The following is a 72,089-nucleotide window of genomic DNA, read 5'->3' on the forward strand; positions in this document are numbered from 1 at the left end:
ATCACAAAGTAAAGTGCATAAGTAAAGGGTTTGGGTAAGAGATAATCAAGGCACGCGGATACGATGATGTATCCCGAAGTTCACACCCTTGCGGATGCTAATCTCCATTAGAGCAGTGTGGAGGCACAATGCTCCCCAAGATACCACTAAGGCCACCGTAATCTCCTCACGCCCTCGCATAATACAAGATGTCGTGATTCCACTAAGGGACCCTTGAGGGCGGTCACCGAACCCGTACAAATGGCAACCATTGGGGGCGGTTACCGGTACCCGTACAAATTGCTCGGGGCAATCTCCACAACCTAATTGGAGACCCCGACGCTTGCCCGGAGCTTTACACCACAATGATTGAGCTCCAAGACACCATCAATCTTCTAGGACGTCAAAGCATCCAAGAAGAACAATATCTAGGGTACTAAGTACCAAAGGTTCTCCCGAATATAATTCATGTGGGTATAGGGGTCAACATGGATGTCCACGGTTCTGTTGTTAATCATTGAAAGAAAGAAAGTTTTTTTTATTTCTATGCTTCACCGAACCTACAGGATCACACGCTTAAGGACATTACGATTTTCCCACGCTTAAGGGAATTATGGTTTGTTGAGTTCTCTTGGAGTGAGTAATATGAGAATATATTGCCGAAAAAGTTTCGGTAATGAAAGAATAATTTTGAGAGAAACTAGAAGCATTTCGGGATTACTGAAAGTGTTTCCGAGAATACCGGGTAATGTCGTGAAATGATATATTGGCGGAGGATACCTAATATAAATAACAAAGGGCTCTGGTATTTATTGGGAAGTCCCTGGGATTTACTTAGATTCAATGGAATAAATAAAAATATGAAATAGACCTAGTAGTGGAGAGCTAATGGGCCTAACACCCATATAGTGGAGGCGCCTTCCATGACTTGTTGGACAAGCTAAGGGGGGAGAAGAGTCAAAGGAGGACTCCTCCTTGGCCGGCGCGCCAATGGAGGGGATCCCTCTCCCCAAGTCGGTGTCACCCCTCTCCACCTATATACATCCAAGGAGGCGCCCTACTCAGACACACAAGTCCCAAGTCTCGGACGTCGCGCTTCTCTCTAGTTGGTGAAACATTTAGATCTTGATCGAGTTTTCTCTTGTCCTCATAATAGACAAGCCATGCATGGTTCTTTTCCTCCCACCTCTAATTCTCCGATGACGTAAATATTTGGACCGTGAAGCACTATCAGATTGTAAAGCCCAAACGTGTGCAATCCGTAGGGAAGCCATGTTTTCGGTCTTCGGTTTGAGGGATCATCGTGGACGCTTCGTGGGACTTGATGAACGATCGACGCCAACTCTTTTTCCGTCGAAACTGGTAGTTGGTAATGATCCTATCTACCTTCTATGCATCTTCATAGTGATCCAAGGTCTTGATCATAGGACGGAATTTTTTTGTTTTCTACTGCATGTCCTAACATTGGCTTGGCGCGATGGATTGACGGCGAGGGCGGTGCCGAACCGTGGTCCTTGAGCAATCGCTCGAGGAGGAGCTCCAAGTACGCCTGGTACTTCACGTCTATCATAGCGGCCTCCGTGAGGAGGCATTGGTGTTGTTGCGGCTCCTTTTGCTCATCGTCGAAGGAGAGGATGATCTCCTCCTTCCTAGAGGAGTTGAGTGTTGTGGAGGACGATGGCTCTGGAGAGCGACGACAGCGGCCCCATGATCCAGATCGCAAAGAGATCCAGAGCCACCACATGCTAGCGTGGAGAATCAAGACTTCGATATTATCAATGGCAATGAGCAAGACGAAGAGAAGCAGATCATCAGTGAGGGGAGAGGAGAAGGTGTGGTGTGGACGGCGCCTAAGTCGTGCTATATAGCCGTGGCCATGGGAACGGGTTGGCAACCGGCTTCGATGCGGCTCAACGAACGGAGTAAGCTTCTCAGTCGTTGCGCTGACATTGAAGCGGCGCCGCCCGCTCTTTAGATCGCGTTGCTCTGACCAGCATTAATGTCGTGGAGTCCCATCTGCTCTACAGCGTCCTGGCCGGCATGAATGTGCAGCAACCACTTTACACGGAGAGGGGTTTCGAGCGAAGATAGTTTTGGGTGCGACGTGGCGCTCATGCGCGAAAATGGCAGACGTGGTTTGCATGATTCCAAACACGCGGGCACGTCCACATACCGATGGGGCACCTCATTGGATAGCTCGCATCGTCCAGACACACGTCGGTCCAAACATGTTAAGGATGTGTGTTAAAGATGACCTAATTGGTTGTAATTTATGATGTGATCACTAAGGATTGGGTGGCAAGATGAAGAGATTGGTGGTGGAGCAGTGGAGAAGTGTACCGTGGCGTATTAGCACGGGCAGTAGTGACAAGGAAATAGAGGGGGTAGTACCAACATGGACAGCAAGTATTGTGGCAGCTTCAACGACAGAAGCAATGAACGGCGGAGCTAGCATTGGAGACCAGGGTGGTCCGTCCCTTCATTTTTTATAAGAAACTAGCAAAAGAGCCCGTGCGTTGCAACGGAAGAGAAAATAACACACGCTCTGAACGCAAATATATTTTCACATGACATCACATTTGTGTTGCCGACGATGGCCTTAGTGCTCACACAACGAAAACGCGTTTGAGTGTACAGTCACTCGGAATAAGATGAGAAATATGTTGTTTCTCCCCACGAGGTTTTCCAAAGGTGTGCATGTATGGTTAACGATGTTTTCTTTCCTCTCAATTTGGTTTTAATTTAATGGATGTTTATTACAATTCATATCGTCGCTGGAAAGAGAGAAAAAAAAAGAACCATGCACTACAGATTAAGTTTGCACCAAAAATAATATTTAAAAAGTATTCAACAGTTGGAAATAACATCCTATTTAGATTCTACACATTTTTTTTAATCAAATTTCATATATAACATGTTAAAGTCGAAGTTACGGTTTAAAAGATATGGATACTTTTGTTTTAGATAAAATATGAATTGATTAACTGAAAAGTCAGGTTTTCTTTTGTTAAAACAAAAAAAACGTTTCGACTGACTTAAATACGGACGACGGGTTAATTACCTGAAACATCAGGGGATTTTCTGAAAAATGCAAAAAAACAATTCGTTTTCTTACTTAAATCCGGACTGCGGGTTGATTTCAGGAAACGTCACAGGCTTTTTTGTAAAAGTGGCATGACGGACGACAGAAGCAGGAAAAGATAATATACCATGTAAAGGCTCTAACTACTTTCCAATATCACATAGAAATACATCAATATGATCTTACAATCACACTCAAATTCTAAATTAAGTCTAAGTTTTGTATAAAGTAACCTACATAGTACTACCTTCAAAAGTTATTTATGGCAGAAATGTGTAAAATTATGCATGTGTCCGGTTCATCTACTCCTTCGGTCCCAAAATCAAAGGGAGTACTATTTTAGGACGGAGGGAGTACATGATAATCGTAATCCAGAAATTGGGGAATCAAAACGTGGTAAGATGATAAGCCCACAAGGGAATGCATTGCACTGTTAAAAATATATGAAAACAGAATTTGAATAACACTTACCTAAGGAAAAAATCTTTATGTGCAAGCGTTCGTGTTCTGGAAGCTCGGCCACTCGAGGTGCTTCGACTGCATTGGCTGCTGAGCGAAGAAGACTACCAAGTTCCTCACACTCCTGATGACAGGGGGAATTCTAATTCATCTCAACATCGAATTTTTGAAAAATACTATATTCTTTTAGTTAAATTTGATAAATAATACACAGTTCGAATTATTTACAGAAATAATACATCATCGGCCGCGGCATGGCCGATGGGCTCCTGTCGGTCGAGGCATAGCCGAATGGAACTACTCTGCCTTGGTGAGGCCGACTGGTCCTACTCGGCCTCGGCAAGGCCGACTGGAAGTGTAAGTGGAACTAACTCGCCCGCAGCAAGGTTAACTGGAACGCATGGGGCTAAGAGCATCTCCAACAACCGCGCTAAACTAGCGACGCGCCGCAAATTAGACCGTTTTAGCACGCGCGCAACGCGGCGGGTGGCTCCAGCGGGCGCGTAAAAACGGCGTGCGCGGCATATGCAGTTCAGCGCGCTGGCCGAAACGCAATCGTGCGCCGCTTATTTGCTGCGCCAGCTCCCGCGCGCTGGACTCTCGCGCGCTCGCTCTCCCACTCCCACCCCCCATGCGGCCACGCCGCCGCCGCCGCCCGCGCCCCTTGGCGACCGTTCAGGCGCTTCTCCGGCCTATCCCCGCGCCGCCGCCGTCGCCCGCGCCCCCCGGCGACCATTCAGGCGCTTCCCCGGCCTATCCCCGCCGCCGCCGCCTGCGCCCCCCGGCGGCCGTTCAGGCGCTTCCCCGGCCTATCCCTGCGCCGCCGCGCTTCCGCCCCACTCCCTCCTAGTCCCGCCGGCCCTCGCATTATTTGTTGTACCGAACGATAAACTATTTGTTTGAGTTGTAATGACTATTTATTGTTCATTTATTTTGTGTGTTTGATCATTTTTGCTCCTATTTTTTGAAATGTATGTGTGGTTTGTGCGTGCTGCGCGCGCTGTATTTTTGTACGCTGCTAGAGCAGCGCGCGCTGCATTATAGCGCGGTCGTTGGAGCCAGCGCTGGCGGCCGCGCTAAACCAGCCGAAGCGCGCGCGGCAAACAGGTTTTTTACGCGCGGCGCGACTGTTGGAGATGTTCTAATGGATGTGCGCGGCGTGGCTGATGGAGATATGTGCGCGTGACTTCTTCTCTCTGGACGTGCCTCTCCCGCTGCCTGTTCGCCTCTTGATGCATTTGATCGATCTTTTTGACGCACACTCCTGCAAAAGAAAACAACTTGTGCGTGAGGTCAAAGCATTCATCGAACAAGAGACTTCTGGCTGTCTTGGACGTATCAATTTGTGTCTTATTTTTGGCTAAATACGCCGTCGGCCAGGTTGCCGGTATACGGGTACTCTAAGAGATACGTATACGGTATGCTACCTTGCATGCATATCATAGATGTGGATTTGGCCTTCCAAATTGTAAACCTGCATGTGTTTGTAAGACTATACCTTATACTAGTAGTATGTAGTGCAAGTATAGGCTAGGTAGTACATGCATGAACTCACGTGCATACAGCCATGCAATCAATCAATCCATGTCGTCTTGCTGAACAGCCCGCCCGCCTCCTGATCTCTTTTTCTCTCCTCGTCCTTCGTGCGTGAGTTGTGTGCGTGGGCTTTGTCCGCCGGTTGCGTTAGTTGGATGTGTCTGCGTAATGGCCGGGACGTGGTGGCTGGATGTGGTGCGGCGTGCGATGAGTTCAAGCCGGGATTTGTAGCGTGATGTCCAGTCGGCTACGTTGCTGCCAACAGGAATCTATCGGCTAAGCTGCGGCCGAATAGGCCCAGTCGGCTACACCGCGGCCGATAGGGACCTATCGGCTAACCTGCGACCGAAGGTGTACTATTTTCGTAAAAAATTCAAACTGCATATTATTTATCAAATTTAATTTAAAAAATATATTATTAAAAAAAAATAGCTACAAGGGGAGCAAGATCTGCACTTACACTTGTAGGAGACAAGCCGGGGCAGGGCGCAGCCGCACGGGACAGGGACACACGCAGCTCACAGGGAAGGAGAGGCGGGATCCCCATCCAGGGCTGGGCTTCGGCCGGCGAGTCAACGACCGGCAAGGGCAGCGACCGGGGTTTGCGAGGCACGAGAGCGTCAGGACGAGGCGGTTGTCCCCTGGCTTGATGTGGAACAAGGACGTGATTGTGGGTTGTGTCTGCGTTGGTCCTGGCCCCTGGGTCAACAGGTAACTATTATTGGGACTTTTTTTTTCTCTGGCCCAGTTAATGATCCATAGGTATATAGGCTGCTCCGAATTTCCAGGGTGGGCCGTCCACCCTGTAGCTCCGCCCGTGGAAGCAATGGCACAGAAGATTGTTGGGTGAGCTGAACCGATGGCGGAATCATAGGCGGGGAGTACGGACAGCTAGAGTTGAGGAGAATAATTCTTCCCTTGATCGTACTGAGAGGTTCCTAAGGGCATCTCTAGCGGATTCCCTATATAACCGAGCGCCCTGGAGAATAGGCACCCAAGTCGTGATCACGAAGATCCTAAAGACTACTCCCTTCGTTCTAAAATTCTTGTCTTAGACATACATTCATATCTAGACAAGTTTGGGACGAAGGGAGTACCACACAACTACAGAAACTGTGCAACGTTCCAACACAGTTTAACATAACGAAAACATTTACTTTAAACCGGCTGATCTTTTCCTTAAGTAAACCTCCTTCACTAGACGAGTGTCCTCTGGGGGGCCTGTCCACATTCTCCCCAACCTTATCTTCCTTTGAGCCACATGCTCTTGTTTTATTCTTTTTTCTCCCCTTTCCTCATGTCGGCTAGCCATGGGGCCGAGCTCAACACGAACCACCATACATCCCACACACGGCTGGCCACACTGCGATCAAGCTTCAACCCGCAATTGTCAACGCTACTTCTAAGCACCGACTGTTGCCTTCCGTGGTTGTGGTGAAGCATGGAGCCGCGGTTGAGAGGAGAGGAGACGTTAATGTAACCGCATCATGTTGTGACAACGATGCACGTCAATGACAGAGCTGCAACGCATCATCCATGGGGCGCTCGCCTGCGACAGAGCTGCAACGCGGCATTGATGGTGCTTCAACATAGCATCCATGGGGCCGCTCGCCAGCGAAGAAGCTTCAACGCAGTATCCATGGCGCTGCTCGCCACCGACAAAGCTGCAACACAGCAACTGCTCGCCAGCGATAGAGCTGCAACTGCAACGCGGCAGCGACGATGGTGCTACAACACAGCATCCATGACGCTGCTCACTGACTGACGAAGCTTCAACGCATCACCCATGCTGCTGCTCGCCGCTGACAGAGCTGGAACTCAGCATCCATGGTGTTGCTCCCCGACGATACAACTGCAACGGTGTGGTGCTGTCCATAGATGCCACGGGCAGTGGAGGTAGAAGATGTTGGGGGGAGATTGATGCGGTGATTGAAAGAGGAATCAAGTTGATTTGTAGCAAGCGCCTTAACATAATATGCTCTCCCAGGATGATTAACAATGGGAATAGAGAAAGGAAACTGTGACACCAGGCAATCGTACCTCAAGTGGAGGAAGAAGAATTGTTAATGAATAGTACACGATTGTACTCAAAACTGCTATGCTAGAAATGAAAAACAACGCCAAGTGTACACAAATACAATTGAGCTTCCGTAATGTACAACGGTGGATGTGCCGATGCTGACATTGATGAAAATAAACTGCTCAGGCTCTCCTGTCAGATCTATTAAGATTTAGATTAAACCACTTCTTTTTAGTCGATTTTTCCCTGCCATCTATGTTACCGTTCTCGGGACTCTCAGTTTTGTTCTGCTCAACTGGATATCTACTGCTGCTGCTACCAGCTCCAAGTGAGCTCGTGATAGTTCGTTCGGTCGTGAATGAAGAATGGATGTCATCCCTTTCTCTCAACATATCATCAACCTGCAGAGATCACAGATCTTTAGCAACAATGTATATCAAATGTTCGTACTGAATGTCACAATAAATTATTTTCTGTATTCAGGATCAACTCTCGTAATTATAACAGCACACATGTGACTATTTGTTTTGATTCCGATCATACGCCTCCCATGTCGCTCTCCTCGCCAACAAAACCTCATTATCTTGTTACTCCCCCCTTGAGGGAGTCGTCGGCCAGCCAATGGTGGCCGTGGGGTCTCTCCAGCGCTTATCCCCAGTTCACATATGTTGTTTCTTGCCCGGCCCTGCCGGCCCCTGCAGCTCTCCGGGTTCCTCTGCGCCATAAACCCATCGTGTAGCCGTGTTTGCTTTTTTTTAGAAAAGGAGGCTGAGCCCCGGCCTCTGCATCGAGAGATGCGTGTTTGCTGGGTGCCTCTTTGGCCTTGGGGCTGCGTGGTCTATGGTCATCTGATTTTCTAACGGGTGGGGCGCACTGGCTGTGGTCCAGGCCGGCTCAGATCTGGCATCTCCAGGTCTAGATCAGGTTACTCTCCATGCCAGCATGGGTTGCTGTTGTCATGCCGGTCGTCTCCTTGTAGTGGTGGGCATGCAGCTTGGTCAAAGGTCGTTTGTGGCGCCGCGTGACTTGGTCAAAGGTCGTTTGCTCTGCCACCTTGTGTGGCTGTTGGTCATCGGAGGATCCGCCTGTGGCTGCGCTTACAGGGTGCTCTGATTGGCTTGCCTGATGTTGTGCAAAGTGTTGATCGATCTTCTCTTGGGGCGGGCAGTGTTCATGTCCGCTGTGCTCATGCAATTACGGTCATGCCCTATCTCATACATGTCTTCCCTTGGTGCTTCGTGCTTGCCCGCCTGCAACATCGCATCCACCAAAATCTACACATGGTGATGGCAACTCTAGATCGCATCTACAGAGCCTAATTTAGCGACTTCCACGGGTGGTGCTGGCCGCTCTTCTCCCAGTGATGCTACGTTGACCACTTCCGTTGTGTCCTTCAATGAGCAGGAGATTGCACGACTTACACCTGCTTACTACTTAGGTTCTATATCGCTAGGTGCTTCTACCTTCACCTGTTCAATTGAGCCCCTCACTAAGCTAGAGATTGAGCGACTTACGTGCCTACTTGTTGCTTCCCGTTCTCCATCGATAGGTTCTGTTACTGAATCTTCCGGCACCGAGAGACCACATTCTACACAGCCAGGTACATCCCAACATCTCCGTGCATTCTGGACACGAGACCATCCTTTCATATGACTTGTGATTCATCCACTTTGTCCTTCATTCGACCTCTCGTTTCTCCTATTAATGTTGGTACTCCCCTTCCAATCGATAGTGGAGGCACTCTTAGCATTTTGTCTTTTCATGTTCCTTCCATTGTTCATGTTCCTCAACTTTCTAGGCAGCTCCTTCCTGGTGTCACATTATCGACTCTGCCAGATTATCGACTCTGGTTGTCGGGTAAGTCTCGGCTTTTGACACTGTTCCACTATGGATTGTTGCACAGAAGCTCTGCGTGGTTCTGCCCCCCTCCCCGCGCACGCCTCTTGGTCCTTGATCAGCTTCACCTACCCCCCACCCCCAAAAAAAATCGCCACCAAACTTTCCACCTCTCTTACCGCACTAAGTGGCTCTTAGCAGAGGCATCAGAGCATCTCCAACAGATGCGCTAAATAAGCCACTCACTGAAAACAACGGTCATATAGCATGCTGCCGAAAGTAGCGCTCCAGCAGCCGCGCGGTAAACAGGCGCCAACGCACTGGGAAAAACTGCATCTTGTGCGGCTTATTTGGTGCGCCCGCTCCAGCGCGCGGGACAAGCGAACATTTGCGCGCGAGCGACCAACCGTCGCCTGAAACCTCTGGTCAAGCCGGCCTTCGCCCCGCGCCTCCAACAACAACCAAGCCTTTCAGTCACAAACAAGTTGGGGTAGGCTAGAGTTGAAACCCATAAGATCTCGAAGCCAAGTCATGGCTCTGGAACGTGGATAGCTAACTTCCACGCACCCCTGTCCATGGCTAAGTCTTTGTCGATATTCCAAACCTTTAGGTCTCCCTTAACGGACTCCTCCCATGTCAAGTTTAGTCTACCACTACCCCCCTTAACATTCTCAGCACGCTTTATCCGTCCGCTATGCACCGGCGCTTCCGGTGGCCTCCGTTGAATATGTCCAAACCATCTGAGACAATGCTGGACCAGCTTCTCTTTAATCGGTGCTACCCAAGTCTCTCTCGTATATCGTCATTCCGTACCCGATCCTTCCTTGTGTGGCCACATGTCCATCTCAACATGCGCATCTCTGCTACACCTAACTATTGGATATGTCGTCTCTTTGTTGGCCAACACTCCGCGCCATCCAACATCGCAGGTCGGATAGCTGTCCTATAAAACCTACCTTTTAGCTTTTGTGGCACTCTCTTGTCACAGAGTACGCCAGAAGCTTGGCGCCACTTCATCCACCCAGCCTTGATTCAGTGGCCCACGTCTTCATCGATATCGCCATCCTTCTGCAACATGGACCCCAAATATCGAAACGTGTCTCTCTCCGGTACCACCTGCCCACCAAGGCTAACCTCTCCATCCTCGTGCCTAGTAGCACTAAAACTGCACCTCATGTATTCAGTTTTAGTTCTACTAAGCCTAAAACCTTTCGATTCTAGAGTCCGCCTCCATAACTCTAACTTTCTATTAACCCCCGTTCGGCTATCATCGACTAGCACCACATCATCCGCAAAGAGCATACACCATGGGATATCTCCTTGTATATCCCTTGTGACCTCATCCATCACCAAATCAAAAAGATAAGGGCTCAAAGCTGACCCTTGGTGTAGCCCTATTCTAATCGGAAAGTCATCTGTGTCGCCATCACTTGTTCGAACACTTGTCACAACATTATCATACATATCCTTGATGAGGGTAATGTACTTTATTGGGACTTTGTGTTTCTCCAAGGCCCGCCACATGACATTCCAAGGTATCTTATCATAGGCCTTCTCCAAATCAATGAAAACCATATGAAGGTCCTTCTTTTGCTCCCTGTATCTCTCCATCAGCTGTCGTACCAAAAAGATGGCTTCCATGGTAGACCTCCCAGGCATGAAACCAAATTGGTTTTTGGTCACGCTTGTCAACCTTCTTAAGCGGTGTTCAATGACTCTCTCCCATAGCTTCATAGTATGGCTCATCAGCTTGATTCCGCGGTAATTAGTACAACTTTGAACATCCCCCTTGTTCTTAAAGATTGGTACTAAAATACTCCGCCTCCATTCTTCGGGAATCTTGTTTGACCGAAAAATGAGGTTGAAAAGCTTAGTTAGCCATACTATCGCTATGTCTCCAAGGCCTCTCCACACCTCGATGGGGATACCATCAGGACCCATCGCCTTGCCTACTTTCATCCTTTTTAACGCCTCCTTAACCTCACACTCCTGGAAACGTCGCACAAAGCGCATGCTGGTATCATCAAAGGAGTCGTCTAGCTCAATGGTAGAGCTGTCAACCTCTCCATTGTAAAGGTTGTCAAAGTACTCCCGCCATCTACGCTTGATCGCCTCATCCTTCACAAGAAGCTGATCATCTCCGTCCTTGTTGCATTTGACTTCGCCGACATCCCTCGTCTTCCTCTCCCTAATCTTGGCCATCTTATAGATGTCCCTTTCGCCTTCCTTAGTGTTTAAACGTTGGTAGAGGTCCTCATACGCCCGACCTCTCGCTTCACTCACCGCCCGCTTTGCAGCCTTCTTCGCCACCTTATACTTCTCCATGTTAGCTGCACTCCTGTCCAGATATAGGCATCTGAAACAGTCCTTCTTCTCCCTAATAACCTTCTGGACCTCATCGTTCCACCACCAGGTGTCCTTAGCTTCCCTTGGTCACCCCAAACTCCTCTACAGCGACCTTCCGCAAGAAGGTCGCCATACTCGTCCACATCAAGTTTGCATCGCCTCCTTCCTCCCAAGGGCCCTCCTTAATGACCCTCTCCCTGAAAGCCTGGGTGCCTCCCCCTTGAGCTTCCACCACTTCGTTCTAGCGACTTTGGCGCGCTTATCCCGTTGGACACGAATCCTAAAGCAGAAGTCAGCAACCACAAGCTTATGTTGAGGGACAACACTCTCCAGGTATCGCTTTACAATCAATGCAAGTGCGTCTGCCTTCTCTTCTAGAGAGGACAAAATCAATCTGGCCAGAGTGTAGACCACTACTGAACGTCACTAGATGGGATTCTCTCTTCCTAAAGAGGGTGTTAGCTACAACCATGTCGTAGGCTAGAGCGAAGCTCAGGACATCTTCTCCTTCTTGGTTCCTGATGCCATAGCCAAAGCCCCATGCACCCTTTCAAAACATGTGTTAGATGTACCCACATGGCCATTGAGGTCTCCTCCTATGAAGAGCTTCTCACCAATAGGTACCCTCCTAACCAAGTCCTCCAGGCCTTCCCAGAACTCCCTCTTGGTGCTCTCATTGTGGCCTACTTGAGGGGCATACGCGCTGATAACATTGAGGACTAAGTCCCCAACTACCAGTTTGACAAGGATCATCCGGTCCCCTTGCCTCTTAACGTCCACAACTCCATCCCTAAGGCTCTTGTTGACCAGGATGCCTACTCCATTCTTGTTTGAAGTTGTCCCCGTGTACCACAACTTGAAGCCGGTATCCTCCACCTCCTTCGCCTTTTGTCCCTTCCATTTGGTCTCTTGGACACATAGGACATCAACACGCCTCCTCACCGCCGTATCAACTAGCTCCCGTAACTTACCTGTCAGGGACCCTACGTTCCAGCTACCTAAGTGTATCCTCCTAGGCTCGGCAAACTTCCTTACCCTCCGCACTCGTCGAGTCAAATGCGAAGACCCTTGCTCATTTTTCACTACACCGGGGCGTCGGTGCAGCGCGCCACCAAGGATGCGGCGACCCGACCCTTGCTCACTTATCACCGTATCCAGATCAAGATACGGCGCGCCACCAAGGGGGTGACGGCCCGGCCCTTGCCCATTTGACACCACACCCGGGTTCCGATGTGGCGCGTCGCTAAGAGGGTTACGCCCCAACGAGTTTCCTTTGGGTTTCATCTCCATAAGAGTGGCTGGATTTTTCACGTTGGCTCGCCACGCCTATCACAACCCTCCTCCTTTACCCGGGCTTGGGACCGGCTATGCTACGCCGACGAAATTTCTATGATGGACGCTCCGACATCCCATCAACCCCTCTCTACACCCGCGACCCCTCCGCCACCGCCGCAAACCCTTGCACGGGGTTGACCTCCGGTTTTGCCACCGGCGCCGCACCGGCTCCAAGCACGGTCTTGTGCTGCCTTTTCATGGCGCCCCGAACGAACGAGCATGGTCGTGTCGCGCCGCCACCAGCCGCAAAGAAGAACTCCGTCTCCAAGTGACCGATAGCGACGGCAGACCAAAAGAAGAAGAAAGTGGACGACGCTTATGCGCGCGTGAAGAAGAATCCAGCAGCGCCTCCGGTGGCGTCGCCGCCGCCCGAAGCGCCTAAGGGCTCGCAATTTGATGCGTCGGCGGCCGATGCACACATGGTGTTTGATGAAATGCCCACAAGGTATGATTGTTTTTCTTTCTTTTTATTGTTGCTAGATAAATGTGTACATATGGATAGCTTGATTAGTTTTCTTTATCATACTTTGTATGATCAATGATTACACATATTTGACAACTATGGGTGTTGGTTCCAACAATTCCCATTGGTCTCAAACCAATGAAGTGCATCACGATGATCATGAATATGAAGTGGATGAGGAGGGTGAGGGTATGATTGATGCCCCGAAAGGAAGGGTGTGCAACTACACCTTGGACGAAGACATTTTGCTATGTAAGACATGGCTGAATGTGTTTAAGGATGCCACCGTTGTGGGTGACCAAACTAGAGATATATATTGGCTTAGGATGGAGTACTTTGATGCACAAAACGAGAGTGGAATTGAGTGCACAGATAGATCTCTTCGTTCCCGGTGGTCGACGATCAACAAAGATTGTCAAAGGTGGGCGGCGGCAATGACGTCGGTTAACAAGATAAATCCAAGTGGCACTAATGACAGAGATAGGGTAAGTGCCATTTCTTTATGTTCCATGTTCAGGCTTACCTCAATTTTTATGATCCTCATAGCCTTTTTTATTCGCGTCCTCCCCCTGGATCTATTCCTGCCGCGTCCACGTCCTCTGCCACTAGCAACTAGAGCTGCATCATCTTGTTCATTATTGAGAATAGGCCTCTTCTCACACCGTACCAGTTCTTTTTGCAGTTGAATCTTCTCGTTCTGGCTTATTGAGTGTATAGATTCTTTTTGAAATGCAATCTATTCCCACGTCACTCTTCTCATAACATATTCCTGTTCTCCTCACTTTGATTCTGGATTCACCGGTTGATTTAAGACTCTTTTGTGTTTCAAGTGGTAACTTGTTCGTTTGTTTGCAGCACAATATTGCACAAAACTCGTTTCAAAGAGAAGAAAAGAAAAGAAAAGCAAGGTTAAGAAAGGGAGAGCATTTGTGTTGCCCCAAGCTACGAAGTATTGAAGGATGACGAGAAATGGAAGAAACATGATGAAGGAGTAGTGCCAAAGAATGGCAATGCAACTATTGATGCGGTGGTCTTAGATGATGATGATGATGATGAGGCATCAAGTGATGGCACCAAGAGGAGCCCTACACCCAACTCGTTTGCCTACTCCAAGCCAAAAATACCAAGTAGACAAGCAAAAGAAAAGAAGAAGAAGGGAGGAGAGGATGACATAAAGAATGCTATGGAGGCTATTGTGAAGGCAAGAAAGGAAGCAGACGAGGAGAGGACGGTGGCAAGGCGCCAAGAGTCGACGACCAAGGAGAGGAGGTTGGCGGCCGTGGAGAGGAGGGTGGTGACCGAGGAGAGGAAGGTGGCATTGGAGGAGAAGAAATTGGCTAGATTGTTGGAATATGAGAAGGCACCTCTTCTTCATGGACACATCTAACTTCGATGATAGGCAAAAGGAGTACATCAACCTTTGTCGTGATCAAGTCTTGGTCCAAAAAAATGATGGGCACGAGATGCTTCGGAGGCATGGGAGCTATACCATGGGAGGCATGGGAGCTACCATGAGTGGCTTGGGAGCTACCATACTATTTAGTGTTACTTATAGGATTTAAAATAGGATTTTGGTTACTATTGAGGTTCTAAAATATTGAGTGTTACTTATAGGATTTTGGTGAATCCAAGATTCACACTGAATTAAGGACAACCGTACTATCAAGAGGGGCATGGTATCTAGGGTTGAACTCCAAGATCCTCAACCCCCCCCCCCCCCCCCCAAGTTTCCCACTCCACTCGCTATCTCTGATTTGAATAGCCCAGGAACTTCCATGTTTTTCTACTCGATGCTACAGAGCTTGTGATGTCTTAGTGCTTGTGAGGTCTTAGTAAGTATGTTGAGCAAACCTTGTTTCCTAGCAGCGTTGGAGCTGCCAACAAACTTTTCTAGTACTGAAATCTTATGTTTTCTTTGAGGCCATTTCTATCAGTTAGCTTCAGTACCTTTGAGCATCACAGCCTTTCCCCGTCGCTTCCAAGACTTTACGGTTTGCTTAGCATCAAAGTCTCAGCATAGGCCCAGTAATTCCAAGCTAAATCCATCTGGCACCTCTGAGTTCGGATTTAAGTGTTTTCTGCTACATTTCCCTTTGAGAACAGCTATGTCGACCCCAATATCTTCTAGACTTTGTTTCTTTTGTACTTCTGAGCCAGTTCTATCTTCCCAAAAAAGAGACCTTTTTGGTGCAGTTGTCACAACCTAGCTTATGAAAGGGATAGTCATTGGCGATAGCAGGGCGGGGACAAGGGAGTTTAGGCTTGGGCATCCATATGCTTTGGGGGGCAGATCTATTCTGGACGTAAACACCCCCTTTTCTGTATCTATTCTTCAATACCCATTACATGAGTACTCCGTGGCTTATATAGCATATATAGCAGCCAGGCAACTAGAGATAGAAATTGAATCAACTAGGACTCCTGCTTCTAAACAATGGTCAATGCTTGCAAATAAAGAAAGCTAACAAATTCTAAGATAGGAAGGCTTATCTAGATTTAAACAGAATCTGAACTAACCAAACTAACTCGAATTGTAAAGCACTGAAGACCTATTTTGCTAAAGTAGGCCATGGTTGGCGTGACACCACTCCCCCATTCAGCTCGACCTCGAGCTTGAAAGGACTTCACACCCAAGAAGCTTCAGGAACCGATATTTGTGTTCAGTAGATCACTCGCCCCAACAATCATAAAGATGCTTGCAGCGATGGTCAGGGGTGTACTTGTCATCATACTTGTCGAAAGACCCTTGGCATGCCGTTCATCCATCTCGGCCAGTGAGCTGAGAAGGTGCCACTTGCTGAGCAACATCTAGCCTTGGGAGGAGCCACAAGTTCTAGAGTAGATGACATGATGCCTCCTCAGTGTTTCCAAGGGCACGAGACCTTTGTCGTTGTCTTCTCTTGTTCACGCTCCTTGTACGCCCGTGCATGATCAATGATATCCTCTAGTGTCACCGGTACATGAGCTAGACGTCTGTCCGGATTGACCTGAAGACCAATCGCGAATAGTTCCACCTACTACACCTTTGTAAGAGCATCTCCAGCCGTTCGGCCCCCTAGTGCGTGAAATAGCGCCGCCTGGGGGCGCGCCGGCGAAAACATCGGCGTGGAGGGGCTCGGGTTCCCAGTCGCCCCCCAAAAGGTCGCCCCAACTAGTTTTTAAAAAAAACAAACTCAGCCCAGATTCAGTCAAAAACAACTCAAATTTGAAGGAAATACATAGTTTTCATTGAAATTTGTACAAAAGCGGAATTAAAACATAATTAAACCCTAAATGGAAACTACGTCGCCGCCGCCCGACGCCGCCTTCTACATGTCGAGAAGCTTGTAGAAGTTGGTGTAGTCACCGCCGTCGTCGTAGCCATCGTCGTCCTGCGCTCCGCTGCCGTCCTTGCTGCACCCCTGCCCTGGGTCACCATGGCGAACGGAGTTGGAAGGCCCGGGCGCCTCCTCCTCGCGGTCGTGGCGCCGAGCGGCGATCTCCTCGGCGATGAGGATGACGAGCGCGCGCCAGTCGCTGACTCGACAGGTCCATAGCTTTTTCACGCCAAAAACGTTTCCATCGGCAACCCTGGGCGCCCCCAGCGCACTGGGTTCGGCCTGGGACCGCGGGGGCCAATTTCGGCCCTAACCAGTGAAAAACGGGCTCCTGGGGGCGCGACTGGGCCGTTTTTTCTCCGCCGGCGAAAAAAATGGCCTAGGGGGCTGTTGGGGGCACGGCTGGAGATGCTCTAAGTCTATCGCACCTGCATGGGAGTAAAAAACTACTACTCATAGTCATGAACTAATTTGCCATAGGTTCTTAATTGTCTAGAGCTCAGTGTTCCGGACTTTAGGCCCAAAACGCTAGTTGAGCAATGAGCACAGCTCCATAAGAATGTGTGCCATGCGAACCCTTGAGATATTTGACTATAGTGGTACCCGCCTTAACAAATGATATGATGCGAGCCACACCTTATCGCTTTCTGGTGTGCCCTGCTAATCAAAAAATTGCTCAACATGAATGAGCCAGGGGAGTTTATCTTCTGAGCCATCAAAGGTGGGGAATTCCTCCTTGTGGAATTGGGGTTCTCCACTTGTTGATGTCCTGAGCACGCGAGTGACTACTGTTGCGGCCATTCTTTTCATGTGTGTGTTAACTAGTCGCCCTTCTATCTCGGCCTATGTTATCTCAACACAGCCGGCCCTAAGCCCGGGTAAAGGAGGGTTGTGATAGGCTTGGCGAGCCAACGTCAAAACTCAGCCACTCTTATAGAGAAGAAATGCAAAAGATTTTCGTTAGGTGTAACCCTCTCACCGACGCACCACATCGGAACCCAGGTGTGGTATCAAATGGGCAAAGGACGGGGCATCACCCCCTGGTGGCGCACCGTATCTTGATCTAAATACAGTGGCAAGTGAGCAAGAATCGGGTCATCGCATCCTTAATGGCCCGCTGCGTCGACGCCCTGGTGTAGTAGAAAACAAGCAAGGGTCTTTGCATTTGACTCAACGAGTGCAAAGGGTAAGGAAGCTAGCCGAACACAGGAGGATCCGCTTAGGTAGCTGGAAGGTAGGGTCCCTAACAGGTAAGCTTCGGGAGCTAGTTGATACGGCGGTGAGGAGAGGTGTTGATATTATTTGCGTCCAAGAGACCAAATGGAGGGGACTGAAGGCAAAGGAGGTGGAGGGTACCGGCTTCAAGCTATGATACATAGGGACAGCTGCAAACAGAAATGGACTAGGAATCTTGATCAACAAGAGCCTCGAGTATGGAGTGGTAGATGTCAAGAGACGTGGGGACCGGATTATCTTGGTCAACCTGGTAGTTGGGGACTTAGTTCTTAACGTTATCAGCGCGTATGCCCCGCAAGTAGGCCACAATGAGAACACCAAGAGGGAGTGATGCGAACACCAAGAGGGAGTTCTGGGAAGGCCTGGAGGACATGGTTAGGAGTCTACCGATTGGCAAGAGGCTCTTCATAGGAGGAGATCTCAATGGCCATGTGGGCACATCTAACACAGGTTTTGAAGGGGTGCATGGGGCTTGGGCTATGGCATCACGAATCAAGAAGGAGAAGATGTCTTAAGCTTTGCTCTAGCCTACGATATGAATGCAGCTAACACCCTCTTTAAGAAGAGAGAATCACATCTAGCGACATTTAGTAGTTCCTTCTGGTGAGCGGGGAGGTTCTCACACAAAAACTTGGTATCTCTGCAATGGTGACCATGGAGGGGAGGTGGTTGAGGATCTGTACATCCAATACCAAGTCATCACGGCCTAGATTATGGAAGGGCTAGTCGTGGATGATGGTGTTTTCTGTTCTCGTATTTCTGAGCAATTGGACTTTTGAGAGTCTTAGTTGAAAGTCAGTACCTCAGAGTTATTGTGCACTTCCGGGAACATGTTTTTCCCTTCTGGCCATTCGAATTTTGAACAAGTCCAGTAGTTCTGATTTTTTTCCCTCTGGTGCCTTCTAGGTCGATGAGATTTATGTCTGCGTTGTAAGACTATCCACAATGGGAAGTAACGTAGAGTAGTAACATGCATATGTTACTAGTATAAGTTACTACCTCCACAGTGGGTAGTAACATAGGGGTGGTAACATTGAGCCTTTCATTTATTAGGGTTTTTTTTCGAGGAACCAGCAGGAGCACTGCCTTTTCAATAGACGAGAAGAGGTTTATAATAGATGAAAGATTTTGTGAGGGAACCTGACTAAACCTATGCGTAACCAAAAATTTCAACTAAAACTAGGCCGTCACCCGATGCCAGTCGCCAGCTGGGCCGTACCATAAGCCAGGGCCCTTTGTCTAATGTCGTCGAAAGCCAGTGCATCCACCTCCAGGTGGGTTAGGCGGATGCCGTTGAAAATGCGGCGGTTGCGCTCTTTCCAGATGTTCCAGATGGTGTAGAGGAAACGGCCACTCCGACGCCGACGGTCCACATTGGAGAGGGGAGAGATGAAAGAGTCCCACCACTCCGAGATCCCCATATCTGGCGGCATGGCCATCGTGGCCATCTGAGTCTCACAGATCCAAACCTGGACGTGAGACCAAACCGCTGTCGCAAACTGGCAGTCCTTGCATAGGTGCAATGCAGTCTCCGGAGCACTCAGGCATAGCGGGCAGATAGGGTCGTGTGGCCATCCCCTTATGACCAACATGCCTACCGTAAGGATCTTCCCATGTAGCACCATCCAGGAGAAGAACTTGCACTTAGGCTCCGCATGAGATTCCCAGATCAGTGAGGGCTCGAATCTGGGAAAGGATCCGTGGAACTGGGCCATGTACGCCGAAACCGAAGAGTAGGTGCCGTTTGCGGTCCAGCGCCAAGAGATGGACTCCTCCTGGTCCGGGATCAGCAAAGTCAGAGAGGTCAAGGATGCGATTATGATGAATTCCTGCAGGTGAGCGGGAGTCTCCAGACGGGCGATGGATCTGATCCAGTTCCCGTCCTAGAACTCCTTCATCACGGATCGCTGCTTTCTTGTGGCAATCTTGTATAGTCCATGCGCAATATGCCGCAGAGGGCCCATTCCGGTCCAGTCGTCATGCCAAAACAGGGATTTTCGGCCATTGCCCAGCCCGATGGTGGTGGAAGCCCGGAACAGCACCATGTCCGCGTCGTCACACGGGATATCGGAGCCCACCCACTGCCGATCTAGGTCGTCGGTCCAAGCAAGCCATGGCCAGCGGAGTCTGAGAGCTCTCCCGAACCGCTCCAAGTCTGTTATGCCCAGCCCGCCCAACTTCTTAGGTCTGCACACTGTCTTCCAGTTCACCAATGAATGACCCCCTTTCGCGTTCTCAAAGTTGTCACCGCACCAGATGAAGCTACGGGAGTTCTTGCTGAGCTTCTGATTTGCCCAAGCCGGGAGCAGGAGCGCGGTTAGGTGATGCGTGGCAATGGCGCACAAGACCGATTTAGCCAGCGAAACCCTGCCTCGCCGCGCCAAGTTCTTCCCCTTCCACCCAGGCAACCTGCCCATTGCCTTGTCGATGAGGGGCTGGAGGTCAACCCGCTTGAGGCGTTTGGTGTAAAGGGGCAGGCCCAGGTATTTGGTGGGAAAGGCCACGATCTTCACCGGGAAGCCCGATAAGATGTCTTCCAGATTGATGCCATTACAGCGGATTGGGAACACCTCAGTTTTCGTGACATTTGTGACGAGACCGGAAGCCTCCCCAAAGCAAGCCAAAATCCCAGCAATGGCGTCGAGCTCCTCCTTAACCGAATTGGCAAAGATGCCCGCGTCGTCGGCGTATAAGGAGATTCTGCACGAGGTCGACCTAGCCCTTATGGGCTTCAGAATCCCCTCCTGGGAAGCCGCCCGAAGCATCAGCTGAAGAGGGTCGATGGCGAGAATGAACAGCATGGGGACAAAGGGTCACCCTGACGCAGGCTGCATGCATGTGCAAATGGGGGGCCCGAATCCCCATTCAATAGGACCCTGGAGGAAGAAGAGGCGAGGATCATGCAGATCCAGTCACGCCAACGCTGGCCGAACCCGAGCTGCTGCAGGACCTCTAGAAGGTACGCCCAGCCCACGGAGTCAAAAACTTTTGAGATGTCTAGCTTGAGGAAGAAGCCAGGTGTGGAAGAACGGTGCAATTCCTTGACCAGGTTCTGGACGTGAAGGAAGTTGTCGTGGATGCATCTCTTCTGCACAAAGGCACTCCGACACTTGGAGACCAACGAAGGGAGGCGGGGGGCCAAGCGATTTGCCAACAGCTTCGAGAAGATCTTTGAAATGTTGTGAATCAGGCTGATAGGACGATAATCCCCAATCCAGGACGCGCTTTCCTTCTTGGGCAGCAGAATGATGTTTGCCAAATTAATGAGCCCCGCACAATCCCCACGTAGATTTGCCAACTGAGAGATTGCGGCCATGACATCCTCCCTGATAATCTCCCAGCAGGATTTGAAGAAAGCACCAATGAACCCGTCCGGGCCGGGCGCCTTGATAGAAGACAAGGAGAAGACCGCCGCTTTTATTTCATCCACCTGAAAAGGGGCATCTAACTCAGGGAGGTCGTGATGTTGAATTCCAATGTTCACCCAAGCCAACTGCTTCGACCGCGGCGTCGACATCCCTAGGTGCGCCTGGAAATGATCAAGGAGAGCCTGCTCCTTATCTTCCTTAGTAATAGCCATGCCCGTCACGGTCCTGATGGTCTGGATGAAGTTCTTCCGCCTTCTGCAGTTGGCCCTAGCATGGAAGGGCTTGGTTGTGGCATCCCCAAGGCGAACTCAGTTCAGCCGCGAGCGCTGCCGCATCTTGATCTTCTGGATGGCGAGGAGACCGAGGTAAGAAGCCTTGAGCTGCTTACGCAACTCACGCTCCGGCTCCGGAAGGGAACGGCCCTCCTCGACGACATCGAGACGCCCAATGATCTACTTCGCAACCGCGATCTGGGAGTTGAGCACACCCACCTTCTCCTTCTGCCACCGAAGCAAAGCCTTCCCCCAATGATCTACTTCACAAAGCCTTCGCACTCCTGCCACCTCCTGGGCGACATCGAGACGCCCAATGATCTACTTCGCAACCGCGATATGGGTGTTGAGCACACCCACCTTCTCCTTCTGCCACCGACGCAAAGCCTTCGGTGGTCCTGCAAAGCTTGATGTGGATTCTACCGGTTGCATCCGTGGCCTGGACAGGCTTATTCCAAGCCAGAGAGACCACCTCATGGAAACCAGGTAAGCGCAACCAGAACTCCTCAAACTTGAATAACGGCTTCCGCGCAGTATCGACGCAACCCTGAAGGTAGAGCGGGGCATGGTCAGAGCATGCCGTGGAGAGAGCCTGAAGGTGGGCATTTGGGAACAACATATCCCAATCGTCGGAGTGGAAGACGTGATCTATCTTAGTCATGACTCGGTTGGCTTGCTCGTTGGACCAGGTGAAACGCCTCCCACAGAGGCGTAGCTCTTTTAGTTGCAAGAAATCGAGGGGCCCTCGAAACTTCCCAATAAGGCAACGGTTGATATTGGCGTTGCTCTTGTCTGCCGCTTTCGTGATCAGGTTGAAATCACCCAGGAGAAGCCAGGCGCCCCTGGCCATGGAGGAGAGAGTTTTCAGCTCCTCGATGAAGGCCAACTTCTCCTGCTCACCCTGCGGACCATAGACACAGGAAAGAGTCCAGCTTATATGGTCGTTGAGCATGAAGACAGTAGCGGAGATGGTGCCCAAGATGACATGGCAATCTGTCAAGGCAAAGAAGCGGTCTGACGCATCGAGAATCATGCCTCCTTAGTGCCGTCCGCCGGCACGACAAAAAAATTCGAGGCGAAGCAGGGGCCGAGCATCTCCCAGATGATGGAGGCGTCCACGACTTGGAGCTTGGTCTCTTGGAGACAAACGATGGTGGCGAATCACGGATGATGTAACGGACAACGTCACGGCATGCGGGCGAATTCAGTCCGCGGACGTTCCAACAGACGATTTTAACATCCGGTTGTGCCATCAGGGAGACGTGGGGAAGACACGGGACGCAGCAACTTCATAACAAATAAAGGCGCGGGACGCAGCAACTTCATAACACGGGACGCAGCAACTTCATAACGCAGCTCCAACATGAAGCTCCAGTTGATAGCTGGTGCGAAAAAGACACGGGACGGATGGCGCTGGCAGAACAGTTCGGCGCAAAGGAAAAGTAGCTAGAGGGTCGACGATACACAGCCACGACGAAACGCAGCTCCAGAAGACGGAAACGTAGTGCAAAGAGGAGAAAACAGCATGATGGAGAGCATGCATGGAAGATGCAGCAGAGACAGCAACAGCTAGGAACACTAAACATCAGCAACTCGGTCTTCCACGGATACCACAGCCTGGGTGGCCTTCTTGTTCTTCTTTCCATTGTTCTGGGTGATCTCCTTTGCATGGGCAACCAGGGCAGCAATGGCCTGGACTACCGGAGCCGCCGGTGGCTTGCTGAACATATCCAGGTACGCCTGCCTGGCCTTGTCGTCGTATACCACGGCTGGGTCAAGCACGCCACAGACCTTGGCGATGAGCTCCTAGACCACGTCCAAACCAGCGTCGGGCGTGGCCTTTGCCTTCTTCCGGTCGAGCCGGGCGCTGCAGCGAGTTGCTGCGATTGGCACGCCACCCCTGCCTTTGCGGGGGGGCGGGGTAGGCAGCAGCGCGGGGACGGCTCCCCTACCACGTTGGCCAAGAGCAGGTCCAGGGCGGACGCAGCCGCCAGGGCAGAGACGTCGGAGCTGCCCACACCAAGAGGCAGAGCAGCGAACGGCCTGTTGGCGACGATGGCCGCCTCCAGCGTGGAAGACGCAGGCCGAAAGGGCAGCGCAGAGCCGTCGTCCTGGTCGCCCACCGCAGCCGCGTCGAGGAGGCGCTCGAGTCTGACGCCCGACATCGAGGGGGCAGCGTCCAGCCGGGAGGCCTACCCCGGGGAGTGAGCAGTTGCCGGAGAAGAGGCCAACAGGGCCACGCTGCCCGGGGAGAGAGCTGGAGCAGCATCGGCCAGCACAGCCGACAGGACGGGAGGCGAGAGCAGTTGCCGGAGCAGAGGCCTGCAGGGCCATTGTGCCGAGGGAGAGAGCTGGAGCAACATCGGCCAGCACAGCCGGCAGGACGGGAGGCGAGGAGGGCCGATGGAGGAGAGAAGGACCAGGCTTCAGACGCCGTCGTGGGAGAGGGGCGCCCGACGGGGTTCAGTGCCAGCTTCGCCATGCCAGCGGCCAGGGGAAGGAGAGGGTCGAGAAGCGCGTCCCCCAGCAGCGCACCAACAGCCAGCGGAGGAGGGCGCTCCGAGCAGACAGCAGCCAACCCAAGCCGGCTAAAATGGCCTCCTCACGCTCCGCAAGGCCGACGAGGCGCCGGCGCAAGGAGGAGAAGTCATGACGCAACAGGGCGATCGGGTCGTCGATGGCCGCGGCCAGCTCGGCACGCAGCGAGCGAGACAAAACAGCGTGGCCGTCGTCGCTCGACGTGAGGAGTTGGCGAAAGGAAGCCGAGCCCAGCTCCCAGGCCCCGCAAGGCGGCGAAGCGGGCGGCGGAGAGTCAGAGCGACGCCTTCCGTGACGATCAGAGCCGCCATCACGGCGACGGGGAGAGCGAGTCCGCTCCCGCCGCACTTCCGAAGCCACGTCCATAGAGCGAGGCGCGTGGCCACGGACATCCCTGTCCTGACCACCGTGGCGCCCGTCGTCGAAGTCATCGTCATCGTCCCGCCTGCGAGGGAGGTTGCGTGGGTGGTCGTCACGGCTGCGAGCTGCAAGCGAGGCACCGAGCGGCGGCGGAACCCCGTCTACCGAGCCCATGTGCCAATCAAGTGGGCGACACGAAGGGGAGAAAGTGGCGTCCCGGACGTCGTTGATGTAGTAGTCGAGAGGAACGTTGGAGTGGTCCTCCACCATGTCCAGATGGACAAAGACTCTGAACGTGGCGCCGCGCTTGCAGCCAAAGGGCATGGCCACGTTCGCAAAGACCTGCAACCCGCTGGACGGTCGTGTGGTGAACGTCAACCAAATCACCTTGGGGATGAGGTTGGGGTCGGCCGTCCAAGCCCAAAGGTCCAGCGTCTCCGAGTTGGTCTGAAGCGCCGAGTGGTCTTCAAAGCGGTTAAGGGCGCATCGACGTCAGATGTTGTGCTCGGCGACGAATGGAGTCCAGGCGTGGTCAGGGACGTTCTCCAGGCAGAGGCGAACCCGGAAGTTGAGGGCTGCGCCGAAAGCGCGCTCGAGCGGGCGCCAAGGCCTGACATGGACGACCGCACCGTCGGCGCGCACCCGCCCCGCAGCGAGCACGGCGTCGCAGTGAGCCTTGTGCTCAAACTTGACGAGGAACTCCACTGGGTGGTACGGGGTGACAGCCACGTCCCCGTGGCTGAGCCTGAACTGCTTCTGAATGGCGCGATCGACGTCCAGCGCATCGGGGCGCCGCGGCGCGTTGATGGCCCAGGCGATGGCAGTCGTCTGCTCCCAGTCCAGCATGTCGCGATCAAGGTCGAAGGACGAAGGGATGATGCAGCAGTCCTCCGGACGCGCATCCGGGGCGCCGATCGCAGCCGTCAGGGTAGGCGAGGTTGAGTAAGGGGGTGGCAGCCGTGGGGTGGAGACGACGGCAGCCCAGGAGTGTGCACCCGACACGACAGTAGAAGGGCGTTGTGGCGGGGCGGGCGAGGGAGGCCGGCGCGACTTGGATCGACGGCGCAGCGGGCACTACGCTCAATGTGGCCAGATAGGTTGCAGGAGAGGCAGCGCACAGGGTCGCGGCAAGCAGCAAAGTGATGGTGCTTTGGGGCGAGGCAGCGGGAACAGAGGCCATCCGTGCGCTTTTTGAAGCGGAGGAAGCTGGCCAAGCAGAGCTCTTCAAGGCCGCGCGGCGCGGGATGGGACGGGGCGTCTGGCGCCCGGCTTGAAGACGTGTCCCGTCGCGGGCGGCGCCGGCGCAGCGCGGAGGTCCATCCCTCCTCCCGAGGCACGGGCTCGACGGGACGTGACGCGCGACGCGGAGCAGGCGGGGCATTGACGAGATGAGAGGAGCGAGCAGGGACAATGATGACAGAGTGGAGCCGGTTGGCCGCATTGAAGGCTCCCGTCGTGGCCCCGACCGGCGAGGAGACTTGAATGCGCGCAGCAACCTCAGACTCAACTTCAATGCTCGGGGACAGAGGGGCGGAATCCAGGACGATGTCGGCAGATCCCCCCGAGGAGCGGCGCGCGTGTGAGGTGACAGACGCAGGCGAGCCCCCGGTGGCCACTGCAACAGCAGGGGACCGGAGGCGCGGCGTCGCGGCCAGATCCGGCAAGGACACCAATGGGAAAGAGCGCAACCTCAGGCGTTGCTCCTCGAAGAAAAACCACGGGGCGCCAGGGGCCAGGCGCACCGTCATGGAAGGGGGCGCAGAGGCAGCAACCTGGGGGGCGGCGGCGGGGTCGGGGCGGGCAGGTCGGGCAGCGCGCTGGGGGCGGCGGAGCGGAGCTCTCCAACGGATACATTTTTCGTACTTCGTTGGTTTGCATCTCATCAGAGGGGGGCCTTTGCTGATCCGCTTTCGTTGTTCTTCGAACAGCTTTTCAAACCATTTTTTCATTTAGTAGATTATAGACTCATCTTGTCTTGATATGTGTTACGTTACTCAATTTTTCTCTCTTCTCATTAATTAGCTGCCACATCATATTTTTCGTTTAGGTGGCATCTACGTTACTACCTATGTTACTCCCACTGTGGGTAGTCTAAGTAATCCCCCACACCCCTTGGTTGTGAGACAAAGTTACAAGCCATTCCAAGCCAAATCCTATCCAAGCCTTTTGTGCATCCAAGGCAGAGTTGAAAGGAACTTGTTGGGTGATTCCAAGCTACTTTGTTGAATCTTTAAAGACCAAGCTCCTCCCTTTCTTAAAGCCCTTCTCTTGTGTTCATCTCTCTCTACTTCAAGCCTATCTTTGTGTGTGAGAGAGAGAGATAGTGTGTTGTCGGACGCCCTAGTGTCATAACCATGGACTTTGCTCCATCGCCAAGGGACACGCGCATCACATATAGTAAGGTGGGTTCTATCCTTTATGCGTGTCTACTTAGTTCTCTCTTTGATGGTATACTACTTGACCCTCCCCACTCCGTAAATGTATAGGTTTGAGCGGAGCTTCACGTGTATTAAGGAGGGGTGAAAGCACAAGAGGACAACAACACCATCCAAGAGGGAGCACGGAAGCGGCGATGGAGTAAGACAAAGCAACAGAAGAAGTGGTGCAAAAGCTGCAAACAATTCGACCAGATGACCGGACAGTCTAGTAGTGCGGCTGCATGCAGCATTTGAGAGAAGTCCATGTATCTTTACCATTTCACTTACCCCTTCATGCCTTGGACCTATATATATCCCTGCCCCTCATCCATTTTAGGGTTAGCTAAGATAAAAACTCCAACCATAAGCTTTGCTCATGTACCTTCCCATGTGGGATTACTCCTCCATGGAGATGGCTCCTCTCATGGAGATGAAGACCTCCCCTTGAGGGGATGACTTCATAGGAGTACATGGACCTCCATTGATGGGGAAGATTCCTTCAAAGGAATTCAGGCCCTCCTTATCCTAGGACTTGGGAAAGAACTGCCTTTATCTTACTTTCCTTTGTTGTTGAATGCTTGAGATCCATCACTTGGCTTGTGATCTGAGGGATACTCCGGGTCCTTTCGGATCCTCTCCGGCTCCGTGCTTCACCAGATCCACGCGTGGAGCGGTGCCGAACGACCGAGCTCAATGAAGCCAGCTTCAAGAAGCCCACCCTCCCGCAGTGCAATTTGCAGGAGCAGCGCAAAATGCCACTCCGAAGTGACTTGTGTACCGTTTCGATCAGAAAAAAACACCCCCGAGCGAACCAGCGACCCCACAGTCAGACTAGTACATGCATCTCCTCTCTGTCGTTGCTGCTGAACGCTTCGCTGCTCCTGTGCGAAGCTGGCTTGGGCTGGCTGGCTGAGAAGCTGGCCGGTTTGAGAAGCCAGAGGACTTCCAAAGGGGGCCTTGGTGTGGATCTTGTCCAATTTATGTTCTCTCTTGTGTTTTCTTGTGGATTTCCCTCGTGTTCTTCCTAAACCCACCCCAAATCCCCATCCAATTCATGAAGATCGGGCAAACTAGGGCTTGGTCCTACATCACAGACATCACACACACACACACACAAAGAGAGAGATCCATGGGTTCTTAAGTGCTTTTGATTGAAGATCTTTTCAGGTGTTCGCCCGCATGACTATTTTGCTTATTACTCTTGGGAGAGTGTGCACCTCCTATGCGATGAGAATTCAATTGTGAGCTTCCAAGCTTTGTGTGAATGAATCAAGAGTTGGTACAATGTACAAAGATCACCTTCGTGGAAGACCAACCCTGAGTAAGGCTTCATGAAAGCCATGGTAGAATAGGTGGGCATGCACTTTGTGGGCGATGTTGCTGAGACATGTGTGGTCTTAAAACCTTTGTTGTTTGAACCTCCACTCACGAGTAGGATAGCACCAACATTAACTTGGGATACAACATTGAGTCAACCCGTGTTTGCATCCTTCTAAATCAACTTCATAATTGTCTTGCAAGATTTATTTCCGCTTTTGCACTCTTTGATTGCCTGCATGTGCAAGATTTCCCAAGAGCCAACTAGGAAAGCCTAAAACTTGCACCTTTGTAAAACTTGAATGGCGATAAGTACACTGCCTTTGTGAAGGCAAGTCTAGTTTCTCGTGTCTGGACTTTATCATATTCGCTACTTCCTCGGGATTGAGGTTTCTATCTCATATGGCTTCTTAATATACCAAGAGAGGTACATTCAGGATGTTATCGTGCTGCTCCTATGGTGAGTGTACCTTAGAGAATTCGATGGAGCTTAATGTCCATCTCAGAGCTTCTGATGGTGCGCCTTTTGTCTAATCTGACAGAATATCAACTTCTTGTTGGTAGTCTAGTTTCCTATCCGGTTCACTATCCGAGTCGGTTTGTCTCCTCTGCTTACATGTTCTCTACAGTCACCTTCAAGTTTAACGATATCTTCGTGGGACTATGTCTCACCGTCTTTTCTTTCAACGCTCTGTTCATTACAACTTCAGGCCTACTCGGATGCTACTGTTAAACTTCATGCACTAGCCAACGCAACCAAAAGTCCTTACTAATGGAAAGTGCTAGACAATCCACATATACACTTTAACAACCCCTCTCACGTGTGACACCGAAAGTCAACACGTGGATAGACTCAGAGGTATGTCTCAAGAGGCCTATACGTGGACACAAATAGGGGAACAACTTCTTTTGGATAAATTGCAAAAGCCAGGACTTGAACTCAAGGCTTTGGGCTCTGATACCATGTTAAGTTTCATGCACTAGCCAACACAACCAAAAGTCCGAACTGATGGAAAGGGTTAGGCAATCCACGTATACACTTCAAGAGCTACTATCGCTCAGATCGTCGGTCATGTTATGCTTACTTTGTTTTTCCCGGTAGATCTCTCAATCCCTGAAAGAGAAAGAAATAAATTACAATTTCCTATTCAAAGGCAAAGGTTGAGTTGTGAGGTATAGCTCTTTCGTCAGCAATCGTGACTTGGCTAGAGTGGTTGCTTAATGATTTTCGTATTTCCATCACTACTACTGCTCCTCTTTTGTCATACAATACAGGTGATATCAGTATTCCACGTGACCCTATGAACCATGAGCTCACCTAGCAAGTTAGTGTCAATGCTTATTGGGTAATTGCTCTGCAGTATGTGCCTTTGAAGTCATGGTCAACGGATTTCGTCACGAAGCATGTTAGTGTCCAAACTCAGTTTTGTTGAACAACCATGAGTTGCAAGGGTATTGAGTTATATATACATTCGTGTATTGGCCGTGTATTATCCCCGTTCCATAAGAACTTTTTTCATAGTACCACGCATGTACATGCGCCTATGGGCTCATGGCGATATGTATCGCCCTATGGCCTCATGGATATTATGTATATATAGACTCCAAGAACACAAGTTGCATATTTCCTCATAGTGTGAACGTTTAAATTGCTATGAGCATAACAAGAAATATGTGCAAAACAATAAGGCATCTCACGTTAATGTTAAAAACACCAACACAACATAGTTATACAAACTTTTTCCCCTAGCAAAGATATAACTTTTTTATAGTAGAACAATGTGGATTTCTTTCGGGAGAAGCTTCCGAACGCCACCTGTTCCAATCCTAATTTAACTTGTTTCCTAGGTCAAAGCAAACATGGTACAGCAGGACCAAGGAAAATGGTGACATGCAAGAAACAACGTAGATATTTCAGCAGACATTTTCTGAAAGTGAGCTTAATATCTCTCTATCTAGAAGAGTGTCCCATGATTATATCTGTATGGCTCTGTTTGGCATGGCGGTGGATTATGTTGTTCGCCTCACTAGATTTTTCCTATTCAACTGTTTGACTAACCGCCTTTTTTGAAATGAAAAGAAAAAAGTGTCTGACTAACTAAATTTTGCCTATTTACCGCAAATTCAAAACAAGTGCCGCACCACACCTACTTTCTAATTGTACAATTAGAGGGTGACAATACAATGTCTCGTTCTTAACACCACGTTAAAGAGTACAAATTCAGAGGGGGGGCAATACCGCTTCTTTTTCTTGTGTATATCTGGTGGTCGCTTCCTGAAACCGTGCCAAAGCCTGCATAGCCATTTCATTTTGTCAATGCTTTCTGGAAATGCAAAAAAAAACTAATATTATGCTATATTTATTATCACATAACAAAGAGGGAACCAAAATATTCTGACGGACTTTTCTGTACTCAGTTTCGAATTGACGCAGATCATTTCTTTTCTCCAGAATTTTAGCCTCTATTTCTTTTAGCCTTTCTGTTGTGTCTTCGTAACTCTTTGCGCACATTGCTTCAATTGTATAGCTGGCTGGCTTGAAAAAATTGTCACCTGAACATATCAATTAGGATAGCTCAGAACAGAGGAATGGCATAGATATAAACATTGAAATCAAGAATGTGTACCATATACGGCAAATATATGAGTTCCAGGTTTAAGTGTCGAGACTTCGCAAGGTTGGAGACCTTCCAATCTTTTAAAGAATGCAGCCTCAGGGTCTTTAGCCATTGCCAACTGTATTACGAAAGCGACTCTGCAGATTAGTTCCAAGGAGCATAAAGACTAACGCCACTAGATGCAGCATACATACCGCATTCACTGTCGAGTCCATACGGTAGACTTGAAAATGCAGGAAATACATGCCTGCAGAGGTCACCTTGCCAGTCTTCTGACTATCTTCCTGGAGAGAATAAATGACATGTTAAACACAATGACACAACCCTAGCCAGAGTGTCCCAGCCACCTTAATGATATGAGTGTAATTTGTGCAAGCAGATATCGTAAAAGTGGCTAAGAAGCTTGACTGATAAATGGGAGACAGAGATGTAACAGGAAACGGTATGAAGCACTCCCCTCGGAAACGTACAAATTCTAACGTTTTAAACAAGATGAGGAATATTGTATATTCATAGATAAGGGAGTAATGCATATCTACGGAAAGTAAACAAAGTGTCTGGGTTTGGTTTGCAAATTAATAACATGATAAATTGGTTTGGATGGTGACACATGCTTTTTTAGCACATCTACATCTTAAAAGTTGGACTGGTGAATATGGTGGAAATTTGAGTGCTCTAAACTCTTACTCAAGGTTAATACACCATGCACAGCAGGTGTAATAATAAGGGTACACCATTAAGCCATTGGAATATAATCCATCGCATGCCATTGCCAAATAATGACAACCAGGAAATGGAGTAAAGCAGGACATGCCTGTAGAGCTAGTCCATAGCCTCCGTTGACTTCTTGTTCGAAGAAAAGAAGCTGTACACAATATTGGATATCTCAGTAATCGCACGGAAAACAACAAGCAAAGCTTCAATTCAAGTGAAAACGAAGAAAGAATCAAACTTGTACCTTAAATTTACTTTGTGCAACTGAAGTGACTCTAACTACTATTCCTGAATGAGTTTGTTCTTCACTTATTGTCACACCAAAGAAATGAGCAGATTGCTTTTCAACCTACACACACAAAAATGACATTTTACAGCCCTCATGTATAAATAATACCACAAGAATGGCCGTAGCAGAACCTTTCCCATAGCTGATGTCCCAACTGGGAGTGGCCTCACTGTCACTGTTCCATTCATAGCTTCTTCAAGAACAGTAGGAGATACCGTCGTCTTGATAGGAACCCCAAGCTTGCTAAAAGTAGTATAAGAGAGCAGGTAATTAGGAATCTTGAATTGTCACTGAAAAATAATTCTCACTGTATTCTGCAATCACCTGAAAAGTGCAGCAAACATTGTGTTCACAGTTCCAAGATTGGACAAATCAATCTCCATATCCATTCCTTCATTTTCCAACGCCTGAGAAATAAAACAAGAAATGTTGATGGATAAGTCTCTGTACTAGGGTCTTTGTGGGGCTGCAGCACATGGTCCTTGTGGCTACTAGGGTCTTTGTGGGGCTGCAGCACATGGTCCTTGTGGCTGTTAGGATAGAATCCTTGACCACCAAGGACTGGCAGTTAGGATAGCATCTTAGACTAGCATCTTAGCATATGCTTGGCTGGCTGGCAGCCTATAAATATGTATCCCCAACCCCTCAGGTTGGTATGGCATTGTGTGAGAAATAAACCAACGAAAATTGTCCCAACTCTCCTAGTGTCATCTACAACTATCAATGCTCAGGCTAAAAGGTCTAACAAGTGGTATCAGAGCCTCGTTGTCTTGTACCCTGAGCATTTCCTGCTCACCTCTCTCACCGGGAGCTGAGCAGCCCAAGCCGGTAGCAGCAGTTGCTCCGACTGCCCCTGGTTACCTCCCTCCCTCCAGACTGTCGAGCAACAGCTCGTCAGAAGCAGCCTCTTCTTCACGCAACAGCCCCCCTGCAACAAGCCATGTCTGCAGGTCGCTCTCAGCACACGGCTACCTCGAGCACGCGGCGCCGGCAGGAGGCCAAGCGCGCCGTGGCAAAGGAGCGTGAGTGAGCGGCTACGGCAGCCGCTGCTGCAGCAGCAAGGGCGTCGAGGCTGGCTGCGGCGGAGCTGGCAGCAGCCAGAGCGGAGGTAGAAGCAGCCAGGGCGGAGGTAGAAGCAGCAGCAGCGGAGGCAGCACATGAGGCTACGGCGGATGCCAAGGCACTCCGCGGCGGCTCCGGCAGCTCCAACGGCTCCGCGCCTGCGGACGACGGCGCCGACGCGGACCGCGCCAACGTGGCGCGAGAGCGGACGTCGGGGTGGGCAGCCAAGCACGCCCGCGCACATCGCGATGGCGCTCCAGGTGGAGGTGCGCACAGCGACGGCGGCTGCGACGACTAGGACCGCGGCCTCTACGAGGTCCGGACTGTGGTCAGGGATGTTGGTCCCGGTGTTGGGTGGCCTACCCTCACCAAAACCAACTATGTCGAGTGGGCCGCGATCATGAAGATTAGGCTCCAGGTGCGGCACCTGTGGGAGGCGGTCCAGGACAGCAACGTCAACCGCCAAGAGGATCGACGGGTGTTGGACGCCCTCATCGCCTTAGTCCCGCCCGAGATGCAATTCTCCCTTTCCAACGGCGAACCTCGGTCCTTTGCAGAGGCCGAGAGAGACGCGGCATGGCGCGCCGCAATGAAGTTGGAGATGGATGCGGTCGAGCAGAACCGCACCTGGGAGCTCGCTGACCTCCCTCGTTGTCACCGCGCAATCACCCTTAAGTGGGTGTTCAAGATGAAGAGGGATGAAGCCAGCGCCATCATCAAGCACAAGACTCGCTTGGTGGCCCAAGGCTTCCTGCAGCAGGATGGAGTCGACTTCGACGAGGCTTTCGCTCCCGCTGCACGGATGGAGTCCGTGCGACTTCTCCTTGCGCTAGCTGCCCAGGAGGGCTGGCGTGTCCATCACATGGATGTCAAGTCGGCATTCCTCAACGTCGACTTGGAGGAAGTCTACGTGCATCGGCCGCCGAGATTTGCGATCCCTGGCTAGGAGGGCAAGGTACTCCGCCTGTGTAAGGCTCTCTATGGCCTATGGCAGGCACCTAGGGCGTGGAACGCCAAGCTGGACTCCACGCTAAAGAAGATGGGCTTTGAGCAAAGCCCGCATAAGGCGGCCGTCTACCGACGGGGCAGTGGAGGAAATGCCCTGCTGGTGGCCGTCTATGTTGACGACTTGGTGATCACCGGCATCAAGGATGCAAAGGTCGCGGCGTTCAAGGAAGAAATGAAGGGCACCTTCCAGATGAGTGATCTAGGGCTCCTCTCCTATCTAGGGATCGAGGTGCACCAGGATCACTCCGGGATCGTGCTTCGACAGTCCGCCTACGCCAAGCGCATCGTTGAGCTAGTTGGGCTCACCGACTGCCACCCAGCCCTCACTCCAATGGAGAGGCTGAAACTAAGCCGCGACAGCACAACGGAGGAAGTGGACGCTATGCAGTACCGGCGCCTTGTGGGGAGCCTTCGCTACCTCGCCCACACACGGCCGGACTTAGCATTCTCCGTCAGCTACGTTAGTCGGTTCATGGAGCGATCAACGACGGAGCACCAGCAGGCAGTGAAGAGGATCATCCGCTACGTGGCGGGGACCCTCGACCACGGCCTCCACTACCCTAGGTGTCCGGGGGCGGCACACTTCGTCGGGTACAGCGACAGCGACCACACCGGCGATATCGACACCAGCAAGAGCACGAGCGGGATCCTCTTCTTCCTCGGCAAGTGTCTCGTGAGCTGGCAGTCGGTCAAGCAGCAGGTGGTGGCCCTGTCCAGCTGCGAGGCCGAGACATAGCGGCCTCCACCGCCTGCACTCAGGCGCTCTGGCTCGCTCGACTACTTGGTGATCTCCTCGTACGAGACACCAGAATGATGCAGCTCCTAGTGGACAGCAAGTCCGCCTTGGCCCTAGCAAAGAACCCTGTTTTCCACGAACGGAGCAAGCACATCCAACTGAGGTATCACTTCATCCGAAGCTGTTTGGATGAAGGGAGCATCGAGGCGAGCTACATCAACACCATGGACCAGCTCGCAGACCTGCTTACCAAGCCTCTTGGGAGGATCAAGTTCCTCGAACTCTGCTACAGGATCGGGATGATTCGACTCTCCCACAAGACGACGTACAAGACTTTAGGGGGAGAATGATGGATAAGTCTCTTTACTAGGGTCTTCGTGAGGCTGCACATGGTCCTTGTGGCTGTTAGGATAGAATCCTTGACCACCAAGGACTGACAGTTAAGATAGCATCTTAGACTAGCATCTTAGCATATGCTTGGCTGGCTAGCAGGCTATAAATATGTATCCCCAACCCCTCAGGTTGGTATGGCATTGTGTGAAAAATAAACCAACGAAAATTCTCCCAACTCTCCTAGTGTCACCTACAACTATCAATGCTCAGGCTGAAAGGTCTAACAGATGTAACCTATACTCCCTCCGTCTCCGTATATAAGCAAAAGCCTAAATGGACATGTCAGGATCAAGCTTCAGACTTGAGCCAGACACGCGCTAGTGATCAACTTCAGAGAAGGAAATAGGGCGAATTGGGGTTTCTATTGATGGGATCTCGCAGAAAATGGAGAAAGCACGCCACTGGCGGCTAGGGTTTGTACCCATATAATCTTTACATGCCTCGATGGGCTGGGGGTGAGGGGCACTATATAGCCAGCTCACAAGCTAAAAAGCAGAGTAAAGGAGAGGAGACGTAGTGGAGCTTGTCTGATCTTGAACAGCGACGCGGGGAAGGCTCCGAGCCGTTGGATGCTTGATCAGTGGTAGCCGCCAGCTTCACTTATCGAACCGTTACCTTCTCATCTCAGCCGTCCGTTGATCCATCTACCCCTCCAGACGTAACCGGCACGCAGGAACAGGGGAGGAGCCCGACAGGACATGCGACAAAAAGAAGTATTTTGCAAGAGAAATACAGCAGTATTATTCTTATATGCCCAATCCATATAGTTCCTCACATATAGTGGTCAAAGTTTAAAATGTTCGATCGCACACATAATAATATGCCCTATATTTTGGGGCAGAACAAGTAAATCCTATTTTCTCCATCAAACAAGAGATATATTCAGATGCTAAATATCTGAGATTTAGCAAACACACCTTCACAAAATAATAAGTAAATAAGCATCAGCGTCAAATTCCATTTGTGTAATCCTGCATTAATTCATTTTAATGATGTCACCCTGAGTCTCAACTTGTCAAGGAAAATCAGAGGCTCTAATCTTGCATAATTATCCAGAAATAAAGATTTCGTCAGATAGTTATAGTTCAATGGTGAAAATGCTTCCTTTCTGGTTGGTAGAAGCTCTCACTGCATCTTCAGCAATTTTGATGGATCACCAAATGTTTCTCTACGACCCGACACCCAGTATTTGAGTAACCACAGCTAGATTCATCTTGTTACAGCATAAAGGGTTTAAATGTCTGGTCACATGATAAAAAATAGACAGTCAACACCATGCTGCTTGTAGACATAGCCCAGTCAAAGATCACGTTCAAATGATGGATCTCTAGTTTGGGAATTGCAGTATCACTGAAGAGCTAGCCCTACATAGTTAGAAGGTGAATGGCAGGCCAGGGGTTTCTTCCTACAGCCAACGAAGTACAAAGTTACCAAAGGGCCAATTTTCCATCTCTAATATTTCTAGTGTAGCTCTAGAAAAGAGTGGAGTAATTGTAGAGTTAAAGAAAAGAGAAGATTGCTAAAACTCGATATATTAGACAAAGCAGTTCAATTACCATGAAATGCTGGAGGACAACTCAACAACAATCTTGATCTCAATAAAGCAAATATACACCACTTTGAAGTATTGAGGATAAATGGTAGGAACTCGATGCCTACCAGGTCGATCTCTCAGGTGATATGGGTGTAGGGAGGGTTGGCGAGGTGGAAGACGCGGGCGACGGCGCTGGGGCGCCGTGGTCGAGAGAGGGAGAGGGTTTAGGGCACCGGCTCCTTCTAGGAGCCGATCAAAATAGATTGATCTTGCTTAATCCCAAAGGTGTCTTTTACATGAATATATATAACTTCTCTAGGCTAGCAAATATAATAAATTGGGCTAAGCCCCTAATACTATAAGATAACTGGGCCAGCTTTATTTAACTAGGCCTTCTCCGGTTGTAATGTAAACCGGTCATAACATCTCTCCCCGCCTGCGCAAACAGCTCGTCCTCGAGCTGGAAGTCTGCAAAATGTTTGCAGAGCTCATCAAGGGTCTCCCAAGTAGCATCCTCTTCTGGAAGACCGTGCCACTCGATCAAAAGGCGCCACACATCACGACTTTGTTGAACCTTCAACACCTTAGCTGGATCAGGAAGTAAGCGCCCGTCTGAGGTCGATGGAAGATCTGGTCCAGCTGCCGGCGGCTCCCCATGGAAAGGCTTCAATAAGCCCACATGAAAGACATCGTGGAGACGAGCACCAGGGGGCAGCTGAAGGCGGTAGGCGACGCTGCCTATGCATTCCAACACGTGAAAGGGTCCCGCATAGGGACAGCCTAGCTTGCGCTTGGCGCGAGGGTCAAGTGACTGCGTAGAACGGTGGAGAAGATGCAGCCACACCCAATCACCCACTGCAAACTTGGCCTCGCGGAGGTGAGCATCATAGTACTTCTTGGACAGCTGATGGGCCTGAAGAAGACGCTGCCGCACCTCAGCAAGGATGACTTCGCGGTCGCGAAGAAGTACTTCTGCCGCCTCTGTTTGCGTCGTCCCTGGCTGGAGAGGCAGGATGGCCGGAGGAGGCCGACCGTAGACAACCTCAAAGGGGGTGGCATGCAGGGCGGAGTGGTACGAAGTGTTGTAGCAGTACTCCGCCGTGCATCTTGTTCGCAGTTATCGTCATCTTGTTGGCAGTCTTGTCAATCCAGCTGCCACTCGTCCGGATATCTCTTATCCGGTTCATATTCTAAGTCAGTTTGTCTCCGCTCCCACCTCCGTTCACTATAGACACCTCCTTCGTGTTCTCCGATATCTTCGGGGCATGATCTCTCACCGTCTATTCTTTCCTCGCTTCAGTTCTTTACAGCTTCGGGACTATTCGGATGCTACGTGGGCTAGTGATCCTTCAGATCGTCGTTCACTTTCTGCTTACTGTGTTTTTTCTTGGTGGTTCTCTCATTGCCTGGAAGACTAAGAAACAGACCGCAGTTTCCCGTTCGAGTGCAGAGGCTGAGTTGCGAGCGATGGTTCTTTTGACGACAGAGGTGACTTGGTTACGGTGCTTACTTCAGGATTTTGGTGTTTCTGTCACTACACCTACTCTGTCTTATCAGACAGTACACGTGTTATCAGCATTACGCGTGATCCTGTGAAGCATGAGCTCACCAAGCATATTGGTGTTCATGCTTTCTATGTGCACGCTGGTGTGCAAGATCAGGTTATTGCTCTTTGGTATGTGCCTTCCGAGTTACAGTTGGCGGATTTCCTGATGGAGGCCCAGACTAGAGCGCAACATGGCTTCTATCTCTCCAAACTCAGTGTTGTTCATCCACCATGAGTTTGAGGGGGGTGTTAGAGTATATATAATATAGCCATGTACCCTTTTGTACTTATCCCATCGTATAAGGGGTTTCCTGCATATATTCCACACCTGTACATGTATATATATCGGCCTATGGCCTCATGGGAATACAAGTTGCATATTTCCTAACAATTGTATCCTCCTCGACGTAGTAGTCCGTCTCCAGGTAGAAGAGGCGCGGGCAGACGTGACCTGGCACGTAGGGCTCATCGCAGTTGAAGCATAACCCCTGCCGGCGACTCGAGTTGTTCGGCCGGGGCGAGTCGGCGGAACGGTCGAGTCGCTGCCGTGCCGGGAGTCCCTGTCCCGGCCGGGTGGGTGCAGACATGGCCAGCCGAGGGGGTGGACGAGGTGCCCGGGCCGGGAACGCCTGCTGCATGGCCACCGCCCGTTGCTCGAACACGCGGGCATAGTACATGGCCGTGTGGAGGTCTTGCGGTCCCCGCATCTCGACGTCCACGCGGATATGGTCGGGAAGGCCGCCGAGAAAGAGCTCGGCCCGTTGGAGGGCCGAGATGCCAGGAGTGTGGCAGGCCAGCGCCTGAAAGCGCTCGGCAAAATCCTGCACCGAGGAGATGAACGGAAGGCGTCCGAGTTCCGCCAGCCGGCTACAGCGGACGGGTGGACCGAACCAGAGGAGGCAGAGGTCGCGGAAGAGTTCCCACGGCGGCATCCCGCCCTCGTCCTGTTCGAGGGCGTAGTACCACGTCTGGGCGACGCCGCGAAGGTGGTACGAGGCGATCCAGGTGCAGTCGGATGCGAGCGTGCGTTGCCCCTTGAAGAACTGGTCGCACTGGTTGAGCCAATTCAAGGGGTCCCCGGATCCGTAGTAGGTGGCGAACTCCAACTTGGAGAAACGCGGCGGGTGATGGCCGTAGCCCGCGGCCATCGGTGGCTCCGCGGTGCGGAGCATCGTTGATGACGGGACCGGGAGGGCGGGCTGCAACGTCCCGCCGTGGAACAAGGGTCCATCCACGCTGGCGTAGAGGCCCGTTGTCCCCGAGGAGCCAGCGAGTGGCCCGGCCGACTGCACCACGGGCGACGGCGCTGGGGCGCCGTGGTCGAGAGAGGGAGAGGGTTTAGGGCACCGGCTCCTTCTAGAAGGAGCCGATCAAAATAGATTGATCTTGCCTAATCCCAAAAGGTGTCTTTTACATGAAAATATATAATTTCTCTAGGTTAGCAAATATAATAAACTGGGCTAAGCCCCTAATACTATAAGATAACTGGGTCAGCTTTATTTAACTGGGCCTTCTCCGGTTGTAATGTAAACCGGTCATAACAATAAACCACAGTAATCAAACAGGTATTTCAGTATCTAGATTTTTGCCAAACTCCGTATTATGAGAAAAGGTGATAGAATGCAGAACCATTACAGTTAAAATAAAATATGCATAGACGGAAAAAATGCTATTCGAAAGTAGTTTGGCGCATTATGCGTGAGAACAGCACCTCAAAACCAGCAGTATCATATTGCCTCCGTTTCTCAGGGTCTGACAAGATACTGTATGAATATGCAACTTCTTTGAAGAGCTCTGACGCTTCTGGGTTGCTAGCATTTTTGTCCGGGTGATACCTGTCAAATATAATAGGAACTATGAGAATAATCCTAGATAGGACCAAGGACGTAAATATTGAGAAAAAGACATAAAATATTATTCAACTCTGCATTTTTCCAAAATCAAGCATCTATGGCAATCAAGCCTTAATTTTGTGGTAACAGTGAGAAAAACTAAAGAGTACGCAAAAAAAAGTGACGATGCCAAATAAATGACAAGCATGAGGAAATTTTCGTTAGCAACCCAGGATTTCTATGTCTCTCAAATTTACCATGAAACTTGAGATTACACAACTATATACAGAACTGCTACATAAAAAAAGGGTTAAATGAGATGTAGCAGAGAGAACCCATAAGGCCATATATGAATCTACGAAGCATATGGTTTTACATAAAATCCTTTGCAGTGCATCGATAACATTGTGGTCGTTATGTGTCCTTATGTTTCCTTGTAAATAAAAGCAAACGGAAACTGCAATGTCATTATTGCAGTGCATTTCCACATTCACATAAACTTCACCAATCAACAATGGTAAGCATTGGATGACATAAGTTTAGTGATTCTAAGAAAATGCTTCTTTCTGCCTGGTGTATGAAGCAACATTATGAACAAGTAACTTGTGGGAGAGTATCCCTTGACCAAAGAGAAGAGAGCCTCTCTTTCCAGGCACGGATTTTTTGTTAGTATGAACTGAACCACCGTCATGTCTATACCATCGTGATAACATAATCACACAAGAACCAGGCAATTTCGTAATCACAAATAAAGCCGTGTCTTCTGCATAGCACAATCTAAACATCACGACCAAACATGGACTGGGAACGAGAGGGCGGAGCACGAACTTGAGAGCGAGCTTGCGGTAGGCGGACTTTATCTCCTGGTCGGAGGAGTCTCTTGATACGGAGAGCACCTCGTACGGGTCCCGTCGGAGCGCTGGCGCCGATGGCCCCTCCATCTTCCCCGAGGATGCCATCAGGGAACAATACCCTAGCACACAGAACAACAAATCACAAACCAAATCAGAGAAAGTCGGCGCCAGAACGTGGACCTCACCTGCGCGAGGATGCGGCCAGATCTCGACGGCGAGGCGGGGAGAGACAGGGGCAAAGAAGGATTGGTCGCAAGTGGGATTTCCGTTGCCTTGATTTTTATTTTTCTGATTTCACTCCTATTGATACTCCCTTCTTCGGAAATTCTTGAAGCGCTGGCATTTTTATTAAAAAAAAAGCTTAATCTTTTTTTACAACCCGGATTCCAACTTCTCTATTTGTCTAATGCCCTGTTTGGTTGCGCAGAATTCGTCGCGGAATTGAATTGGCAATGGAATTCCAAATCAACGATTTCAATGGAATTCCAGTTTTGCTGTTTGGATGTGCATGGTATTCGTCCGTAGAATCAAGGCTGAAATGGAATTCCAAATCCTGTTTGAATGTACATCATGTGGAATTGAATTTTTTTGGACTTTGAACAATAACCAGGCCACTCGTTCAAATCCTGCTGGCGCGAGGCGAGGGAGGAGGAAGCAGAGCACGGTGGAGGGAGCGACGGCGCGAGGCGAGGGAGGAGGAAGCAGAGCAGGGGTGCGGTGCGGCCGTGCGGCGGCGGCGGGATCAGAGCGCGGGGTGGCCGCGGGTCAGCCAGGGCGGAGGAGGATGCGGTGCGGCGGCGGGGTCAGCGAGCGGGGAAGGGATGTGGACCCGCCACGGCGCAGCATCCATGGTTGCCGTCGGTCACCATCCCGCCGTCAATCCCGGATCTAGGGTTCGGCCTATGCGGGGAGGGGCCAGCCAGAGGTAGGGGCGAGATGGGAGAGGGAGGCGGCGAGGAGAAGGTGGGCGGGGAAGAGGAGGAAGGGCTGGAGATGGAGGCTCACCTGCTCGGGCCGCCGGCGAGGACTCCCGCCTCGTCTGTGGTCGCTCGCTCGAGGCAGCAGGTCGGGGGAGGAAACGCGAGACGATACCCCTTCGCATGCAGATTCCGCGAGATTTCCCAGAGCTCGGAAACGTTTCTGCTCGGTTCGCACGCGGGGCGGGTCTGCTCGGAATTGGGCCTCGGTTTCCACATGCAAATTTCTAGTACAACCAAACAAAAGAATTAGGGCCCAATTCTAGATTCCTTAATTTCATGCTCAATTCTATGCAACCAAACAGGGCATAATAATACTATTGTCACTCGCTGGCTCTCGCCCCTGCCGTTTTGCTTCGAGTCGCCGCCGTCGCGCTATTCTTTCGCTCTTCACTGTCGCGCTCTTCTTCGGATATTCATCGCCGCGTGTTGTGCTTCATCTCGTCACTAAAAATGATGTGCTTTCGATCCAAAGAAGCCGACGAGTCCCGGATACGGCGTCGGCGAGGCCTTACATGTGGATCCCGACCACCTTGCTACTAAACGCTCCCCCTTATGAGCTTAAATGAAGAGTACGACGACGGCGATATCCTGGAGCAGCACGGGTTGCCTTTTTTCAATTTGGCTCTGTCCGTCCGACGGCGGTGCCTCCCTGTCGTCTTCCTCGCGCGCGCGTATCCTCTGCATATATGATGCCCAATATATGGATGGATTGATGGGCGTGGCAAGTCGTTCTAATAGATCCGACATGTGGCTTGTAGTTGCGGGTCTCGTCCTCTTCCATCTCCACCATTCGAAGAGCAAGGAAGGAGGTTGTTCTTGGTCACTAGATGAGCACAAGAAGGGGATTCTTCAAAGTGGAGGCGAAAGGGTTGTCGGGTAATCTTGTTCATGTCTGGACCATGCTCGTTGATTCTTAGAAGAGCGGCATGTAGATGCAATGGAGAGAATAGTTGTTAGTATTGTGATGGATATGATTGTTATTGTTTTGAGTAAGGAAATGCATTATAAGCACGTCTAGTCTGAAACTAGTAGAGCTCTTGGTGATTTACAAATTGCAAGTAAGATGTCTCAAACTAGTAGAGCAAGTGTACTTCTTATTGTAAGATGTGTAAACTAGTAGAACAAGTGTAAATGACTGTAAAAACTTAGTATTGTATCGCAAGTTCAAAAATTTAGTCTAAAAGTCAGTTAATTGAATTTTGACATGGTAATTCAGTTCAGAAGTCGTTGTCACCTCTCCTCTTGCCTCCCTACTTTGTCCACCCTCATCGTGAATGTTACACAATCCCACATCCGCTAACACCAGCGTTTCCGACCCACATGCTTACACGAAGCCTAATTGGAGAATACACTGATTTGAGAGGCCTTGGGCCCTTTACCCTCAAAAGACTAGCCTGTTAGGAGGGGACACCCCACCCTTATAAGTCGTGTTATGTCCCCTTCCACAATCGATGTGGGACTAAACCCAATAATCTCCCCCTCACACATCGGTCACCATGGGCCCGCTAACATCATCGTTTCCAGCCCACCAACCATGCCGACCACTCGTGAGTTCACCCAAATTTATTCCGGGCACGTGGGCTCTCATACCAATTGTTACGCAATCTCATGCATAGCATATGATACGGGGCACACCTGCGGTGGTCGATCTTTTCACACTTGGAGGGGTAAAAGGGAGAAAATCAAGAGAAACGTGTGAACTCTAGAACAATCTCCAATCACACATCCACCAGATCCACTCATAAACAAGAGATACATAGATCCAAAAGTCAACAAAAGGATACACGTAACAGTTAGTCTTCCTTATGAGAGGGGCCTTGTATACATGAGGGGATCTTCCCTACAAGAGGGGACTTGGCATCACTATGGATCTTCTCACATGGAGGACATCTCCATGGGAGGAGGATAGTAGATGGAGCTAAGCTCAACAAGTGTTTGTCAATATATTAGTTAACCCTAGATGGAGATGGGGGAGGAGTATTTATAGTACTAGGCAAAATAGAGGGGTACATGGGTTGTGGTCCATCGGCCTGTGCGCAGACAGGGCTCGGACGTCCGAGAAGTGTCGTCTGAAGGCTCAGAAGCTCTTGGACGTATGGCGCGTTCCGGTTCTCCGAGGGCTTTGAATCGGGTGGATTGTTGTCGGACTTTTGGAAATTGTGGGATGTCCGAGGCTCGGTCGTCCGGCGAGGTCCAGATTTTTGAGAGTTCGGTTCTGTCTTGGCGTGGTCGGACGTCCGGGAGGGGGCGGCTCGCCGGGGGTTGTAGTGTGTGGCCTGGTGAAGCTCCAGGCATCCGTCGTTCGGACGAGCTAGACATCCGGGCGTTGGGATGTGTCGGACGTCCGGACAGGCTTGATCGTCTGTCGCTAGAGCATTCAGCTCGTCATCTTCGTGTTCCTTCGCGGTGGATCAATGGCCTCCTTACGAGTACTTGAGTATGCAGGGAGTTTCCATTTGAGGTAGCGACCATGTCTCGAGTGGATCAAATGATGGGTGAGCAAGGAGAGATGTCACCTTGGTTTTAATGGCACGTGTACGGGCTCTCATCATGGGGCCACTTGGAAATTGAGTTGTTGGCGATGTGTCCATGGGGATGATCATGGGATGCTCCGTACCATCTCTCCCCCCTTGGGAAAGATTCGTCCTCGGATCAAGTTCTTCATCGCCATGGAAAGGAGATAGGTCATTGACATTGAACGTGTCACTCACGTTGTATTTGTCTCGTTGAATGTCGATCTTGTAGGCATTGTTGTTGTAGCGTTCCAACACCTTGAAAGGTCCATCCACTCAAGGGAGTAACTTGTACTTGCGTTCGGTGGGGAAGCGCTCCTTATGGAAGTGTAGCCACACAAGATAAAATGGTCTTAAACACCATGGGGTGCTTGTGGATGTTGCGCTTGTTGGTGAAGTGTTCCACTTGACGTTCGATCATGCTCCTTGTATCTCCATGCAACGTCTTTATGTGGCTTTCCCTTGCACTTGCGTCCATGTTCACTCTCTCTTGAAGTGGTAGTGATAGTATGTCCAAAGGTGATAAGGGGGTGAAGCCGTAGACCACTTCAAAAGGAGACTTGCCGGTGGTGAAGTGGCTTGCATGGTTGTAGGCGTACTCAGCGATGGGGATGCAATCTTCCCATTCTTTTAGATTATTCTTGATCAACACCTGTAGGAGTGTTGAAAGCGTTCGATTTGTCACCTCCGTTTGGCCATCGGTTTGTGAATGATAGGCCGAATAGAGTAGGACCTTGATTCCGAGCTTGGTGTATAGAGTCTTCCAAATGTAGCTAAGGGACTTGAAGTCGCGGTCTGATATGTCCATTTTGCATCATGTTTTCATGTTGGTATTTATCGCTTCTTTGGATGTTATTTCACTTCACGGTACAATTCTTATGCCTTTTCTCTCTTATTTTGCAAGGTTTACATGAAGAGGGAGAATGCCGGCAACTCGAATTCTGGCCTGAAAGTGGACCAAAGTTGAGATACCTATTCTGCGCAACTCCAAACGCCGTAAAAATCAACGAGGATTTTTTTCCTGATTTATCAAAAATACTGGGCCGAAGAAGTGCCAAAGGGGCGCCAGGGGTTGGCCACAAGCCTGCACGGCGCGGCCACCCCCCAGGTCGCGCCATGAGGGCTTGTGGGCAACCTGCTGGCCCACTTGCCCCCCTCTTTTGCTATATGAAGGGTTTTGTCCAGGAAAGAATCAAGGAGGAGATTTTTCGTGGTTTCGCCGCTACCACGAGGCAGAACTTGAGCAGAACCAATCTAGAGCTCCGGCAGGACGATCCTGCCGGGGAAACTTCCCTCCGGAAGGGGGAAATCATCGCCATCGTCATCACCAACACTCCTCTCATCGGAGGGGACTCGTCACCATCAACATCTTCATCAGCACCATCTCATCTCCAAACCCTAGTTCATCACTTGTAACCAATCTCCGTCTCGCGACTCCGATTGGTACTTGTAAGGTTGCTAGTAGTGTTGATTACTCTTTGTAGTTGATGCTAGTTGGATTATTTGGTGGAAGAGTTTATGTTCAGATCCTTGATGCTACTCATCACCTCTCTGGTCATCAATATAATTATGCTTTGTGAGTAGTTACTTTTGTTCCTAAGGACATGAGATAAGTCATGCTAATAGTAGTCATGTGAATTTGGTATTCGTTCGGTAATTTGATGTGTTGTATGTTGTTTTTCCTCTAGTGGTATTATGTGAACGTCGACTACATAACACTTCACCATTATTTGGGCCTAGAGGAAGGCATTGGGAAGTAGTAAGTAGATGATGGGTTGCTAGAGTGACAGAAGCTTAAACCCTAGTTTATGCGTTGCTTCGTAAGGGGTTGATTTGGATCCACTAGTTTAATATTATGGTTATACTTTGTCTTAATTCTTCTTTCGTAGTTGCGGATGCTTGCGAGAGGGCTTAATCATAAGTGGGATGCTTGTCCAAGTAAGGGCAGTACCCAAGCGTTGGTCCACCCACATATCAAACTATCAAAGTAACGAACGCGAATCATATGAACATGATGAAACTAGCATGACAGAAATTCCCATGTGTCCTCGGGAGCGTTTTTCCTCCTATAAGACTTTGTCCAGGCTTGTCCCTTGCTACAAAAGGGATCGGGACACTTTGTTGCACCATTGCTACTTTTGTTACTTGTTGCTTGCTACGAATCATCTCACACACAATCACTTGTTACCGACAATTTTAGTGCTTGCAGATATTTCCTTGCTGAAAACCACTTGTCAGATCCTTCTGCTCCTCGTTGGGTTCGACACTCTTACTTATCGAAAGGACTACGATTGATCCCCTATACTTTTGGGTCATCAAGACTCTTTTATGGCGCCGTTGCCGGGGAGTGAAGCGCCTTTGGTAAGTGGAACTTGGTAAGGAAACATTCATATAGTGTGCTGAAATTTATTGTCACTTGTCACTATGGATACTAATCCTTTAAGGGGCTTGTTTGGGGTATCTTCACATCAAACGGAAGCACAAGTAGTTTCTCCTCAACCTGCTGCACCTACTAAAAATATTTGCTTTGAAGTTCCTTCCGGTATGCTTGAGAAACTGTTGGCTAATCCTTTTACAGGAGATGGAACATCACATCCAGACTTGCATCTCATCTATGTGGATGAAGTTTGTGGTTTATTTAAGCTTGCAGGTGTGCCCGAGGATGAGGTCAGGAAGAAGGTCTTTCCTTTATCTTTGAAGGATAAGGCGTTGACATGGTATAGGCTATGTGATGATACTGGATCATGGGACTACAATCGGTTGAAATTGGAATTTCATCAAAAGTTTTATCCTATGCATTTAGTACATCGTGATCGGAATTATATTTTACAATTTTTGGCCTCGTGACAGAGAAAGCATCACTCAAGCTTGGGGGAGGCTTAAATTAATGCTATATTCATGCCCCAACCATGAGCTCTCGAGAGAAATTATCATTCAAAACTTCTATGCTCGGCTTTCTCATGATGATCGCACCATGCTTGACACTTCTTGTACGGGTTCTTTTATGAAGAGAGATATTGACTTCAAATGGAATTTATTGGAGAGAATTAAACGCAACTCTGAAGATTGGGAGCTTGAAGAAGGTAAGGAGTCAGGTATGAATTTCACGTTTGATTGCGTTAAATCCTTTGTTGAGACAAATACCTTCAGTGATTTTAGCGCTAAGTATGGACTTGACTTTGAGATAGTAGTTTCATTGCGTGAATCCTTTGCTGCTCATATTGATCTCCCCAAAGAGAAGTGGTTTAAATATCATCCTCCTTTAGAAGTCAATGTAGTTAAACCCACTCCACTTGAAGAGAAAGTCATTGCCTATAATGATCCTGTTGTTCCCAGTGCTTACATTGAGAAACCACCTTTCCCTGTTAGGATAAAGGATCATTCTAAAGCTTCAAATGTGATACGTAGAGGCTATATTAGAGCACCTACACCCGCTGAGCAAATTAGAGTTGAACCTAGCATTGCTATTATCAAAGATCTTTTGTCCGACGATATTGAGGGACATAATATTCACTTCTGTGAAGATGCTGCTAGAATTGCTAAACCTCACGCTATAGACAAACATAGGCCTGTTGTTGGCATGCCTGTGGTTTCTGTTAAGATAGGAGATCATTGTTATCATGGTTTATGTGACGTGGGTGCTAGTGTTAGTGCAATACCTCAATCCTTATACGATGAAATCAAAGATGAGATTGCACTTGTTGAGATAGAGCCTATTGATGTCACTATTCAGCTTGCCAATAGAGATACTATCTGCCCCGTGGGAATTGTTAGGGATGTTGAAGTCTTGTGTGGTAAAACGAAGTATCCTGCTGATTTCCTCGTTCTTGCTACTGCACAAGATAGCTTTTGTCCCATCATATTTGGCAGACCCTTCCTCAATACTGTCAATGCTCATATTGATTGTGAGAAGCAAATTGTCGCTGTTGGCTTTGAAGGTGTGTCACATGAGTTCAATTTCTCTAAATTTGGTAGACAACCTCATGAAAAGGAGCTGCCTAGTAGGGATGAAACTATTGCCTTAGCCTCTATTGCCGTGCCTCCTACTGATCCCTTAGAGCAATACTTGCTTGAGCATGAAAATGATATGCATATGGATGAAAGGGATGAGATAGACAGAGTTGTCTTAGAACAATATCCTATCCTTAAGAATAACTTGCATGTTGAACTGCTTGGGGATCCACCCCCACCAAAGGGTGATCCTGTGTTCGAGCTTAAACAGTTGCCTGATACTCTTAAGTATGCCTATCTTGATGAAAAAGAGATATATCCTGTTATTATTAGTGCTAGCCTCTCAGAGCATGAAGAAAAGAAGTTACTAAAAACTTTGAGGAAGCACCGTGCTGCTATTGGATATACTCTTGATGATCTTAAGGGCATTAGTCCCACTCTATGCCAGCACAAGATTAAAACTGATCATGATTTCAAACCAGTTGGTGATCGTCAAAGGAGATTAAATCCTAAGATGAAAGAAGTAGTGAGAAAAGAAATACTAAAGCTCATGGAAGCGGGTATTATCTATCATGTTGTTCATAGCGATTGGGTGAGTCCGGTGCATTGCGTCCCTAAGAAGGGATGCATTACCGTTGTCCCTAATGATAAGGATGAATTGATCCCACACAGGGTTATTACTGGCTATAGGATGGTGATCGATTTTAGGAAATTGAATAAAGCCATTGATACGTCTCCGTCGTATCTACTTTTCCGAACTCTTTTGCCCTTGTTTTGGACTATAATTTGCATGATTTGAATGGAACTAACTCGGACTGACGTTGTTTTCAGCAGAATTGCCATGGTGTTGTTTTTGTGCAGAAATAGAAGTTCTCGGAATGTCCTGAAAATTTACGGAGATTTTTTCTGGAATAAAAGAAAAATACCTGCGCAAAGATCCACCGAAGGGGGCGTGTCAGTGGGCCACAAGCCCACAGGCCGCGGCCACCCCCTATGGCCGCGCCATGCAGGCTTGTGGGGCCCACGTGGCACCACCACCCCCAATCTCAGCTCTATATCTTCCGTTTCGCCTGGAAAAAAATCAAAGAGAAGGTTTCATCGCGTTTTGCGATACGGAGGCGCCGCCACATCCTGTTCTTCATCTGGAGGGCAGATCTCGAGTCCGTTTCAGGCTCTGGAGAGGGGAAATCATCGTCATCGTCATCATCAACCTTTCTCCATCGACAATTCCATGATGCTCTTCATCGTTCGTGAGTAATCTCAGCGTAGGCTTGCTCGACGGTGATGAGTTGGATGAGATCTATCATGTAATCGAGTTAGTTCTTGACGGGGATTGATCCCTATTATCCGCTATGTTCTAGATTGATGTTGCTACTACTTGGCTATGCTTAATGCTTGTAACTAGGGTCCGAGTGCCATGATTTAAGATCTGAACTTATTATGTTGTCGCCAATATATGTGTGTTTTAGATCCTATCTTGCAAGTTGTAGTCACCTACTATGTGTTATGACCCGGCAACCCCGGAGTGACAATAGCCGGAACCACTCCCGGAGATGACCATAGTATGAGGAGTTCATGTATTCACCGCGTGTTAATGCGTTGGTCCTGTTCTTTATTAAAAGGAGAACCTTAATATCCCGTAGTTTCCATTAGGACCCTGCTGCCATGGGAGGGATAGACAATAGATGTCATGCAAGTTATTTTCCCTAAGCACGTATGACTACATACGGAATACATGCCTACATTAGATTGACGAACGGGAGCTAGTTACATATCTCCCCGTGTTATAGTTGTTACATGATGAATCACATCCGTCACACTCATCCATCGATCCACTGCCTACGAGTCTTTTACTACTACTGGTTCTCGCTACGTTACTTTGCCTAGGCTTGTCCCTTGCTACAAAAGGGATTGGGCCACTTTGCTGCTATTGTCACTACTGATGTTACTTGTTACTTTGCTGCTGTTGTCACTACTGTTGTTACTTGTTACTCCGCTGTTACTTGTTGCAAGACTTTGTTGGCGCTAACATCCCGTCAATAAGGCTTTTTCTGGCGCCGTTGCCGAGGATTGTCAAAACTTTTTCTGGCACCGTTGCTATCGTACTACCTTGCTACTGATACTTTGCTTGCACACACTAATCTTTCTGGTGTGGTTGAATTGACAACTCAGCTGCTGATACTTGAGAATATTCTTTAGCTTCCCCTTGTGAGAAAATCAATAAATTTGGGTTGAATACTCTACCCTCGAAAACTGTTACGATCCCATACGCTTGTGGGACATCAAGGCTTTTTCTGGCGCCGTTGCCGGGGAGACACAACTATATTCTCTGAGTCACTTGGGATTGACGTCTGCTGGTCACTATGAGGAATCTGAAAGATCCAAGAACTAAAATCCTACCTTCCACTACGAGGAGAGGTAAGGAACTGCCATCTAGCACTGCACTTGATTCACCTTCAGTTCTGAGTAAGTTTGCGACATCGCCTCCTGCTAGAAATCTTGATATGTCGCCTGTGCTTGATGATGCTACTTCTGCTGCCCATGATGCTTATGATGATGCTATGCTTGATACTATGCCTGATGATGCTATGCTTGATACTATGTCTGATACTGCTTTGCCACTAGGTGCATTCCTAGATGCACAAATTGCTAGAGTTGCTGCTAGATGTGATGATACTTCTGAAACTGCTGATACTATTGAAGTAGAACCTGCTACTATGCCTGAAATGCCTGTTATGCCTGAACGCTATGTTATGGAGGGAGAGATAGCTGAGGACTTTCTTGCGTGTAAGGATAGCTATGATATTGAGAAATTACTGCGCAAGTGGAAAGAAAAATCTCTGAACGCTAGGATGAAATACGACCCGAAGTTTGCTACTTCGCCTATCTTTGTGACCGATAAGGATTATGAATTATCTGTCGACCCTGAGTTAATCACTCTGGTCGAATCTTATCCTTTTCACAGTTATGAGTCTGAAACGGTTGTAGCGCATCTTACCAAACTGCATGATATAGCCACCCTATTCAGTAGTGAGGAAAAGATCCGTCACTACTATATCCTCAAGTTGTTTCCTTTCTCGCTAAAGGATGATGCTAAGACCTGGTTCACTTCTCTTGCTCTTGGATGTGTGCGTAGCCCCCACGATATGGTCTACTACTTCTCTGAAAAGTATTTCCCTGCCCATAAGAAGCAAGCTGCCTTGCAGGAAATATACAACTTTGCTCAAGCTCAAGAAGAGAGTCTCCCACAAGCTTGGGGGAGGCTCATCCAGCTGCTGAATGCTTTGCCTGATCACCCTCTTGAGAAGAACGAAATACTTGATATCTTCTATAATGGACTTACCGATGCTTCTAGAGACCGCCTAGATAGTTGTGCTGGTTGTGTTTTTAGGGAACGAACCGTAGAACAAGCTGAGATTCTGTTGAATAACATCTTGTGCAATGAGAATGCTTGGACTATTCCCGAACCACCTCCTAAGCCAACTCCGAAGAAAAGAGGTATTCTATTCCTCAGTCCTGAAGATATGCAAGAAGCCAAGAAATCTATGAGAGAGAAAGGCATTAAATCTGAAGATGTCAAAAATCTACCACCTATCGAAGAGATCCATGGTCTCGATAACCCGATACAGGTAGTAGAAGTAAATTCTCTACATAGGTTTGGTGAGAGTGATATTCCTTTTGATAAACCTGCTAGCCTATGCATGGATGAATTTGATAACTTCGTTGTCAAACAACAAAGTTTCAATGATTATGTTAGCAGACAATTGGAAAAGAATGCTCGTATGCTTAGTCATTTAAGTGCTTGTGTGGACAGAAACGTCAATGATCTTAAACTTCTGAGTAAACATGCCTCTATGGTTACTACTCAGGTAGAGCAAGTACTTAAAGCTCAGAATGACTTGCTCAATGAGTTGAATGACAATTCCGTCAGAGTCGTCACTAGAGGCGGTAGAATGACCCAGGAACCTCTGCATCATGAGGGTCATCCGAAGAGAATTTAACAAGATTCTCAAGGAGTTAGCACTGATGCACCTAGTCATCCTAGAAAGAAGAAGATAGATGATAGGAACCTGCACGCTAGCAACCCTGTTGCTGCTACACCTGAGAGTCCAAATGATGTCTCTGTCTCTGATGCTGAAACACGGTCTGGTGATGAACATGAGCCTAATGATAATATCAATAGTGATGTTCATGATGATGCTCAACCTATCAATGAAAAGGATGTGGAGATTGAACCTAGTGTTGATCTTGATAACCCACAACCTAAGACTAAGAGATACGATAAGAATGACTTTGCTGCTAGGAAGCATGGTAAAGAAAGGGAACCATGGGTTCAGAAACCTATGCCCTTTCCTCCCAAACCATCCAAGAAAAAGGATGTTGAAATGATCAGACCTGTCTTTGTGCAAATGCGTTTGACAGATATGCTCAAGATGTCTCCGTATGCTAAGTACATGAAGGATATTGTGACTAATAAGAGGAGGATACCTGATCTTGAGATCTCCGCCATGCTTGCCAATTACACCTTCAAGGGTGGAACTCCGAAGAAACTAGGTGAACCCGGTGTCCCACTATACCTTGCTCCATTAAAGGCAACTACGTTAGAACTGTGTTATGCGATCTTGGAGCCGGTGTTAGTGTTATGCCTCTCTCTCTTTATCGTAGACTTGAACTGGATAAGTTGACACCCACTGAAATCTCTCTGCAAATGGCCGACAAATCAACTGCTTTCCCTATCGGCATTTGCGAGGATGTGCCTGTTGTGGTTGCTAACACCACTATCTTAACACACTTTGTTATCTTGGATATTCCCGAGGACGATGCCATGGCTGTCATCCTCGGAAGACCCTTTTTAAACACCGCAGGGGCTATTATAGATTGAAACAAAGGCAATGCCACTTTCCATGTCAACGGTAATGAGCATACGGTGCACTTTCCGAAGAAACAATATCGAGTACATTGCATCAATGCTATCGAAAAAACTTCATCGATTCTTATCGGGAGATTTGAATGCCCTATTCATCATGTCAAGATGAAGTATGATTTGCTTGTTGGGGAGATACACATCCCCATTGAGGTGACCTAGTGACTGTTCGAAAAATTCTCCGTTCCTTTTTGCGATTCGAGAAAGTTTTGTCAAGGAGATTTGATCAACCCCATTGACGGATTTCTTTCGATGACCATGAGATGGATGAATCAAGGAGTCACAAACCTTTGTTCCAATCTTTCACTTAAGGTTTATTAGAAGAAAAATGATAGATTTAGTTTAATTTTCCCTGTTTTCTGTCTTAGCGTCCGGTAGAAAAATACCCCGAAAATAAAAGTTCTCCGAACGCTGTGAAAATCTAGTATGATTTTTTCTGGAATATTTGAAAAATATTGGGACAAAGAGTCTGTCTGGGGGCCACACCAGTGGGCCACAAGCCCTAGGGGCACGGGCACCCCCCTGGCCGCACCACCCAGGTTTGTGGGGACCATAAGCACCCGCTCCACTCATTCTTGCTCCCATCCAGTTCTCCTACCTCCAGAAAAAATCGTTTCGCAGCTCAAACCCGTGTTCTTGCTCCTCTTGCTGGGATTTTCGATCTCTTTGCTCAAATCACCGTTCCCGAACTGTTTTGGGGAAATTACTCCTTGGTAAAATGGAGATATTACATAACCAGAGGAGAGGCAGAGGAGTATTAGAGGGAGTCAAAGGATCCTCGTCTCCATGAGGCAGCTATTCAGGCAGTGGCTACAGCGCTCCCGTATAACCCCCATTATGATTTTGGGTTTCGCCAGGACCATCCTTGGGAATAGACCAACTTAGGCCAAAAGCCTAAGCTTGGGGGAGTACGTGTTCTCACCGACTTTACATTCTTGCTTATGCTTTCACTTTGTTAGCCGGTGTTCACACTTTGCCACTGTATCATCCATGCTAGTTTATTTTCTTTTTCTCTCATTTTATTTTCGTGTGTCTACCTAGTTTGAGAAAACCAAAAATATTTTCTTTTCTTCTTTTGCTTGTTGGTAGCTTTCCCGTGTAAATCGTTTTCTTTTTCTTTGGGTCAAAGTAGAAGACCATGGTTACAATGTTTAGTGGCTCTTGCATGCATACGTGTTTAGCTTTCAAAGAGACATATTACTTTGTCTTCTCCTTTGTGTTTGCCTGCAGATTCCAGTGTAGTCCAATGCACGAGCACTCTTATTATTGTTCCCATCGTTCGTCGTGCAAGTGAAAGGCAATAATGACGATATATGATGAAGTGACTGAGCCTGGAAAAGCTGGTATGAACTCTATATATTTTGTTTTTGTAAATATGACTAGCTCATCATGCCTGATTCAGCTTTGTTGTGAGAGATACATGTTTGCAATGACAACTTAGAGATCATAGTTGCTTATGCCATGCTTACTTAGCTAGGAGCTTATAATGGTTTGCCTTGGTTGCCAACATGAATGTTGAGATGACTATGATGTAGTATGATAGGATGGTATCCTCCTTTGAATGTGTTCAAGTGGCTTGACTTGGCGCATGTTCACGCATGTAGTTGAAACAAAATCAACAAAGCCTCTATGATGTTCATGTTCATGGTGATTTATGTCCTACTCATGCTTGCACTCAATGTTAGTTAGTCTCAATGCATTTTGATGACTGTTGTCGCTCTCTAGTTGGTCGCTTCCCAGTCTTTTGCTAGCCTCCACTTGTACTAAGTGGGAATACTGCTTGTGCATCCACCTCCATAAACCCAAAGTTGTGCCATATGAGTCCACCATACCTACCTATATGCGGTATCTACCTGCCGTTCCAAGTAAATTTGCATGTGGCACTCTCTAAATCTTCAAGAAATAATCTGTTTTGCATGCCCGAACCGCTCATGTGGTGACAGGGGGCTATTGGTATCTTCCATGCTAGGCGTGTTATCCTCGATATGTGTTTATTCACTATCATTCACGAGAAAGGGGACGGTAATTGGAATTCCTAGTTCCATGCTCAAATCGAAAAGATAATTGCAAACAAAACTCCCCCAGGATTGATGTTGGTATGGACGGTACCCGAGGATTCGGCTAGCCGTGGAGTGTGATTGATTGGTGGTGGGGGAGTCAGAACTTTACTTTTCTGTTTGGGAACCGCCTATAGCATGTGTAGCGTGGAAGATGTTGAGAACTCTTAGTCATTGCGTTGACAATGAAAGCATGCCACCCAAAATTATTATCTCTGTTTTCAAAGCTTGAGTTGTGGCACCTGTGCAAATCAATGCTTTCCTCTGCGAAGGGCATGTCTAGTTATGTTCTTATTGAGTCATCCTCCTCTTACAAAAGCACCAATTAGAGAGCACCTCTGTCATTTTTATGCTTTGCTTTTAACTGTGTTGAGTATGACTATGACTGGATCTTCATTTCCTTGAATTACAATGTTTAGTCAGCCCTTGGTCTTTGAAGGTGCTCTGCATTTATGTTTTCCGGTCTTAGAAAGAGCTAGCGAGATACCATCTATTTGTACTGCTTCATGTTGTTTTGATTGAAGTCTTGACGTTTGAGACTTATTATTATTTGCTCGCTAGTTGATTATGCCATTGATATGAGTTTACCGTGAGACCTAGATGTCATTTGCTTTTGTCGTTTGATTGTGATCTTGCTGAAATTCTGGTTGTGAGTTAGACATAGTTGCAACAACAAGATCAAAAAGAGTTCGTCAAAGTTTTTCTTTTGTCTCTCTCCGTTTGTCAACTGAGTTGCTTGAGGACAAGCAAGGCTTTAAGCTTGGGGGAGTTGATACGTCTCCGTCGTATCTACTTTTCCAAACTCTTTTGCCCTTGTTTTCGACTCTAATTTGCATGATTTGAATGGAACTAACCCGGACTCACGTTGTTTTCAGCATAATTGCCATGGTGTTTGTTTTTGTGCAGAAATAAAAGTTCTCGGAATGTCCTGAAAATTTACGAAGATTTTTTCTGAAATAAAAGAAAAATACATGCGCAAAGATCCACCAGAGAGGGCGTGCCAGTGGGCCACAAGCCCACAGGCCGCAGCCACCCCCTATGGCCGCGCCATGCAGGCTTGTGAGGCCCACGTGTCACCACCGCCCCCAATCTCAGCTCTATATCTTCCGTTTCGCCTGGAAAAAAATCAGAGAGAAGGTTTCATCGCGTTTTGCGATACAGAGGCGCTGCCACATCATGTTCTTCATCTGGAGGGCAGATCTGGAGTCCGTTTCGGGCTTCGGAGAGGGGAAATCGTCGCCATCGTCATCATCAACCTTTCTCCATTGACAATTCCATGATGCTCTTCATCGTTCGTGAGTAATCTGATCGTAGGCTTGCTGGATGGTGATGAGTTGGATGAGATCTATCATGTAATCGAGTTAGTTCTTGACGGGGATTGATCCCTAGTATCCGCTATGTTCTAGATTGATGTTGCTACTACTTGGCTATGCTTAATGCTTGTCACTAGGGCCCGAGTGCCATGATTTCAGATCTGAACCTATTATGTTGTCGCCAATATATGTGTGTTTTAGATCCTATATTGCAAGTTGTAGTCACCTACTATGTGTTATGACCAGGCAACCCCGGAGTGACAATAGCCAGAACCACTCCCAGAGATGACCATAGTATGAGGAGTTCATGTATTCACCGTGTGTTAATCCGTTGGTCCGGTTCTTTATTAAAAGGAGAACCTTAATATCCCGTAGTTTCCATTAGGACCCCGCTGCCACGGGAGGGATGGACAATAGATGCCATGCAAGTTCTTTTCCCTAAGCACGTATGACTACATACGAAATACATGCCTACATTAGATTGACGAACGAGAGCTAGTTACATATCTCTCCGTGTTATAGGTGTTACATGATGAATCACAGCCGTCACACTCATCCATCACCGATCCACTGCCTACGAGTCTTTTACTACTGGTTCTCGCTACGTTACTTTGCCTAGGCTTGTCCCTTGCTACAAAAGGGATTGGGCCACTTTGCTGCTGCTGTCACTACTGTTGTTACTTGTTACTTTGCTGCTGCTGTCACTACTGCTGTTACTTGTTTCTCAGCTGTTACTTGTTGCAAGACTTTGTTGGCGCTAACATCCCGTCAACAAGGCTTTTTCTAGCGCCATTGCTGAGGATTGTCAAAGCTTTTTCTGGCACCGTTGCTATCGTACTACCTTGCTACTAATACTTTGCTTGCAGACACTAATCTTTCACGTGTGGTTGAATTGACAACTCAGCTGCTAATACTTGAGAATATTCTTTAGCTTCCCCTTGTGAGCGAATCAATAAATTTTGGTTGAATACTCTACCCTCGAAAATTGCTGCGATCCCATACGCTTGTGGGACATCAGCCACTAGGAAAGATCATTACCCTTTGCCTTTTATCGACCAAATGCTAGAAAGGTTGTCCAAACACACACACTTCTGCTTTCTAGACTGTTATTCTGGTTTCTCCCAAATATCAGTTGCACAATCTGATCAGGAGAAAACCACTTTCACCTGCCCTTTTGGTACCTTTGCTTATAGACGTATGTCTTTTGGCTTATGTAATGCACCTGCCACCTTTCAAAGATGTATGATGGCTATATTCTCTGACTTTTGTGAAAAGATTGTTGAGGTTTTCATGGATGACTTCTCCGTTTATGGGTCTTCCTTTGATGATTGCCTCAACAACCTTGATCGAGTCTTGCAGAGATGTAAAGACACCAATCTTGTATTGAATTGGGAGAAGTGTCACTTTATGGTTAATGAAGGCATCGTCTTAGGACATAAAATTTCCAAAAGAGGTATTGAAGTCGATAAGGCTAAGGTTGATGCAATCGAGAAAATGCCATACCCCATAGATATCAACGGTATAAGAAGTTTTCTTGGTCATGCTGGTTTCTATAGAAGGTTCATTAAAGACTTCTCTAAGATTTCTAGGCCTCTTACCAATCTATTACAAAAGGATATTCCTTTTGTTTTTGACGATGATTGTGAGGAAACCTTCAAAATACTTAAGAGGGCTTTGATAACTGCACCTATTGTTGAACCACCTGATTGGAACTTACCTTTTGAGATCATGTGTGACGCTAGTGATTATGCTGTTGGTGTTGTTCTAGGGCAAAGAGTCGATAAGAAGTTGAAAGTTATTCACTACGCTAGTAAAACTCTAGACAGTGCCCAGAGAAACTATGCTACTACGGAGAAGGAGTTTTTAGCAGTCATGTTTGCATGTGAAAAGTTCAGGTCTTACATAGTTGATTCCAAAGTCACTATTCACACTGATCATGCCGCTATTAAGTACCTCATGGAGAAGAAGGACGCTAAACCTAGACATTTCAGATGGGTTCTCTTGCTACAAGAATTTGATTTGCACGTTGTCGACAGAAAGGGTGCTGATAACCCAGTAGCAGATAACTTGTCTAGGTTGGAGAACGTTCTTGATGACCCACAACCTATTGATGATAGCTTTCTCGGTGAGCAATTGAATGTCATCAATGCTTCGCGTAGTGCACCGTGGTATGCTGATTATGCAAACTATATCGTTGCCAAATATATACCACCTAGTTTCACGTACCAGCAAAAGAAGAAATTCTACTTTGACTTGAGACATTACTTTTGGGATGATCCTCACCTTTATAAGGAAGGAGTAGATGGTGTTATTAGACGTTGTGTACCTGAACATGAACAAGGACAGATCCTACAGAAGTGTCACTCCGAGGCCTACGGAGGACACCATGCGGGAGATAGAACTGCGCACAAGGTATTGCAATCAGGTTTGTATTGGCCCACTCTCTTCAAGGATGCCCGTAAGTTTGTCTTGTCTTGTGACGAATGTCAAAGAATAGGTAATATTAGCAAACGTCAGGAAATTCCTATGAACTATTCACTTGTCATTGAACCATTTGATGTTTGGGGCTTTGATTATATGGGACCTTTTCCAAAATCCAACGGGTATACTCATATCCTAGTTGCTATTGATTATGTCACTAAGTGGGTAGAAGCTATCCCCACTAGTAGTATTGATCACAACACCTCTATCAGGATGCTGAAAGAAGTTATCTTCCCTAGATTTGGAGTCCCTAGATATCTAATGACCGACGGTGGTTCACACTTCATTCATGGTGCTTTCCGTAAAACGCTTGCTAAGTACGATGTCAACCATAGAATTGCGTCTCCCTACCACCCTCAGTCCAGTGGTCAAGTAGAGCTAAGTAATAGAGAGATTAAACTGATTATGTAAAAGACTGTCAACAGGTCTAGAAAGAATTGGTCTATGAAGCTCGATGATGCACTATGGTCTTATAGAACTGCCTATAAGAATCCCATGGGCATGTCTCCGTACAAAATGGTGTATGGGGAAGCATGTCACTTACCTCTAGAGCTAGAGCATAAAGCTTATTGGGCAATAAAAGAGCTCAACTTTGATTTCAAACTTGCCGGTGAGAAGAGGTTATTTGATATTAGCTCGCTTGATGAGTGGAGAACTCAGGCATATGAGAATACCAAGTTGTTCAAAGAGAAGGTTAAGAGGTGGCATGATAAGAGGATACAAAAGCGTGAGTTCAATGTAGGTGATTATGTCTTGCTATATAACTCTCGTTTAAGATTCTTTGCAGGCAAGCGTCTCTCTAAATGGAAAGGTCCCTATGTTGTTGACGAAGTATATCGTTCGGTGCTATCAAGATCAACAACACGGAAGGTAATTGTCCGAGAGTGGTAAATGGGCACAGAATCAAGCACTATATCTCACGTACTCCCATAAATGTTGAAAGCAATATTATCAATACCATAACTCCGGAAGAATACCTAAGGGACATTTATCAGCCTATTTCAGACTCCGAAAATGAAGAGGTATGTGATTCGGTAAGAAAACAGAGTCCAAAACTTTTCCAGTAGGAAATTTTCTCCGTTTTGGAATATTTGAAGAAATACAGAAATTGGAAGTAGTCCGGAAAGTGCGCGAGGAGGCGACAAGCGTGCACGGCGCGGGCCCACCCCTGGCCGCGCCGTGAGGGCTTGTGGCCACCTCGTGCGCCTCCCGGACTCCGTTTTCGTGAGGGTACTCCTTCTGGTCTGAAAAAAATCATTATATATACTCCCATTTGGTCTGACACCTCATCAGGCAGATCTCTTCTGTTTTTTGTTTCGAGCCTGTTTTCTGCCGCGGATTTAGAGCAAGATGTCGTCCCAGGAATCTGTGGGGAGAACAATCTCCGTCAAATCTGTGGAGAAGTTCATGCTGATCTGAAAAGGATGGAGGTCATGGAGGCTAAGGAAAGGCTACCTAAAGAAACCAAGGGCAAAGCTAAGGAGAAGAATCAGGCATGGGACAAAGTGCAATCTGTGCTCAACAAGGAAGAAGTTGAAGAAGTGGATTTCCTCCAACCCTACCTCCACCTACTGTCTTCATCTTTGATTGAACTCTTGAGGTTTTGTGAAACAACTAATGGTCGCAATACTTGTCTCACTCATGAAGTTGTTTTGCTGGAAAAACATATCGCAGATCTCCAAGGTATAAATCAAATATTAATGGCCCTCTTGGAGTCAAAGATTGCAACAACTCCACCATCACTACCAAAGGAAGACAACTGAGCATTGGTATGGGCAATCCCCTTGGCTTGTGCCAAGCTTGGGGGAGTTGCCCCGGTATCGTATCACCATCACATCTTTTGCCTTTACCTTTGTTTTAGTTTTCCTTTTCAGTTTTCTCTTTCTCTAGTAGATTAAAAGTCTTAGTGTTTTAGTCTTGAGTTTTGCTTTGTGTCACCCCCGATGTATTTGAGCTCGTGAGCCATATAATAAAGAGTATCTTAGTTGAAGGGCTTTGCCTCTTGCCATGATCAAAGGAGTGAGAACAGAACAAAAGCATGAAAGATCATGTAATGATCTTATGGGAAGTGATGGCTTCACATATAAAAAGAACGAGGATTGAAACTTGTTGAGGGTAGGCAAACGTAGACCTTGGTCATTGTTGCAATTAATAGGAAGTGATAAAGGAGAGGTTCACATATAAATATATCATCTCTGACACCATCTATGATTGTGAACACTCACCAAACTATTGCATGCCTAGAAGTAGATGTTGGGCAAGGAAGACAACGTAATGAATTGTGTTTGCATGGCTCTGAACAATGTTATATGATTAGAGATCCATTAGCATGTTACGATTGATTCCACCTCATATTAGCCAAAACTCCCGCACCAAGTAGAGATACTACTTGTGCATCCATAAATCTTCAAACCAGTTTTGCCATGAGTGTCCACCATACCTACCTATGGATTGAATAAGATCCCTCAAGTAAGTTGTCATTGGTGCAAGCAATAAAAATTGCTCTCCAATATGTATGATCTATTAGTGTGTGGAAAATAAGCTTTGTACGAACCTGTGATGAGGAAGACATAAAAGCGACAGACTGCATAATAAAGTTCTTTATCACAGGGGGCAATATAAAGTGACGTTCCTCTGCACTAAGAGGACACGCATCCAAACCTCAAAAGCGCATGACAACCTCTGCTTCCCTCTGCGAAGGGCCTATCTTGTACCTTTACTTTTTCCCTTGAAAGAGTCATGGTGATCTTCACCAATTCCCTATTTTGCCTTTGTCTTGGCTAACATCATATGCTTGGGAAAGATCTACTCCCTCCGTTCCTAAATATAAGTCTTTTAAGCGATTTCACTAGAAGACTACATACGGAACAAAATGAGTGAACCTACACTCTAAAGCATGTCTACATACATCCGTATGTAGTCTTCTAGTGAACTCTCTAAAAAGACTTATATTATGGAACGGAGGGAGTATATTCATATGTCAACTTGGAGGTAGGCATTCATGAATTACTATTGTTGACATCACCCTTGAGGTAAGCAGTTGGGAGGCAAAACTGTAAGCCCCTATCTTTATCTGTGTCGAGCTGAAACTTTGATCTCTTGAGTACCACGTGAGTTGTAGCAATTGTAGAGAACGGAAGAATGATTGAGTATGTGGATTTGCTTTACAAGCTCTTACTTGACTCTTTCTGATGTTGTGATAAATTGCAATTGCTTCAATGACTAAAGGCTATCGGTTGTTACTTCTCGGTAAGGTCCTTGATCCATGCTTTACTTTGTGAAGAAATTATCACTTTAGCATGAGAGATTATATGTTGGTATTGCTGTTCTGATCTTGATCATGATGCATGCATGTTCGTATCTTGTTTTGTCGACACCTCTCTCCCTAAACATGTGGACATATTTATTGAGCTAGGCTTTCGCTTGAGGACAAGCGAGGTCTAAGCTTGGGGGAGTTGATACGTCCATTTTGCATCATGTTTTCATGTTGATACTTATCGCTTCTTTGGCTGTTATTTCACTTCACGGTAGAATTCTTATGCCTTTTGTCTCTTATTTTGCAAGGTTTACATGAAGAGGGAGAATGCCGGCAACTGGAATTCTGGCGTGAAAGTGGAGAAAAGTTGAGACACCTATTATGCGCAACTCCAAACGCCGTAAAAATCAATGAGGATTTTTTTCCTGATTTATCAAAAATACTGGGCCGAAGAAGTGCCAGAGGGGCGCCGGGGGTTGGCCACAAGCCTGCATGGCGCACCCACCCCCCAGGCCGCACCATGAGGGCTTGTGGGCAACCTGCTGGCCCACTTGCCCCCCTCTTTTTCTATATGAAGGGTTTCGTCCAGGAAAAAAAATCAAGGAGGAGCTTTTTCGTGGTTTCGCCGCCGCCACGAGGCGGAACTTGAGCAGAACCAACCTAGAGCTCCGGCAGGATGATCCTCCCAGAGGGGGAAATCGTCACCATCGTCATCACCAACACTCCTCTCATCGGAGGGGAATCGTCACCATCAACATCTTCATCAGCACCATCTCATCTCCAAACCCTAGTTCATCACTTGTAACCAATCTCCGTCTCGCGACTCCAATTGGTACTTGTAAGGTTGCTAGTAGTGTTGATTACTCTTTGTAGTTGATGCTAGTTGGATTATTTGGTGGAAGAGTTTATGTTCAGATCCTTGATGCTACTCACTACCTCTCTGGTCATGAATATGATTATGCTTTGTGAGTAGTTACTTTTGTTCCTGAGGACATGGGATAAGTCATGCTAATAGTAGTCATGTGAATTTGGTATTCGTTCGGTAATTTGATGTCTTGTATGCTGTTTTTCCTCTAGTGGTGTTATGTTAACGTCGACTACATAACACTTCACCATTATTTGGGCCTAGAGGAAGGCATTGGGAAGTAGTAAGTAGATGATGGGTTGCTAGAGTGACAGAAGCTTAAACCCTAGTTTATGCGTTGCTTCGTAGGGGGCTGAGTTGGATCCACTAGTTTAATGCTATGGTTAGACTTTGTCTTAATTCTTCTTTCGTAGTTGCGGATGCTTGCGAGAGGGGTTAATAATAAGTGGGATGCTTGTCCAAGTAAGGGCAGTACCCAAGCACTGGTCCACCCACATATCAAACTATCAAAGTAACGAACGCGAATCATATGAACATGATGAAACTAGCATGACAGAAATTCCCGTGTGTCCTCGGGAGCGTTTTTCCTCCTATAAGACTTTGTCTAGGCTTGTCCCTTGCTACAAAAGGGATTGGGCCACTTTGTTGCACCGTTGCTACTTTTGTTACTTGTTGCTTGCTACGGATCATCTCACCACACAATCACTTGTTACCGACAATTTCAGTGCTTGCAGATATTTCCTTGCTGAAAACCACTTGTCAGATCCTTCTGCTCCTCGTTGGGTTCGACACTCTTACTTATCGAAAGGACTACGATTGATCCCCTATACTTGTGGGTCATCACGGTTCGACACAATGGTCCTGGGGACGCCTTGTAGTCTCAAGATGTCCCTACAAAAGAGATCTGCAACATGTGAAGCGTCGTCTATCTTGTGATATGGAATGAAGTGATCCATATTGAAAAAACGGTCCTCAACAACAAACACTTAATCATGGCCATTTTCTGTTCGAGGCAAACCAAGCACAAAGTCCATGCTAATATCTTCCCAAGGTTGAAAAGGTATAGGAAGAGGCATGTAAAGACGATGGAATTGAGATTTTTACTTAGCTTTGCGACATGTAGAGCATTGGTTGGTGAAGCGTGCAACATCATGAAACACCTCTGGCCAAAAGTACTTGTTGGAGAGTGTGGCATATGTCTTGTCGCGTTCAAAGTGACCCATTAGTCCTCCACCATGAGCTTCTTGCAAAAGCAACAAACGAAGAGAAGACTCGGGAATGCATAGTTTTCTTGCACGCATAACATAGTGTAGGTGCACTAAAGTTTGGGACTTTAGTTCCCCTTACTTGTACACGGGAAGTTGCAGCCACACCCGCGACAAGGCTTGGCGGGAGAATGCAGAAGACTACCACGAAGACATTCAAGCCTAGAAGACTGAAGACCAAAGGCACAACCCCCGACAAGATCCTTGCCGGGGGAGGCTAGCGAAGCCCCGGCAAGATCCTTGCCGGGGGGCCTAGAGAAGCCCTAGTATGACCCGCTCCCGACAAGGTACCAGTTCACCTCTGCGCCATCGCAGCGGCCAGCGGCCCCTCTTCACTTAATATGTGTCGATCCGCCAGGACACGTGTTGAGCGATATCTCGGGGTGAACAGCGCCGAGGGGTCGCATCCCTGTTCCATGCCCGGAACACCTAACGAAGCATTTATTGCATCTGTCATTAGACGTTGATAACATTGTACTTAGCCGTACACCCCGTGGGTGCACTATTTCACTGTGCACCCCGTGGGTGCCCTGTGCTGCCACTATTGGTGACCCCTTTGATCTATGAAAGGAGGCCGAGGGCATGCACTTAAGCACGGAGTGATTCCGCAGCTAGCCACCCCCAAAACTGGCATAGCTTCCCATACACAACCACTAGGGTTTTAGAGCCTCAGTATGCAGCAGTTGTGCATGGCATACCACTCGTGTAGCTTGAACTCTAGAACACATCAAATATACACACAAGGCAGGAGCATGGTATTACCCTTCCGAGCGGCTCGAACCTGGGTAAATCTCCCTCGCGCTTGACTGTTAGCTCTGCTCTTGGTGCAACCCTCTCCCCCCGCCGAACCGAAAGGGATCCTCTTGGTCCCATAGGTGTTTTCTGCATTCGTTGCCCCGACATCTTTGGCGCGCCGGGTAGGGGGATCGAGGGTGCGCTAACCTGATGTAGCATCAGCGCTTCAGTTCCATCATCATCCACGTCACCATGGCGCCCAAGAGAAGGGGAGCAACGACGGCTGACCCACCCGCATCCGATATGCCTGCAGCTACGCAGGCACGCGACCGTGCGGGGGTGGCCGGAGGAAGCGGAGGTCATGAGCCTCCACGACACTCCGGTAACCAAACCCAAGTGAGCGACACTGTTCGCAGCCACGATGGCGACCCGCGCGCCGGTACGTCTAAGGACGAAGCTACGCGGCCTACGGGAGGCATGGCGAACTTCAGGGACGGATGGGCGCCTTCTGAGGCACCCACGCCGCCGCATACGCCATGACCTTCCTAGGCCGCACGCGACAAGCGGCGCTGCCGAGGATAATCTCCTATACATCACTCTCGGGATGCCCAGGCCCACCATGCACGTCGAGATGCTGGTGGAAGTGGCATACAGTCATGGACCATGACGGTGCTCCTTCTAACACCGTTAGGAGTAGGAGCACCTCACATCCCTCAAACCTCATGCCGATGCCTACACGAGCGGAAGCGCTGGCACGAGCACATATGCTCCTTGACTACCCTCATGTACCGGAGAAGCAGGAGGAGTGGAGGGCCATGATTTAGAGCTTCATCTCCCATGATAACGGCGATGGACCGCAGCAGGCGGGACCCTCAAAGCCACCATGTGCCGGGCCAACTCGCACTCATGGTGAGAAGGCTAGGGGCGGTGCAACCACGGTGCACTCCCCTCCACGACGGCAGCAGTGGTCGCCGCCACCATGAATCAACGTCTCCGACGACTCGACGGCTTCGTCCGACCCTCGGACCCACCGCGATCAGCGGCAAGTACTTAAGGAACGGCGCCATGAAGACGCCCAGACGAGAACCGATCGACACTGGGAAGCGTGCCGCCAATCTGATAAGCGCGCATGGCCCACTATCGACGCACCTGCGTCAGGGTATCTTGGCAGCCTACCTTATGAGGTGGGTTGTCCAAAGTTTACTCGTGAGCTACGGCGAGTCTAGTGGCCCATTTCCCGCATGTTCAAGCCGGAGATCCTGGAAAAGTATGACGGCAAGACTCACCCATCAGAGTTCCTGAGCATCTACACCATTGCGGTGCAGGCTGCCCAGGGCTGCGGTGACAAGATACTCACCAACTACTTCCTGTTGGTGCTCAAGCCCAACAACAGGACGTGGTTGATGCACATGCCCAAGGACTCCATTTCTTCTTGGACAGACCTGTGCCATGACTTCGTTGGCGCCTTTACCGGTGGCCATCGAGCTCCTGGCCGCGAGAGTGACCCCCACCTCATCCCATAGAAGGAAGGTGAAACCTTATGCAAATACATCCAAAGGTTCAACCACATTCCGCACAACATCCCAGATGTTCATCCTGATGCCGTTATCAGCACGTTCCACCACAATGTGTGGAACCGCAAGATGTGCGAAGAGCTGGCGATGAACAAGATCAGGGATGTCGCCGAGCTTTATGCTCTGGCCAACAAGTGTGTGCGAGATGAATAGGGACGAAGACTTCCTGACAAGGAGGCTAGCACGGAGACCAATTTTGAAGAAGAGGGTGCCGCCACCCCGACAAAGAAAATCCAACGCAAGAAGCACAAGAGCAAGGCCGTGTTTGCTGTCGAGGGGTCCGGCAACACCGACACCGCCAAGAAGTCTAAGGCTGACGCCCCCGGCAGGGATGTTGCCGGGTGTGCTTCCTGCCAGGCCTTGGCGGCTGCAGACAAGCCCGAGGGCCCCGACAAACAATACTGCAAGATCCATCGCACCAAGGGGCACGACCTCCAGAACTGCCGGCAAGTGGAGCAGCTTGTTGAGAAGCAAAAGGCTGGGTACAAGAAGCAAGACAAGGAGAAGGCACAAGAAGGTGCTGAGGGGTCCGGCAAGAAACGTGGCGGCCGCCGTGGCAAGGCCAAACAGAAGAAAGAGAAGTTGCACGGGGCCGCGACAAGGGAGAGGAGGAGGAGGATGATGGTATCCAGGAGGACGACGGGTCCAGCGACCAGGAGTTCCAGAAGGCTACGCACATGATGTGCATTGACGGGGGCGCCTCGTTGCATTCTTCCCACAGCCGCCTTAAAAGTGGGCGCGTGAAGTGAATGCGGTAGAACCCTCCGTCGATGCCCGCAAAACACTGAAGTGGTCCCACACGCCCATCATCTTTGACGTCGAGGATCACCCTGATCGCACAACTGCGGTCGGGTGTTTGCCGTTGTTGGTTTCACCAACAATCTGCAAACTCAAGGTGATGAAGATGTTGGTTGATGGTGGGGCCGACATGAAAATGATCTCGCCTGACATGATCAAGAGGCTGTAGATCCCTGATGAAGATCTCAAAGAAACGGGCATGTTTCAAGGGATCGGCCCCGGAATATCCATCCGAAAGGGAAGATTACGCTGCCAGTAACATTCGACAGCAATATGAACTACAGGACGGAGAAAGTCATCTTCGACGTTGCTGAGATTCCATTGGGATATAATGGGATCCTTGGTCACCCATGGCTAGCCAAGTTCATGGCAGCATCACACTATGCCTACAACACGTTGAAGATGCCCGGGCCGATGGGTGTTATCGTCGTCAACTCCGACAAGAAAGACGCACTCATCTGCACCAACCAGCTCTATCGGTAAGCAGTTATAGCGCCTGCCGCCAAGGCATCCGCTCCTGCCGCTGGAGCTGGGAGGGAGAAGACCGGTAAGAGAGCCTCTTGCAAAACCTCCGGCAAATGACCTCCCTGGAGTGCTGCGTGGCCGTCGACGATGTGTCGGAGAGCTCCAACGGTAGGAACAAGAAGTCCAAGACAGCTCCACCAGAGACCAAGAAGGTGCCCGCCAAGGAGGATGGCACGGGGGGAACTTTCACCATAAGTTCTGCCCTTGACAGCAAATAGGAAAGCATGCTCATTGCTTTTGTGCGGGCGAATCTCGATGTATTTGCATGGCAACCGTCTGATATCCTCGGAGTTCCCAGGAAAGTAATTGAGCACCACCTTGCCATCTGCCCTCATGCGCGGCCCGTCAAGCAGAAGGTCAGGAAGCAAGCTTTGGAGCGGCAAGAGTTCATTGCCGAGGAGATCAAGAAGTTCGAGGCGGCAGGCTTGGTTAGAGGAGTCATACATCCTACATGGTTGGCCAATTCAGTTGTAGTGTGCAAGGAAAATGGCAAATGGAGGCGATGTATCGACTTTACAAACGTCAATAAAACCTGTCCAAAAGACCCTTTTCCCTTGCCACGCAGCGACCAGATTGTAGACTCCACTGCCGGCTATGACGTGCTGTCGTTCCTTGATGCCTACTCAGGTTATCATCAGATCTTCATGGCCAAGGAAGATGAAGAAAAGACCGCGTTCATCACCCCCTGCGGCACGTACTACTTTGTACGTATGCCTTTTGGGTTGAAGAATGCCGATTCAACATTCGCCAGAGCAATCCAGATTGGTTTTGAGCCACAACTCCATAGAAATATGGAAGCTTACATGGATGACATAGTGGTCAAGACCAAGGACAAAGCAACACTCATACAAGATCTCGAGGAGACGTTTGCCAACCTGCGCAAGATCAATTTGAAGCTCAACCCCGAGAAGTGCGTGTTTGGCGTTCCATCCGGCAAGCTTGTCGGGTTCTTTGTGTCTCAGTGCGGGATCGAGGCAAACCCCGACAAGATCAAGTCCATCGAGCATATTGAGGCACCGATGCGCGTCAAGGACGTGCGCTGCCTTGACGGTTGCGTTGCTGCCCTCGGAAGGTTCGTCTCCAAGTCTGTTGAGCGCGCCCTACCCTTTTTCAAAATCTTGAAGAACGCAATTCCCATGAAGTGGACTCCGAAAGCGGAGGCAGCGCTGCAAGACTTGAAGAGGTACATCTCCTCTGCGCCAACACTTGTCGCACCTAAACCACAAGAGCCGTTGGTGCTATAGTCGGTGGCAACCAATCAGGTGGTTAGTGCTACGCTAGTGGCACAAAGAGAAGACATCGCATAGGGTCTGGCAGGAGCGGTACAAACAAGCGCAGGACCGCCAAGCGGCCCGTCAGAGTCTCAGGCTGGCAAGGGTGAGTCTGCCCCGCCAAATGAAGCAATGCAAAAGAAGAAGATGGCGCAACGCCTAGTTTATTTTGTAACCTCCCTTCTGTATGGGGCTAGATCAAGATACTCTGGCATGCAAAAGTTGCTCTGCGGCCTCCTCATGGCCTCAAGGAAACCCTGCCATTACTTCCAAGCGCATGAGAACACCATCGTCACCCGCTTTTCGATGCAACAGATTCTGCGCAACCCAGAATCATCCGTACTTGAGGTGCTCTCTGGATTCACCTGTTTATTTTGATCTCAGGTTTGAAAGCACTGCTACCATCCATAGCTGAGCCTTGGCGGAGTTCATTACAGAATGGACCTCGACGCCCAACGAAGATATTCAAGAGACAACTCTCCCCGACAAGGAAACAAGTCAAGAATGGATCATGTACTTTGATGGGGCTTTCTCACTTCAAGGTGCTGGTGCTGGTGTATTGCTTGTCTCACCCACCGGAGAGCACCTCAAGTACGTAATTGAGATGCACTTTCCCCAAGAGAAGTCGACAAACAAAACTACCAAGTATGAAGGGCTGCTTGCCGGCCTCAAGATCGCGGAAGGCCTCAGAATCAAGAAGCTCATCGTCAGGGGCGATTCGCAACTTGTTGTCTTGCAAGTTAACAAAGACTACCAGAGCCCGTTGATGGAGGCCTATGTAGATCAAGTGAGAAAGATGAAAGAACACTTTGATGGTCTGCAAACCGAGCACGTCCCATGTGCCGAAAATACCATTGCCGATGACCTATCAAAGCGTGCTTCCATCAAGTTACCTGTGGAACTAGGGACTTTTGTGCTTCGTCTAACACAACCATCCGTAGTAGCACCAACAAGGCGAGACAAGAGAAGGAAGCTGAACTCCAGCAAGTACTTTCCCGCGGAGCTCCCAGAAGCTGCCGACAAGAGTCCTGCCGACAAGGAAGTTGTCGGGGACAGCGCCAAGCCTGCCGGGGAGCAGGAGACTTCGGCAGGACCTCAAGTCCTTGCCGTAGAGACAAATGCTCCCGCAGCAGAGGACATGCCTTTAGTCCTTACCGTCGAGCCTCAGGCTCCAGCATGGGCACATCACTTCATCGAGTTCCTTCAAACAGGGGACTCCCCGAAGAGCAGGAAGAAGCGGAAAAATTAGCTCGTTAATCCAACATGTACCAGTTTGTGGAGAACATCCTCAACAGAAGGAGACCCAACGGCATGAAATTGAAGTGCATTCCTCGGGAAGAAGGACTGGAGCTGTTGGCACAGATACATGGAGGCATATGTGGCTCCCACAAAGGGTCAAGAGCTCTTGTCGGCAAGGCTTTCCAGTAAGGTTTCTTCTGGCCCACAACCCTCCAGGATGCAGCCGCACTAGTAACCAAGAGTGAAGCATGCCAGTTTCATTCAAGGAAAGCACATCAACCGACCCAAGCTCTTCAAACAGTCCCTCTCTCCTGGCCATTTTCGGTCTGGGGGCTCGATATTCTCGGCCCCTTTCCCCGCCCTGCCAAAGGCTTTGAGTACTTGTACGTTGCAATCGAGGAGTTCACAAAGTGGCTAGAAGTGGAACCGGTGAGGAAGGTGACAACGCAGTCAGACGTCAAATTCTTCAAAGAACTAGTTTGCCACTTTGGCGTTCCAAACAGGATCATCACCGACAACGACACGCAACTCACGAGCCGCACCTTCACGCAATACGTCCAAGACCTTGGCATCAAGATTTGCTTTGCTTCCATTGCTCATCCAAGGAGCAACGGCCGGGCGGAGAGGGCAAACACTGAAGTGATGCGAGGCCTCAAGACAAGAACTTTCGACAATCCGCGCAAGTGCGAAAGGCGCTGGATTGATGAGCTGCCGATAGTTCTTTGGTCACTTAGAACGACAACAAATCAAGCCACCGGTCAGACACCCTTCTCCCTAGTCTATGGGGCGGAGGCAGTTCTCCCCACGGAACTCATATACGGATCACCTCGTGTGCTCGCTTATGATGAGCTTGAGCAAGAGCAGCTGCGACAAGATGACGCAATGCTCCTTGAGTAAGATAGTCTTCAGGCTGTTTTGCGAGCCGCACGCTACCAGCAAGCCTTGCGCTGCTACCATAGCTGCAAGGTTCAAGCTCGAAGTCTTGTGGAAGGCGACCTTGTTATTCGGCAGGTTCAATCGGCCAAGAATTCAAACAAGTTGACGCTGAAGTGGGAAGGCCCTTATCGGGTAGTTTGAGTCACCAGACCTGGCGTAGTCCGCCTGGAGACCGAGGATGGCATTTCGGTGAGCAACTCCTGGAACATCGAGCATCTTCGTTAGTTCTACCCATAAGGCGCGGTTGCCATGGGCCCCCAGCAACCACCTTTTGTACAAGTCTTGCCGGCAAGGCATGTAATACTTTGTGCAAAGTCAGGCGTAGACCATGTGCGTAGTCCAATAAAACTTAGCATTTCACATTTCTTGTCAATTTCCATGTCTATTTATGTGCATGTTTCTCAAAGTTTTGTGTTACGCATATTCCCAACAAGAACTAACGAACCACCAAGGTTCCATGCCCCTATTTCTCTTCTTTCTTTTATTAAAGGATGGAAGGTTCCCTCGCGTACAAGTTTGTTGGGGGGAGAAGGTGTGGACACCAACAAGCGATGATTTAAATGATGTTTGTTCAAACGGAAAGGAGTGCAGCGGGAAAAAGCTAAGTTGCAGATACTCTGAGTAAATGTTGAACTGTGAAGTTAATTTCCTTAGAAGATTTTGACTTTTATATGGGAAACCTGCACGCGAAGGAACCTTGTCACGATCAGTTTCACCCTTACTTTGTTTGGAGTCCACTCAACAACTTAAGTGGCCACGCTGATTGTGCCAAGACACCTTGCCGGAAGCTACACCTTTAGCAGGCTCCTAAGGACCCGTTCCTCGAAGTGCTTGCGACATCGCTATACGCACCGACAAAGTTGATTGCACCAAGGTATCTTGCCGGCAGCGGCACCTCCAGCAGGCTGCTAAGGACCCATTCCTCAAAGCGCTCGCGAC

At 48.8% G+C, this 72,089-nt stretch overlaps 1 protein-coding gene across 2 annotated transcripts; it reads right to left on the reverse strand.

The window, feature by feature from the left end:
* Window positions 1–7,090: 7,090 nt before the first annotated feature.
* LOC123443596 (chaperone protein dnaJ 15) lies at window positions 7,091–41,593 on the reverse strand. 2 transcript variants are annotated; one of them, XM_045120043.1, is made up of 12 exons: window positions 41,473–41,587; window positions 40,442–40,586; window positions 39,493–39,616; window positions 31,827–31,909; window positions 31,634–31,745; window positions 31,458–31,562; window positions 31,314–31,364; window positions 30,694–30,783; window positions 30,509–30,617; window positions 30,286–30,434; window positions 30,121–30,174; window positions 7,091–7,477 (listed from the first exon to the last, which is right to left on the reverse strand). In XM_045120043.1, the coding sequence occupies exons 1-12, from the start codon at window positions 41,567–41,569 to the stop codon at window positions 7,259–7,261; spliced, it is 1,338 nt and encodes a 445-aa protein (XP_044975978.1). In that variant the 5' UTR covers window positions 41,570–41,587; the 3' UTR covers window positions 7,091–7,258. The 2 variants fall into 2 exon arrangements, with proteins under 2 accessions (XP_044975978.1, XP_044975979.1); XM_045120044.1 differs by lacking the exon at window positions 7,091–7,477 and having other exon boundaries at window positions 30,133–30,205; window positions 41,473–41,593.
* Window positions 41,594–72,089: the final 30,496 nt, after the last annotated feature.

The sequence above is a fragment of the Hordeum vulgare genome, chromosome 3H, assembly GCF_904849725.1.
Source record: "Hordeum vulgare subsp. vulgare chromosome 3H, MorexV3_pseudomolecules_assembly, whole genome shotgun sequence".
Taxonomy (NCBI): domain Eukaryota; kingdom Viridiplantae; phylum Streptophyta; class Magnoliopsida; order Poales; family Poaceae; genus Hordeum; species Hordeum vulgare.

Coding starts and splice junctions, on each gene's coding strand:
- LOC123443596 (XM_045120043.1), bottom strand. CDS start 41,569: ATGCGAAGGGGTATCGTCTCGCGTTTCCTCCCCCGACCTGCTGCCTCG. Junction 40,587..41,472: donor CTCGCCGGCGGCCCGAGCAG/GTGAGCCTCCAT, acceptor TCTGTGTGCTAG/GGTATTGTTCCCTGATGGCA. Junction 31,563..31,633: donor GGACATCAGCTATGGGAAAG/GTTCTGCTACGG, acceptor TTGTGTGTGTAG/GTTGAAAAGCAATCTGCTCA.